Here is a 72,089-nt window from a genome sequence, read left to right as displayed (position 1 = left end):
AAACTGATTCAAAGTTTTCTACCACAGGACAATCAGTTGATTGCATCGACTCATTGACTCTTCAGCAATCCCTCACACTAAGCATGCTTGTAGTGACAGTGGAGAGGAAAAACTCCCTTCAACAGGAAGAAACCTCCAGCAGAACCAGGCTTAGTGTGAGCGGCCATCTGCCGAGGCCGACTGGGGTTCAAGGAGACAGAAGCAGAGATACAAAAAGCAGCTGTAAAAGGCGGCCCCGTCCAGGAAATGCACAGCCAGGCAGACGAGCTCCGAGCCAGCTCCCATGTCAGAGGATGAAGAGAGCACATCCAGTTAGTCACAGTCATAGAAACAGGAAAACAGGCCGATCTCGAACATCTATAAACAAAGGTGTTGATGGCAGCAGCACAGCTGATATTTCTCTCCAGGATGAAGTCACAGCCAAACAGGAACAGACCAGATGAAGCTACTCAGAGAAAAAGCAGAGAGAGCACAACGTTAGAGATTGAACTAACAGATTCTGCAGAATAGGAGAATAGAGATGAAAAAGGGGTCCCTATGTCCTCCAGCAGTCTAAGCCTATAGCAGCATAACTATAGAGATAGCTCAGCATAACCTGAGCCACTCTAACTATAAGCTTTATCAAAAAGGAAAGTTTTAAGCCTAGCCTTAAAAGTAGACAGGGTGTCTGCCTCACGGACTAAAACTGGTAGTTGGTTCCACAGGAGAGAAGCCTGATAACTAAAAGATCTGCCTCCCATTCTACTTTTAGAAATTCTAGGAACCACTAGTAAACCGATTGAGAGCGAAGTGCTCTGTTAGGAACATCAGGAACAATCAGATCTCTGATATAAGATGGAGCTTGGCCATTTAAGGCTTTATATGTGAGAAGGAGGATTTTAAATTCTATTCTGGATTTAACAGGAAGCCAATGAAGAGAAGCCAGGATAGGAGAGATATGATCTCTCTTTTTAATTTTCATTAGAACTCTGGCTGCAGCATTTTGGATCAGCTGAAGGCTTTTAACTACAGTTTGTGGACTTCCTGATAGTAAAGAATTACAATAGTCCAGCCTTGAAGTAACAGATGCATGGACTAGTTTCTCTGCATCACTAAGATATTTCAAATTTTTGTGTTTCAAACATGTGAGCTGGTGGAGCAGCAAAGTTCTAGAACAAATTTCTCAGCTCGCAGATAAAATAAAACTGATATAGACTGATTATTTTCAGCACCTGCATTGGAAGAACATCTTCCTCACAAAAGCTTTAAAAAATGTCGTACAAAACTATCAGAGCTTTATGGAAACATTTGTTTTGTCAGAATATGAGATTTGAGTTTGCTTATTTTTTTTCCACTTTTTCATGAATTCAGAATCAGCCTTTTGAATCATTATTATTAACCTTCTCATATTTAAAGAATAACCAGGCCATTTTTTTAAACTGTATTTTGTTCGCTTTTAAAACATCTGAGGGCTCATCAATCAAAAATTAGGTCCAATCTGGTGTCTTTCCCTGATTTTAGATTTTCCACTTAAGTTCTTCGAAGGAAACTGGCAGGGGTGATAAAACGCAATGAATTTAAAAACATAGACTGGTGTAAAAATGTAACTATATGCGCCCCCCTTACAGCCTGCATTAGATGCCTCCTTATCATCACAACAAACAACTTTAGTCCATCTTGAAAAAATATATAATAAAATAATTTCATCCTATTTTGTTAATCTGCAGCGAAATGCGGCTGGTGACGCTGGAGACATAACAATTCTTGGTATTTCTATCCCCTGATGTGTTTTTATTTATTATTTCATAGTAGTTGTGGCGTTCACAATCATTATTTTCAGTTCAATCAATAAACATGTAAAAGTTTTTTTTTCTTACCTCAGCCTTAGGTTAGAGTATCTGATACTGATACAACAAACAGAACAAAACAGAAAGATTACTTAATCTCAACGTTTATGTTTATGACATTCTTATAGTTTCTCCTGCTGAACACAATGATAGTTTCTTATTGACTTTACACCATGACAACCACAACAACAGTCTGCAAACATACTGCATGAAATGCATTGTTTAGTATTTAAATAACTATCTAACATTTACTTTGCTAATATTGCAATAACATTACATTTGCAATATAAAGACCAAGTCCTACCATAACGTTATTGGGAAAAAAGATGGCAAGTCAAACCTTAGAAGTTTAAGGTAAACATTTATGAGTTTAAATTACATTAAATTTGCTCCGCTAAGTTTATTATAGGATCCTAATTTAAGATTAATGCTGCTAATACCTTAGAGGTATTAATGCTGATACGGGCACTGACATCTTTTCAGTTTATAAACCTAAATTTAATTGTAAACTAGGCTTAGTAACTTTTTCACTTTACTTTTTAACTGTTCAATTAGCTTTTTACCTTGTTTTGACTTTTTAATCAGCTTTTTACATTTTTTCCTTGACTTTTTAAATTTTTTTCTTGACTTTTTAATTGACCTTTTTCCTTAAATTTTTTTTAATTTTTATTAACTTTTTTAATTTTTTTCTTGACTTTTAACTTTTTAGTTAACTTTTTATCTTATTTTTCTTAATTTAAAATTTTTTTTTTTTTTACCTTTTTTCTTCACTTTTTAATTAACTTTTTTCTTTTTTTCTTGTACTTTTTTCAACTTGAATTGGCTAATCTAAATGGTCAAATGGCAAAATAAGATGTACAGCCATGTAGCAGTATCTTTGGATATAGATCTTGCCCTATAAAGGTTTAAAAGTGAATCCATAAGAGCACACAATAATTGTCTAAGTTAAACAAGATGAAAACGCTATAAATTACAGAATAGTTTCATATTTTGATCTGTTTAATGTTTACACTGATGCCTCTCTGGATAAAAATAGCCTCTGATTAAATTTGAGGTGCATGTGGCCTTCATTTCCTAGCCTGGGTGCCAGTCAGAACTTAGTCCCGCCCACAAGGTTTGAGTTCGGGGAAGTTCGGTCTGGCTCTGCTCCATAGTAGCGCGAGTATTATCGCCCACTGTCAGGCGATCCAATCAAATTGTCAGGGCGGGCTTTATACGATGATGGACAGATGATCAAGAGTAACGTAATCAACCACGTGACCAAAGCGCGCTAGGGTGACAACAATAATGGCTGCCGCTGGAGAGTTTGGGTGAGTAGATTCTGCTATTAGGTCTGTTCTAGAAGATATTGACAGCAAATTAATTTTAAAAGAGGAACAGAGAGACGCGATCAAGTCTCATCTTCTTATTCTAGGCGTGAAACTGCACGCTTTGATTTTTGTGGACAACAACTATGCCTCACTTAACATACGTCACGCACTCCGTTGCTCTTATTGGTTGTAGGTCTATCCAATTGAGTGCAGAGGCATTTTTTTTCCTGGTTCGTTCGAAACACGCCCCATAATCACAGCTCTATGGAGCAGCATCAGACTCATATTCTGACTAGAATTGAGTCGGACTACGTCAGGCTATTCATTTCCCAGTTTAACATTCATCTCCAGACCTGGAACTTCTGTTCTCACATACATAGGATCATTCGCGCCACCTGCTGGCCACGATGAGAACACATGTAATAGGAAAACCCAACAAACTGAATCTACGTGTGCAGGAAACAGCAGGGTTCTATGCAAACGGAAGAAAAGAGGCATAAAAAGAAAAAGCAGGACATTATTCAGTGGCTCAGGAAGACACGAACTTCCTGTTTTAGATCAACAAAATTATTAAAATTTGGTTTTCGATGACTTCATTTCAAGTTTCACTTGTTTCCTGTAGAAAATTTTAAAGGTTGAAAACACAGAAGTGTACAGAAACGTATTGCTGTCACTTGAGAAAATAAATTTGACAGCAATACGCTACTGTAAGAAAAAACAAAAAACAAGAATATTTTATTTTTTACATATTCTGCCCACACGGTCTCTTTACTGCCCTCCTGTGGTCTTAGGTCGTAAATACATAGTAAAACTGGGAAGCAGTTTCTGGAAACCGGCTCGCTACACAGCTACAAATATGTTTAGACAGCGCCAGGTTTATGCCCCTGCCCCCTGGTGGCTACACGGACTAACTACAAGTAAAATAAAGCTAGCACAAAACACTCAGGGTTACACTTCCGGTGAATTCTTTCAAAGTAAAACACAAAACCGCTGTCGTTTTAAAAAAAATTATTTAAAATCCATTGGGAACTCTAGCTTTTTCTAAATAATTAAATTAACAAGCTACGTTGTTGACGTTTCCTGTTCATTACTCGTCTTTTCAATGAACCACACTTCTTTTGTTAGATAGCTGTGTTCATTTTATTGCTAACTTTTCAGTTATCCAGAATCTTCTTCTGTTACAACAGCAGAACTCACACACACAAGAACTCGCTCTCATTGCCCCCCAGTGGACAGCAGCAGTATAACTTGTACATAGAAATTGACAGGGTATAGAACTTGCAGGAGCAGCTACTTTACAATGTAAATTAGAGACATGAACACAAACATAAAATAACTCAGACGAGTGAAGATGAGGACATATTCTAACAAAGTGTATAATGGTCTTTTATATATATTAAAAAACAGTAAGTCAAGCTACAATCTGCTTAAATATGAGAATAAAAGCTAGCTGCTCTACTATAAACTACAGGATGTTTCTGTTTAAATGAGATAAAAATGCTTTTAATATTGGGAGATAAATCTTAATAGCTTGATTCTTCCATAACATTTTAGAAATGATAAACTAATAAGTTAAAATTAAATAGACCACTTTGAAATCCTTTGTTGATGTGAATACAAAAAATTAAGTTTACTGTCTTTTTTGTTGTTGTTTCTGGTCAGTTATGATCAATATGGGTGATTTAAGTTTATAAATAGGCTGTCAATTGTACTACCAGCCTGGATCTGGCTGGGCGTACGTTTTTTTTTTTTTTTTTAAGAGTGCAAGATAAGCATGGAGGAAATGTTTGTCCTTTTCTGTTTTCAGGCCTGAGGAGAAATAAACTAAGAGAACTGAAGGAGTTTAATTTACAAAAAAAAAAAAAAATGTCTTTTGCCAGCATGAATTACTTGTCAATGGTGCATCTGTTGCCTTTCTGGGTTTTTTTTTTATTTAACACTGGGCCACAACTTGTAATAAACCCAAAAAAATACTTTTTTCAGGTCTCATCCCAGAGATATTGACAGTAAATTGTTTTTATAATCAATGTCTGCAAAAACTATAAACATAATACAACTATAAACAAAATAAAGCATAGAACAAGAATATTTTATGTTTACATATTCTGCCCACATGGTCTATTTACTGCCCTCCTGTGGTCTTAGGTCGTAATTACATAGTAAAACTGGGAAGCAGTTTCTGCAAACCGGCTCGCTACAGAGCTACAAATACGCTTAGACAGCGCCAGGTTTATGCCCCTGCCCCCTGGTGGCTACAAGGACTAACTACAGGTAAAATAAAGCTAGCACAGAACACTCAGGGTTACACTTCCGGTGAATTCTTTCAAAGTAAAACACAAAACCGCTGTCGTTTTAAACAATTTAATTTAAAAATCCATTTGGAACTCTAGCTTTTTCTAAATAATTAAATCAACAAGTTAAGTATATAATGTTATTTTATATCTAAATAAAACAGTCAATCACGCTACCATCTGCTTTAATATGAGAACAAAAAAGCTCTACTATAAACTACAGGAAGTTTCTGTTTAAATTAAATAAAAATGCTTTTAATATTGGGAGATAAATCGTAATAGCCTGATTCTTCCATAACATTTTAACAATGATAAACTAATTGATAAGTTACAATTAAATAGACCACTTTGAAATCCTTTGTTGATATGAATACAAAACAGCTCAACTGTATTATAATAATAATATAATAATAAAGATCCTTGATATGACACATTGAGTCCAAACTTTCAGTAAGTTTCTCTTCATTCAGAATCCCAAACAGAACAGAATTCAGAACAGATTCACTAAGAACCTGGTTTGTTCAGGAAGATCTGAGCTCCGAGGATCAAACCTGGAACAACAAGAAGAAAACATTTAGAGTATGACTGTCATGCATGTGATGAAATTACATGTTTAACACACATTTGGCACATTATATTTATCTCTGTGATGTAATTTGCCTTCTGATGTTTCAGACTGAACCATCTGATCTACAAAGCTAAAGCTAGTCATGTGAACACAATCAGCTCCAGACCTCCAGACCTCCAGACCTGGAACTTCAGTTCTCACATACAGTGGATCACTAGCTCCCCCTGCTGGACACGACGAGAAGACATGTAATAGGAAAACCCAACAAAATGAATACATGTGTGCAGGAAAAAGCAGGATTTTTATGCAAAGGGATGAAAAGAGGCATAAAAGCAAATGCAGGACGTTATTCAGTAGATCAGGAAGACACAAACTTCCTGTTTTAGATCAACAAAAACATTTAAAATTGTTTTTCAATGACTTCATGTCAAGTTTTACTTGTTTCCTGCAGAAGATTTTATAGGTTGAAAACACAGAAGAGGCATTTTTACTCTGGAAGAGAGAAAAAAATCAGCTTTTCAAACAAACCCTTTCTCATGAGTAAATCTTCAGTGAAACAACAATGTCAACATTATTGCATAATATTTAGGTTTAATATCAATGTGAAGGATGAAGATGAATAAACAAGGATGATGCAAGAAAGCTGTGAGCTGCACAGTTTTAAACATCTGCAGGCTGTGGAGCATCTCAGAGGTGGAGTCAGCTCGGCGATTGGCCGGAGGGGGAACAGATCTGAACCCTGGGGAGCAACACCACACCCAACTCAAAGTATATGAGTGTTGTTCAAAACATATTATTCTCTTTCTCTGTTTGTTCCTATTGAGGATTAAACAACTACAGGCTGAAAACTTGTAAGTTATTTTGCATTGCTTCTTTGTCGTTCTTTTTAGACTAATTGCATCCAGATGAAAATGTTTCAGCTTTTGTTTTTACTATGTATTAAAACAATGCAGGCAATATTCTTAACTAATACAGTGCAGGTCTTTTAAGGCTGTTCATATATAATTAATTTTTTTAAATTGTGTTTCAAGGACTCCAATTATTTTAAAAGAAAAAAAAGGATTTATAATTCAAAATACAGCAGCAGGTTTGTTTTGTTGTTGTTTTTTTGTCCGGATGCACTGCAGCTGTGTCAGAGTTAAGTGAAGCATGACACATTATGATAAACATCACCTCTGAGTTAATTTGGTGTCCATCTGAGTTTATGACAGTCAGAAAAAAAAAACCCAAAAGCTTTTAAAAGACTGGATTATTCCATGACACTTCACACACAAGTTAATTTTGCAAGAATCTTGTGTCTAGTACACAGCATTAGGCAACTCAAGCAAATATTCACCGCTGCATTTTAGCAGCTTTTTCCTTCATCCATTCAGATCTGGATGAGTTTGTAGGCCTGAAATCATTAAATGCAAAATATAAAAAAATAAAAACAATGAAAAAGTTCTCTGGGGAAAAAAATCTGCATATAATCTTAGGAAATAATACAAAGAAATCAGTAAGTTTTCAATGGAAGCCTTTGTTTATTATCCCTCCAGGTGAAGATGAACGCCTACACGACTCCCTCGCCTCTGACTCAAACATCGACTGACACATATCCAACTTATTCAGACCTTGTGACCAAGATTGGAAGGAAGGGTGTGTATCCTAACTGACCACATCATCGGTTTATAAATCATGTTTTTCCAAAGTCTAACACATGAACAGTAGATAAACAGCATCTGTCTGCAACATTGAGATTTATTATAAATTATTATAAATGAGGAGTTTTATTATAAATGAGGAGTTTTATTATAAATGAGGAGTTTTTTCTTCTCCTAAATCCCTAAGTCCCTCTAATGTTCCCTGCATTTAACAGAAAAGGCCTGCTTAAAAAATTAAAGAAACAAATTAGGAATTTTTTTTTCTGTACTGATGCCACATTTTTAGATGCATTTGATCTAAAAGTAGTAAAAATAAAAAATTATGGAGGAAACCACTTTGAAAATATATTCCCTTCTTTACTATTGAAAAATCAGGGTAAGGCCAAGTGAGGGAGGATTACAAGTTTTAAATGGAAACAAGTTTAACTTAATTTTCTCTTTGTCAAAGCTAAGTTGCTATTGCTTCAAATGTTTTCAGAGATAAATAAATGCCATAGCAATTATTTTTATTTGATGTTTTTATTATATGTCGTGAGCTAAACTCTACTAAGCTAAATGTTTAGAGTGCTAAGCTGGATGTTTCTAAGACTGCAAAATAAAACAGCTAAGCTAACATCAAATTACTGCCTTATGAATGCAGTTAATCTAATAGAGGTACCAAACAGGCTACTATGTTAAAACATTAAAGATTGAAGAAGTTGAAAGCTGTGAAGTAAAATGTTCTTAAAGTGCAACTAACCCCAAAATTTTTTAAACAGATAAATTGCATAAACTAACTAACAATTACTATTTACATGTTAGTGTGATTGATTGTTTTATTTGAGCTTATTTAGTTTTGCAGTATTTGTCTTCTAGGCAGAGATGGCAAAAGTACTCACTTTCCGTACTTGAGTAAAAGTACAGATACTTGTATTAAAAAATACTCTGGTAAAAGTGGAAGTACTGATTAAACTTCTTTACTCAAGTAAAAGTAACAAAGTACAGGCTTGTAAATTTACTTAAAGTATAAAAGTAAAAGTAGAAACCACTTTTTTCATGCCGTTGCCTACATTTTAAATGGATGTCTGCCAATAGGACTAGATCTCTGTTGTGTTCATTTTCAATCATCTCGTCGTCGATGCTACTATGCTAACGCCACCGCCACCAAGCTGCAATGATTTGCAGCGAAAGAATGCCGCCGAATCTGTCGATTCATCTTGTAGTGGTGCGTCAAATGCAACGTAGATTCCCATCCAATTAGATTGAATTTGGTATTGATGACGTGAAAAATAATAACGGTAACTCCATTGAAATGATTCAAAACTAAAGTAACGAGCCAATTTTTAAAAATGTTAGGAGTAGAAAGTACAGATATTTGTGTAAAAATGTAAGGAGTAGAACTAAAAAGTCGCCATAAAAATAAGTAGTAAAGTAAAGTAAAAATATCAGAAAAATCTACTTGAGTACAGTAACAAAGTATTTGTACTTTGTTACTTCCCATCTCTGCTTCTAGGTGACCCTTTGCTGTACGCCTGGAGTCTTTAAATATCTTGTTTTTCTTTGAGTCTCCTTTTCCTCTCGGTTAGACTTTAATTCTAAAATGCAAAGCAGCATATAATCATCTCATTGACATCTTTTCATAGAATTTTAGGTAATAAAAAGGTTCCTTCGCTAGTAGATTATTGTACCTGTCCTAACAAACTGCAAATATGGCGAAAAGGAAGACTTTGAAACCTGAAGGAGGCTGGTTATAAAGTAGCTCATTTGTATTTAAAGCTCGTAGGGAAGCGGCTGTTCCAACCGTTGCATTTCTGAATTCTCCCGAGTGGTGCCCAACTTTACATGGGTGAATAAAGTGAATCTGATTGGTCGTTTATCAAGAGGGCGGGATTGTTTTGGTGGAATGTTCGCAAGTTATTTGATTGTGGCTGGTTTGTCGGAAGCATCTTGCTAACCACTTAGCAACTTTGTGCTAGTAGGTTCCCAGTGGGAAATTCAATTGGGACCAAGTAGCACTTACTGTAGCAACAATTCTGTCAAGGAACGCTATGGACAGCGCAAACATGCAAGAGGAGGAGAGTTTAGTGTCGGAGGTCGTGGATGAATCTCCTCCGTCATCCATTTTTTATTTAGAGGAGGAAAGCGGGACGAAGATGTTGTGGAAGAGGACGCCAGGGCGGCAGAAGCTTGGTTTGGTGTAGAAGGCTTCCAGCCGTACATGTTTGAGCCCTTGCCTCGCAACGCTGCCAGTTCTGTTAGCTCTACGCCTGCAGAAGACACAGACGTCCATCCTGTGAACACTGGGACGCAACTCAATGGCAAAGGAAATTATGCTTATTTCAATCGTTGCGTATATTAGCTGCGACATATGAATGAATATGCTATGACTGAAAAAAATTGATTGACAGATGACGTTGATATATGATTGGTCGAATTTACGTGTACGAGCTGACGTATAACTAACTGACCTGCATAAAATAAGGTGAAAAAAAACACAGATTTAAAGACAGGATTCTTTTTTTTAAATAGAAATTTTCACACAGCTGTTGGCTTAACGCAGGAAAAGTACATTTATATACACATTTAAGCCAGAATGATTTGACATTTAAATATGATTTCCCTACGACTTTAAAAAAGTAAACGAGACGTTCTAAGATGTTCATTAGAAAATAAGCGAAGTGGACGCCTAAGGAGCTACAGCCAGACCAAAAAATCGTAGTTTCACTTTAAATAAAGACCATAACTGGTTGATTTAAATTAAAAAAGAGGAATTTAAAAGTATTGATAATTATCATAAGTATCACATGTGGCCCTTAAACCAATCTAACTCCTGCCATCAGACGTTGAAGAGAGGCTACTGAAGTTATTAGTGCAAACCTTAAATGCTGGAAGAAGATTTTATTTACAGGTTTTGTCACCAGAGTTACTCACTGCTCAGCAGCACCAGCTTCAAGCTTCACTGATCAGAACCTTGAAGCAAGACGCTTGAATTGCTGAGGCTCTGAACCTCTGAGCTCCACAAAACCCAAAGTTCTAATTCAATGGTTTAACATTCTAATGCAGTTAAAATCACTTTATAAAAAAGGTGATGACATTCTGAATAAAATGATTTTACATTCAAACGGATAGATCAAGTTCTTATTTAATGCATGTATTTCTTCTACTGATTAATTGATGTCAGGTTAAATCATTTAACCTCATGTGACATCAGTGATGGGCCCAAATCATGCTTTCATTCACACGTCTTAGGAGTATTAAAAACAATGTAATGCGGTTTTACTGCAGGGTGTGTCTTATCAGCCTGAAGCCCCCTGGGGCGTGTCACCATGGAGATAAGTGTCAAGCATTGATATCAACAGGACGTGGTTTCCACAGCAGGGCTAAATGTGCAAAGATGTCCCTGAGAAATTAATTTATTGCAGTAAAAAACAAAGCTAATATCCATAAAACAAAACAAAGTAACAGATTGGGATCGCAAAATGACTAAAAGAGATCTTTAAACAAAAAAAATGACTGTGGAGTTTATGATAAAGTCTATTATCTAAATAACAGCCTTAATTTTAAATAGATATCTTTAGATATCTAAAGGTTATTACTGCATTAAAAGTATACATGCACCAAGGGAATCTTTAAACATTTGAGTTAGAGCTTTAAGAGAACCAGACAAAAAGAGATATGTGTTAAAATCATGACATTTTCTGTTTTTATAAACTTATATCATGGGGTCAAATGTGTTTTTTTCCTTCTCAGCTTTTAATATGAAACTCCTAATTTATTTATCTCTTTATTATAGAAATCTTTAAATGAATGTCCAAAATGTCTATAGATTGTTAAAAGCTGAATGTTGGGTTTCAGCACTAAAACATTCAAACTGTGACAAAGTGCAACAACAAATCAAAATGAATATATTAATAGGAATTACATCTAAACGGAATCTTTCTGTCTTTACAGATATCTACAGCAGCACAGAGGATTTTGCAGCCTTAATAGGAGGTGAGACATACTGTAAACTCCTTTGCAGATTTAATGATGTACTGCTAATTTTGTTGCACTCTCCTCTCATTCATGTATAAAACACATTTTCTGTTAAAGGCACACTATGCAACATTTTTCAGTTAATTAATGTGTTCCATAACGTTTTGGATGATTAAATGAGTCATTTCAGGTTGAACAAAGGTATTCTCGGCCGCCCTGGTGGTCTGTGGGGGAAATACCGCACTTGCAATTGCAGGAGCCCTGACCCGCACCCACAGGCTCAGAAGTCTCGCGAGAGTCGGTCTTGCTTTACGGCGAGAACTGCTACACCCCCCAGTTAAAAGCATGCTCGTTGCTAGCACAGTGGCGATCTTTGTGCAGTGCTGCTTTCACACCGGACGCAGCAAAAGCAGCAAAATCGCGTGTGCTGCTTCATTTTTACTGCTTGTACCAGTTAGTTTTGACGAGCGGCTGAAGCAGCTTTGCTGCTCTGGCTGCGCGGTGCAAAAGTGTGTCTGACGCGCGTTGGGCGGAGCTTCACTATCCTTTCTCTGCCTTGCAGCTATATTTGCTGTGATCAGTGGGAATAAAGTAGTTTTAATATGTTTTTAAGTGAGAAAATCCACCTGAAAACGTAATCAGTGCAGTCAGTTCATTCACATTATCATCCTGCCTTCCAATATTTTTTCTGTCGGAGCCGCTCAGACCCCCACATACCAGCGGTGCGCCGACAGTAGGAATCCCTTCATCAGCAGCCTCTGGCCGGGTCGCCTCCTCACGGTTCACCGCGGCAGCTGGTAGGTGTTTTTCATCTAAATAATCCAAACTGCAGGCAGCAGGATAATAAAAGCGAACATATTCTGCCGGCAGATTTCTTCATTTTAAGTTAATTTAGGCGTCAATAAACTGTTTCAGAGGAGTGATCATAGCGCTCTGATCATCAGCGCTGTGTCTCTCTCCCTGCCAGCTCCCAGATCAGCTTCTCTGATTGGTTGACGCGGCGCGTCGAGCAGCAAAAATTAAATTTTTCCATCTCGAGCAGCAGCGCGTTTGCGGCGCGTCAGATGCTCATTCGTTGCGTTCGCCTGTCTGCTAAGCTCAAAACAACCGCGCCTGGCTTGACGGAGAAACCAGGAGAACAGCTGTGCATATTTACGACAGTGCACTTTTACTTTCACCCTCTGGGGGGAGCCTCGCTGGAAAATCAACACCGGTAGCATAGTGTACCTTTAATACTTGGGTGTTTTTCAATCATCTGCAGTATAATAGATCACATAAATGAACAAAAGAACCATTTTGACCTGGTTGATAAGGTAAGAAGTATGACCACAAAATCACCAAAGGGAAAATTAAGGAAAAAAAACCTCTAAGTATTATTTCAAGTTGAGCTGCAAAGATTAATGGAAACATCTTAGTCGTATGGAGTAAAGGGAACTTTAGAGAATAAAAAGGACCCCCAGCTAACAGACAATTTTTTTGGTTTCATTGTTTTGCCATAAATCAAAATATCCTAGAATGAGTTCTGAAAACCTGTTCTGTAAAGAACAAATGTAAAAGCCGTTTTAACCATGGAAACTGTAAAATTGCGTTATTTTCTTCATTTTTTTTTCTTAAATCAGTGCAGAAAACTGAAAAAAGATGTTTTTATATCACCCTAATGAGATTGTTTGACTGGATTATAAAGATTTAACAGATAAAAAACCCGAATTCTTTGATATATCCATGGTACAGTTAAGTCCAAAATTATTCACACCCTGAAAAGATTCTCTGTAGTTTTAAAGTGAATCTGACCAACATTTTTCTTCTGACGGTAAATACTATAAATGTTTGAGATCCTGACTGGAATCTGATAAAAATCTGTGGATGGAGCTAAACATTAGTGTCATGAGGTGAATTTAGGTGGGTTTAATGAGGTTTACAGGAACTGAGGCAGGAATCAAAAATCCAACAGAAATAACAGACGAACCAGAACCAGGGAGACATCAGGAGTAAACCAAAATTCTAGGAGCCAGGGAGAGACGAGGTACGCAGACAGACGTTAGACGAGGATCCAGCAAACAGGAATTGAAGAGGGAGGGCTTTTAAAGGGGACAGAGACAAAGAGAGGGCTAACGAGGGGATTGAAAACAGGTGAGGGCAGAACAGAAAACAGAGCAAGGGAAAGAGGACACAAGAGGGCAGCAGAGGACAACAAATGGAAAACCAAGAAAAACAGGAACTAACAAACCAAGAGTCTGACAATTAGGGTGATGGTATAGCGTCCTTCCAGCCTTGAAAACATATTAAGTTTAGTTTAATTCTAAACTAAGTTTAGTTTTGTAGTAAGGAGGGGGAGGACAGATATGAAAAAGTTTCCACTACTACAGAACAGGTGTCAAACTCTGGTCCTTTTAGGTGTGTTTCTACTTCAAGACATCTGAATTAAAATCTCCAGGTCGCAATCCTTATTCGTAAATCCATTCCATTTACCTTTAACTTCATGTCTGCAGACTCAGGAGGAAGATATGTCATTGTCACTGGCGATATCAATTCCATCCCTGTTGCCTTATTAAATATTTATGCCTGGAATTATGACTGTCCCGATTTTTTCTGCATGATATTTGATATTGTTGCACAATGTAATAATAGGGAAATCATTTTAGGTGGTGACTTTAATTGCTATCTCGATCCTTTGCTGGATAGGTCCTCAAATAAAGCTGCCTCTTCTTTGAAATCAGTATCCGTTTTAAATAATCTCATGCAGTCTTTAAATTTAGTTGATATCTGGAGGCTTCAGCGTCCCTCTGATCGTAAATACTCTTTTTTTCTCCCTCCCATGGTAGTTTTACCAGAATTTTTTACTTTTTAATCGATTCAAAATTAATTTCACATACAGTCAGCTCAATGTATCACAGCATCTTGATTTCAGATCACGCTCCTTTAAACTTTAAACGTTATGCTCCGTCGTTTAATTGGAAATTTATTCCCCCTATTAATTCTGTTCAATCATTTCAGGATTATGTTTCTTCCAAAATCTCAGATTTTCTTTTTTTTAATGACAACAGAGAAGTATCTGACTCAGTTCTGTGGGAGTCATTTAAAGTAGTATTAAGGGGAAATATTATTTCTTATCAGTCTTCAGCCAAAAAGACCAGATCACAGCGTCTTACAGATATTCAGGCTAAATTGACTGTTCTTGAGGACGGCTATCAGAATTCAAATGATGAAAATATACTTGGTGCTATCCTAAAGATAAAATCTGAATACAATTTCATGCTTGGGGAACAAGTTGGTAATTACATTCGCAAACTTAAACAAAAACATTTTGAACTAGGGGACAAGTATGATAGATTGCTTTCCAGACAAATCAAAGGCGCACTTGCAGATAGAGCTATTCATAAAATTTATTTCCCCTCTGGGCTAATGTTAACTGACCCTAAACTCATAAATGACACCTTTTTCAATTATTACAGCAATTAATAGGGACAATTTAAATGTCCCTGTTCTGGATGAATCCGCCAGGTTAGACTTAGATTCTAATTTTACACTTGAAGAAATTCTTTATCTTCTGGTAAGGCTTGTGGTCCGGATGGGTTTGGGATAGAATTTTATAAAAGTCATTTGGATCTGGTTGCCCCTCTTCTTCTGCGCATGGTGAACTCTTCAGTTAGTAAGGGAGTATTCCCTCAGAGTTTGTATGATGCTGATATCTGTCTCCTCCTGAAGAAAGGCAGGGATTGCTCTAATGTTGCCTCATATCATCCTTTAAGCTTACTAAACTGCCATCAAAAAATAATTGCAAAAGTATTAGCTACCCGTCTAAACAAACATATTGCTCACCTGATTCATCCTGACCAGACTGGCTTCATCCCTAATAGATATTCTTTTTCTAATACTCGTCGACTCCTACAAGTTATGTATCGGACTTCCTGCCTCTGCAGTTATTTCATTGGATGCTCAGCAGGCATTTGATCAAATTGAATGGGACTATTTGTTTTTGGTCCTCCAAAAATTTGGATTGGTGATAAATTTATGGCATTATTAAAAATGCTCTATGCTCACCCCAAGTCTTCAGTTTTGACTAATTATGACAGGTCTGCCTCTTTTCCATTACACAGTGGAACCAGACAGGGGTGCTGTCTCTCACCGTTACTTTTTGCACTGGCCATGGAACCCCTTGCTATTTCCATCAGGACCCATCCGTTGATCACTGGCATCTCAGACTATACTACAGATCGGCCTTTATGCTGACGATGTTATCTTGACTCTTTCAGATGTCACAATCTCCCTTTCTCCGCTTCTTACTCTTATAAAAAAATTTGGAACGTTCTCTGGTTTTACTATTAATTGGAACAAAAGTATTTTTATGCCTCTTTCTGATGATCTGGACACTGATTTTCTTAGTAGCCTACCATTCAAAGTTTCCACAAATCATTTAGAATATCTGGGTATAAATATCCCAAGGGACCCTAAACTTGTTTTTAAATACAACTTTCTGGAGTTAATCAACAATTTTAAATCTATGATGGATCGATGGAAGCTTCTCCCTTTTTCCTTGATTGGTCGTGTTAATGTCGTTAAGATGGTGTTCCTCCCAAAATTGACATATCTTTTTCAAAATATACACATTTATCTTACTGCTTCTTTTTTTAAGATGATAGATTCCATTATAATTCCTTTTATCTGGGCTGGTAAACACCCTCGAATTTCTAAGTCTCACCTACAGAAACCTACTGCTGAGGGTGGCCTTGGCCTTCCTGATTTTCGTCATTATTACTGGGCTTGTAATTGTAGAACCTGGGTTTTTTGGAGTCATGTTTATTCGAAGGGTGAAGAGGTCAACTCATTATTGCCCAATTGGCCACTGAATGAAAACCTTGCTTCCATAGCACTTACTACTTCCTCTTTTTCCGCTGTAGTGTTGTCCAACTTCTCTTTCCCCTTTCAGTTGCTAAAGGATAATTTCTTCTTAAAAAAATCATTTAGGATTCTGAAGCAGATAAAGCTTGTTCTGAATCTCTCTGATTTCTCCATTTATGCCCCCATCTTTCAGAATGCAGCATTTAAGCCAGGGAATTTGGATGTAGTTTTCAAGCACTGGTTAGATAGAGGCATAGCTGTTGTCAAGGATTTATACATTGATAACAGCTTTGCTTCCTTTACGCAACTCCAATCCAAATTTGGTCTTCCTTCTAGCCACTTATTCAGGTATCTTCAAGTTCGCAATTTTGTTAGACAAAATTTCCCTCACTTTGAAACCATATCAGTACAACATCGCTTCTTCAAGCTTATAAAAAAGCCACCCACTTCTAGAAAGCTAATCTCTCACTTTGTTAATCTTTTCAGTTCATCTCCTTCTACTAATCATATAAAAGAGGCCTGGGCTTCTGATACACTAGTCGAAATTTCAGATGAGATGTGGAATTTGAGTCTGTCAAGGATCAAAACCTGTTCCATTAACTCCAGATTGCAACTTATTCAATTCAAGGTTATCCATCGTTTGCACTTTTCTAAAAGCAAACTTAATAAGCTGTTTCCTAGTGTCTCTCCAATATGTGACAAATGTAAATCAGACAATGGGACTTTGGGTCATATGTTTTGCTCTTGCCCTAAGCTTATGGACTTTTGGTACAGAATATTTAAATTTTAAAGTAACGCTTATGGCAAAGCCCTATATCCGGAAAACCATTTGATAATTCTGGGTTGCTCTAAATTCTCTGTTACTCTTCCCATGTCTCTGCAGCAGGCTCTGATGTTTGGTTTGGTGGTTGCAAAAGGGGTTATTCTGAGGGAATGGAAATCCTCTACACCTCTATGCTTTAAGAAAGGGCTCAATGATATGGCGTCCTGTATCTATCTCAAAGAAATTCGATACTCTTTGTCAGACAATCATGATAAGTTCCTAGATGTGTGGGGTCCTTTTAATAGACATATTCAAAATAATGGGTTAAAATGAATCTTTTCTGGACCTTTTTTCTTTTTTTAATTCTTTTTTTTATAATTATTTATTATTATCTCAATACTGTCATCCTTTATTGCACTCTTCTTTTTATTGATATCCCATGTTTTATGTTGATCTGCTTGACACAATGTCTGCAGAATTATTTGTTGTCCTCTCTGACTCTGCCTCGTGCTTTAATATGCTCTATTAATATAATAATTGTTTACTGTTTTGCTGTATTTTTTTCTCTTTTTTGTCTTGTCTGTTTACCTCTGAAAAAGCTTAAATAAAAAAAATAAATAAATAAATAAAAAGTTTCCCTAAAGAAATGTAAAATATTATTGTTTAGGAGCAAATTGAGATAAAGTTTATAATACAAAATTAAAATGTTTACAGGAACAGGTGTCAAACTCTGGTCCTTTTAGGTGTGTTTCTGCTTCAAGCCTACACATTATGGTTTAAATCAGGGGTCTTTAATGTTTTCCAGGCCAAGGACCCCAAACTGATGGCGAGATGGAGAGGGGAGCTCCTAATTATATATATAGTACGAAATTGTGTTAAATCAAACTGGCCCTATAGTAGCTCTGTTACAGATGGAGTAATATAACAAAAGTAATGTCGCCATGGGATTATTGAAGTATTTCTGATTCCTGGTTGATGGGACAGGTGTTGTGAATGAAACGGTGCCCAGCTTGAAAGAGCTCCTGTGTGTCGCTGAATGTGTGCATTGATGACTGAAAGACATCTTCTGCCTCCATTTATCTGTTTACTACAGTGTGTTGAATTCATTTTAATGTGGATTTAAAGATATTTAAATTAGTGGAAAAAATTGCAGTCTAATCAATCAAAACTTTCATGCAGTACCTCCGTTGACCCCCTAGGGTTCGCAGACCCCCTGTTGAAGACCTGCGATTTAAGGCAAACCTAGTTGGGATATGAGGGATTGCATTCTAGTCAATGAGTCGATGCAATAAACTGGTTTTCATTAGATAGAAATTTTTTTTTATCAAATTGACTGTATGATCTGGTGAACTGTAAAATATCTTGAGATGACACGTGTTGATAATTGGCGCTATAGAAATAAACCAAATTGAATTTAATTGTAAGGGTGGGAAAACGAGAGAAAAAAGTACGGCCTGTTCCTTTAGCTCTCAGGAAAGGGGAAGGGCGGTGAGCTGCAGAGAGTGAAAAAGAGGTGCACTGTTGCACAAACAGAGAAGCAGCACTAAGCAGAATTGCAAAGGAAATGGAGCAATTTCCTGAAATTTAAGCTTCAGCGTTGCAATGATGATAATGAGCCAAGACTGATACTAGCTTAGGATCAATATTACAGTTACTGGAGAACTTGATTAGATAACGAGCAGGTAAAGCAAAAATTTGACTGATGTGTGTTGGATCATGGACACAGCTTAAAGATGCTGGATATCTGACCTCAAGGGCCTAAGTTTGACAACCCTGCCCTATAGAGAGAGAGAGATGAGTGAGGATAATTATAAGATATATGATGAATAGATGATCAGGCTTACTGCTGAGTGTGGGAACGCATTCCCTAAAAGTTATAGCCTTATGTGAAAGATGAAGGTTTTGAGGTCTAAACTGTTCAGGTGAGGTTTATGGGTTTACAGTAGCATTTTACTCAACGTTTGAGTCCCAGGTCTGCCCTAATGTCGATTATTAAAATGTCTGACAATGTGCTAAATAAAAGGTTAAATTGATTTAAAATGTAGAGAAAATATTAGTATATATGAATAATTTAAACATGTTTGCTTGGTAACTGATGACTTATGCAACCATGAAGGAGGTTGTGTTGATCTATGACCTGCTGGTTTTAATCTGATCCTTGGTCCAATCCTGAAACCTTCACTGACATCTGCTCTGACTGACACATTAACTTTCAACACAATCCACAAAAATCAGGCTCTTCTAAACAAATTTATCATAGATATCAGTGTTTACTGTTTCCATATCTTTACCTCACAGGTATCATCTCCGTTGTGCTGCTGGTCTTTCTCTGTACAATCGCCATTTTGCTCTGGTGTTTATCCAGACAAAAAGGCTCGTATGTCACCAACGAGTCGGATGAAGAGAATGATGAGGTCCTCAACGAAGAAGACGAGTCTGTCGGCTCTGATGTGGCGCTTCAGTCTAAGGAACCTCTAAAGACCAACAAAGACGACTGATGGGGAAAAAACATATCCTCCAAACATAAATTCAACTTAAGAACTGATGAGATTTTTCAAATGAAAGAACAGATATGTAAGATAATGAATATTCTTTATGAGTTGCTTATTTTGTAAACCTTTTACTTTATAAAGCCCCATGAAAAGGTACTGAGACATGGCTGGTTGTTATGTAACACTTTCTGCTGATTTAGTTTGATTAATTCTCTGTGCAAATAAACTATTTTATCGGTGTATTTTAATTCAATGAGTTCATTTATTTTAGGTCTCATATTTGGTTCTTCAACAGAGTAGCTTAGAGAGAGTGAGAGCAACGAGCAGACAGATCTCCTGTAGGATTAAAAATTTCAGTAAACATATCTGGGAGATTGTTCTACTTTTGTAGAACAATTTAAACAATTAAACCAAAAATAAGAGAAAGAAAAAACAGGATGAAAGCAGGTAGAGAAGAAAATAAAACAGTTGGATCAGAACATTAAAATAACAATACCTCAGTTTATTTGTCACAGTTTGTTCCAGATCAGTGGATCTTAGGAACTAAATGCTGCTTCTTCATGTTTGGTTTTAGTTCTGGGTGAACAGAGTAGGCTGGAACTAGAAGGCCTGAGTGGTCTGGGAGGTTGATCTACTGACAACAGAGCTGTTATGGATTGAGGTGCTGATCTATTCAGTGATTTCTAGACTAACAAAATTATTTTAAAGTCTATTCTCTGAGCTACAGGGATCCAGTGGAAGGAATTCAGAACCGGCTGTGATGTGCTCTACTTCTAAGTTCTAGTGAGAACTCTGGCAGCAGCGTTTCGGATCAGCTGCAGCTCTCTGATGGACTTTTTAGGCAAACCTATGAAGACACTGATGCAGAGATCAATTCTACTAAAGATAAATGCATGAATGAGTTTTTCTAGATCCTGCTTGGACATCAGTCCTTTAATCCTGGAAATGTTCTTCAGGTGATAAAAGGCTGACTTAGTAACTGCCTTCATGAGCCTCTGAAGGTTCAGCTCTGAGTCCGTTCTGACACCAAGATTTCAACCAAACACTGGGAAAAAAAATGTTTTTCTTTAAAAGAGTGATTTTTTTCTTGAATTGAGTAGATAAGTGACATTTTTCCAATGGAACAAGACAATTTTAATTTAAAATAACAAAAAAAACTATTTAATTGTCTTATTCAACTGTATATTATTAGTTACCTTATTTTAAGAGTAAAAATACTCACTCATTGGCAAATCATATTATTTACCTACTCAAATTAAGAGTAAATACACTTAATTTAAGACATCTTGACTTATTTATAGATCGTTTTTGCAGTGTAATCAGTGGTTTCTTGCTGGAAAATTTGAAGCTGTGTGCTAACACCGGATCTCTGCTCCTTTGGTCTGAAGATTATTAGCTCAGTTTTATTTGTATTCAGTTGGAAAAAATTATGGTGCATCCACATATGAATCTGTTCTAAGCATCTAGCCAACACTGTAAAGCTGTTTGTTGTCTGCATAGTTATGGTAAAAAAAAAAAAAAAAAAATCCTATAATCTAAGCTAAGAGCAAGAAGATGTTGAATAGGAGGGGCCCCAGCTCATTTATTTTTAATCACCTCACCACAGGACCTTTCTGGATGAAAGTATGGTTTTTTTGTCTATATGCATGAGAGTCTCCTTATCTGTGACACCGAAAGATTAAGGAGTAAATACATTCACAACAAATCAAAGCAAGCAGTTAAGAGGAAAGCATTATCTGGACATACTCGTTAATATTCGTTAGTACTCGTTAGTATTTTTACTCTTAAAAAAGATATTTAGATAAAATGCACTTTAAATGAGACAATGCAATTGTGTTTTCTTTTTTTTAAGCAAATTGTGTTGTTCCATTGGCAAAATGTCTCTTTTTCCTCCTCAATCAAAGAACAAAGGCACTTATTTTAAGAACAAATTACTTATCTAGTTTTCGTTTTTTTCCAGTGATGAAGGTTATTTGGTTTAGTGTACAGATCAAATGGTAACATCTAAACATTGTTTGATAAGGTTTGGATCATAGGCCTGAGGTGGTGATTATTGTACAGATTTCACTTTAATTCTTTAACAGGCAGCAAGATGCAAATATTCCTGTTTTCAATTCTAATAATATACCTACAGAGCTGTGTTGAACAGTTTTATTTTAATGTTTTATTTTGATTCAAAAATGACTTTTTTGTTCCCAAGGGGAAATTTAATATTACTGTACACTGAAAGAAATCAAAATCTAGATGACTAAATGTATCTTTTACCTCTTCAATCCAAGACAAAAGGCACTTCTTTTAAGAAAAGATTACAAATTTTAAGGAAAAAGGTAACATTTTAAAGTTGTTTTTAGGCAAGAATTAGCTTGTTAAAATAAAAAAATTGACAATATTTAACCAAGTTTAAAAAAGCTCTGTTGTTTACTTATGACCTAGGACCTGATAAACTGATTTCCATGACGGGTGAAGCTACGACTGTCCTAAAATGTGCAGTGTATCAGGGTTGTATCTGTAATATTCATTACTTTATTAAATATTCTTTGTGAAATGGAGCCTAGGTGGAAGTTAAACTGAATGAACTGATTACTCGCCTTATTATTACTATTATTATTATTATTATTATTATCATCATATCGGCCTTGTTATATTTGCATAATGCATGAAAAAAGTAAATAAAATCAGCAGCGCAAGAGTCTGTTCCGATCATCCGGCCCTTACCTCAGGCTACTGCAGCCCATTGGTTATCATCCCTGACAGTCTAAAGGGCTAGGCCAATCAGAAAGTAGAAAAACACCTTTAGTCTCCATTGGAACTTTCAAATGGATGCTGCGAAATGTGTCAAACTGACCAGGGGTGGACTGGGACAAAGAATCGGCCCTGGCATTTTTGGCTAGACTGGCCCACCACATTTTTTTTTGGTGTACTGAATGTGTATACCAACTGTGCAATACATTGAGGCCAGGTTAATGGAAATCAGTGACAGTGAACACTTAAAATACTTCCAAAATCTTAATTTATTAACACTGTAAAATGGAAACTCCACCACAGCCCAACAACAATTCCTAGATCACAGAGAGAGAGAGAGAGAGAGAGAGAAAGAGAGAGAGAAAGTCACAGTCAATCACACATATTATCACGTTATATCATCATAAGAAGTTATTGTAAGTTGCTCATCAGATCTATTCAGTCTTCCAGATACTTTGAGCTACTGTGAACTCATTTTGTAAAAAAAAGATGCCAATGGCAAAATGATGAATCAGTTGAAATCCTGTCAGAGGATGCACTCAGTGTAGGCTACAAAAAAAAAATCATCATTAGCCACTAGTGCTAGCATGAAGTTTATGAGTAGCAGCACCTGTGTTTGCTAAACTAACTTTACCATGGAACATTAACCAACATATTTTTATTGGGGTTATGTTATTTTATCATATTCATCAAGGGGTTGGTTGGTTTATCCTATCATTTCCAGACATCCCAAGTTCCAAAAACTAATTTCAGGGAGATGCCCCCATATCTGGCTTATTTTTATTTATTTTTTGTAAGCAGGCTTAATATCCATGTTGAAAGAGAGCATTCTATTCACCAGCTCTAGTTCTTCGGTCAGTCTTCGCCCTCTATTTTACAACTTCCTGCTTTTTATTGTGAGGGCGGTGATAAAGAAGGAAACACAAGAGAAAGGGAAGAGCATTGAAATCAGCTACTCGACTTTTTTTACCCGAGTAATAGCGATCTATCCCAGCATGTCTTCCAAAGAAATAATTAGGAAAAATATAACCAAACTCAGGGGCGTGGCCACATAGACACTAGGTGGTGCTAAAGCACTAGGAAGTTTGCCCTCTATCAAAGAAAATGCCCTTTTGAAACTCGTTTTTTTTTTTTTTATTATTATTATTAATATTATTAATATTTTACTGAGGTCGGTTTTGAAATGATCTTTTGAAAACCTGAGCCATTAAAAACGACTGAAACAATGCCCCGAAATGAGCCACTTACTTGCGCACAAACGACCCTCTCTCTCTTCCTTTGTCACGTGAACTTGCTCGGTCGCCCGCAGGGCATGCCAGATGCGCAGCATCATAGCAGGTTTCAGATAGCAGGAACGGTCGCTGACAGGCTGCTTCTCCCGTGCCCCATTAGCCAGGTAATATACAGATCAAGCAAAATCATTTTGTTGTGCATTAAAATGTCTCATTCAGCAGCACCAAACACGCATTTTGCCGACTGGTCACAGATAAACTAGTTGTCTCCTTGTAAGATGCTATTTTACTTTTTATATTTTATATCCATATTTTTTATCTTAAGTGTATACATTAGTCTATTTTATTGCATGACGTATACCCAGGGCCGGCGATTGCTATAGGCGAGCTAGGCAATTGCCTAGGGCGACAAATGTGTTGGGGGCGCCCTCTAGCGTCGCCATTAGGCTTACTTCCCATTAATCATAGAATTAGAAAAAAAAAGCGAATTAAACCGGTTATGAAGCGTCCGTCAGTTTGACTTAACCTTACGTATATATAAATAGCAAGATATGAACAAATAAATATACCACCGTTTTTTTATTTCTTTTTTCACATTTAAGAGAAAATGGGAAAAGATTCTGATCACTTTTCAAGCGCCTTCCAACCCGGAAGTCGTGACGTCAATCACTGCAGCATGTACACCAATATTTTGGAATGAAATTGTAAGCAAACAGATATTAAAAGTAAAACAAGTGAAGTCTGGCACTTAACTTTGCTCGCGACTCCAGAATGGCTGAACGGAAAAGACTCCTCCTCCAGCTGCTGCCGCAGTCGGGCCCGTCTTAATCATCCACTCAGAGTACCACTGGTAAGCGCACACAGACTTTGTAGCTTGTCCGGTCAGTTAAAAATATTAATTGTGAAATCCGTCTTGTAATCGGAAGCATACAAGCTAGTTAGCTTGAAAAGTAAATAAAGTTTCAGACGTGCTGCGTGATGATGTGTTCAGATTGGCTCAGTAAAATGACAATTAGGTTATCATGATGCGTTCAAGTGTAACGTAAAGAAAACGGGAAATTTTGTTTTTGGCGAGAAACATGACTAATACAGTTGTATACAGGTGCTGGTCATAAAATTAGAATATTATGAAAAAGTAGATTGATTTCAGTAATTCCATTTAAAAAGTGAAACTTGTATATTATATTCATACATTACATACAAACTCATATATTTCAGATGTTTATTTTGTTTAATTTTGATGATTACAAATGACAACAAATGAAAATCTCAAATTCATCATATCAGAAAATTAGAATATTACTGAAGACCAATAAAAACAAAGGATTTATAGAAATGTTGGCCAACTGAAAAGTATGAACATGAAAAGTATGAGCATGTACAGCACTCAGTATTTAGTTGGGCCTCCTTTGGCCTGTATTACTGCAGCAATGCGGCGTGGCATGGAGTCGATCAGTCTGTGGCACTGCTCAGGTGTTATGATAGCCCAGGTTGCTCTAATAGTGGCTTTTAGCTCTTCTGAATTGTTGGGTCTGGTGTATTGCATCTTCTTCTTCACAATACCCCATAGATTTTCTATGGGGTTAAGGTCAGGAGAGTTTGCTGGCCAATTAAGAACAGGGATACCATGGTCCTTCAACCAGGTACTGGTAGCTTTGGCACTGTGTGCAGGTGCCAAGTCCTGTTGGAAAATGAAATCTGCATCTCCAAAAAGTTGGTCAGCTGCAGGAAGCATGAAGTGCTCTAAAACTTCCTGGTATGTGGCTGCGTTGACCCTGGACCTCAGAAAACACAATGGACCAACACCAGCAGATGACATGGCACCCCAAACCATCACTGACTGTGGAAACTTTACACTGGACTTCAAGCAACGTGGATGAAGTGCCTCTCTTCTTTTCCTCCAGACTCTGGGACCTTGATTTCCAAAGGAAATGCAAAATTTACTTTCATCAGAGAACATGACTTTGGACCACTCACCAGCAGTCCAGTCCTGTTTCTCTTTAGCCCAGGCAAGACGCTTCTGACGCTGTCTGTGGTTCAAGAGTGGCTTGACACAAGGAATGCGACAGCAGAAACCCATGTCTTTCATACGTCTGTGTGTGGTGGTTCTTGAAGCACTCACTCCAGCTGCAGTCCACTCTTTGTGAATCTCCCCCACATTTTTGAATGGGTTTTGTTTCACAATCCTCTCCAGGGTGCGGTTATCTCTCTTGCTTTTACACTTTTTTCGACCACATCTTTTCCTTCCCTTCGCCTCTCTATTAATGTGCTTGGACACTGAGCTCTGTGAACAGCCAGCCTCTTTAGCGATGACCTTTTGTGTCTTGCCCTCCTTGTGCAAGGTGTCGATGGTCGTCTTTTGGACAACTGTCAAGTCAGCAGTCTTCCCCATGATTGTGTAGCCTATAGAACTAGACTGAAAGACCATTTAAAGGCTTTTGCAGGTGGTTTGAGTTAATTAGCTGATTAGAGTGTGGCACCAGGGGCCATCAATTTTGAACTTTTTCACAATATTCTAATTTTCTGATATGATGAATTTGAGATTTTCATTTGTTGTCATTTGTAATCATCAAAATTAAACAAAATAAACATCTGAAATATATGAGTTTGTATGTAATGTATGAATATAATATACAAGTTTCACTTTTTAAATGGAATTACTGAAATCAATCTACTTTTTCATGATATTCTAATTTTATGACCAGCTCCTGTATTGCTCCATATATAATTAAACTACTGATGCCAACATTTATTAAAAATTACATTTAATTTAAAATACAATTATTTATTTGTTAAATATTTTCCTAATCACTAAAAACATGATGAAAAGTGACAGTAGACAATACATTAACCAACAATTGTGAAAATATATTCTAGTTAGTTTTATGTCATTTCGAAGTGGCCTATAACATTAGCCATGTTTATTGAAGGCTAGAAACGTTTTTGTTATGCTCACTTGTTAAGCAATAGAAGCAATACCAGTTCTGTTAAAAAAATTTTGTTGCATCGTCTTTCCACCAAATAACAGAAAAGTATCGATAATGGTATCGATAAAGACTCGGATCGATAAGGAGTATCGATAAAGGTATCGATATCAATAAATATTAACGATCCCCATCCCTAATGTTGACATCATTTTTTTCTCAGTATATATGCAGCAGAATTTTGTGCTATATTATTAGCTTGAGAATGGGTAGAAGATACTAATATAAATAAAATATTTTGTAGTGATTATCTGCATTGAGTATTCAAAAGGGATGTACAAATAATCATCAAAATATATGAAGTTATGGCTGTTCATCATAGAATATGTGAACAAAAAAAAATTTAATATTTGTTTAATGTGTGTTAAATTTGTTAATTGTCTGAAATAAATTCATTCAATGATTCAATCCAGTTTTTTAGTTATACTTTACCTAAGTGTCCTTACAGATGGTTAAAAGTGTTTTTGCACAGTCCTAACTTTGAGTGTGTAATAAATTATTTAAAATAATAAAAAAGAAAAGGTACTGAAACCTATTCTGGTATTTGTCTATGCATCACTCCATACTAAGTTACAGTTTTTTCTGAATGCTTAAACACAACCTTGATTCTTATAGCACAATTTCTAAAACTATTAATACTTATAGCAAATCCACTCACTGAGTTCACAAAACTAAAAGAACAAACACTGCTTTGCACTCAATTTGCAATTTTGTAACACACACTTTGCATAACTGTAGGCGCAATTCACCGCACAGCACTCTTTGTGGAACTGTAAACACAACTCAATGAAGCACTAAACAGATTCTGAAAACAGTACTGGTATTTCGCACGGCAAAAGTGAGGGGGGGGGGGCAAAACTCAATCTCGCCTAGGGCAACCAAAGGGCTAGAACCAGCCCTGCGTATACCCACAGTTTTTAGATATTTTTATAATTTTATTTACCTATTCCATATTATATGTTTCATGTTGCACGATTGTACCATAAAAAATTCCTAGTTTGTGAACTCCTTCACTAACAATGGCAATAAACCTGATTCTGATTCTGAAAGTTTTACACTGCAGCCCAAGTCAATGACAGATAACGTGAGGACGACCACATAGGCTACAAATAATTTTGGTAGAGTTTGCAATTGCAAATCTACGGAAGAGGATTAGGGCCACTGAAAAAAAAAAATAAATAAGTTAACTGATTTTTAAATTTTATTTCAGTTTAGTATGGGAAAAAAGTCAGAATGCTGACTTTAATCCCATAATTCTAACTTTTTTCTCATAATTCTGACTTTTTGCTGAGAATTCTGACTTTTTGCTCAGTATTCTGACTTTAATCTCAGAATTCTGACAATAAAAAAGTCAGAATTCTGACTTTTTTCCCATGTTAAACTGAAATAAAATTTAAAAATCAGTTAACTTTTTTTTTTTCAGTGGCCCTAATCCTCTTCTGTACAAATCTATGTGTTAAGACAAACGTTTTCTGTTGTATAGGTTTTGTTAGGCAACATAAATTAACACATTTTGGTCTCTTTATTGTCTTAATTGTATATTGATTTAGTAATTGCAGCACAATGCCAAGAAAGGAGGGTTAATCATATTGAAAAATCTTAAAAGCCGTTCACATTTTATTTTTAAGTGGTTTGTGCAGCAGGTATTAAAATAGCTATTATTTTGTAGGCTACCATAAGTCATATCCACGTGACAAGACTTCCAGTCATGTTGCCCTAATAGCCCATTATTTAAACTAATGTGGCATATTTCTTAAAGCTATTATTATTATTATTATTATTATTATTATTATTATTATTATTATTATTATTATTATTATTATCATTATTATTATTATTATTGTCATGATGGTTATTATTAATATATTGTAGCCAGTCACAGCAGGGAAGCTCTATACCATCAACATCTACCAGGACAGGAGATGAGGAAGAGTTCAGGGAAGACACAGAGACAGAAAAAGACCAGGATGAGGGAGAACAGATGGGTGAGGGAAAACAGGGAGATGAGCCAGATGAAAGAAGTATGCTTTAGTCTGTTCTGTTGGTGATGTGACTTTTTTCCATTGAAAACTCACGTTTAGAGAATGTTACAAATAAAAGTCAAATTTCATTCAACATGCGTTTATTTTTTTTTATAATTAAGTGTTACACGTGCGCTAAAAAATGCCCTCCCCCCCCCCCCTCCTGAGCACCTGCCCCCCAAAATGTCTGTGCACGCCTCTGAATATGGGTGTCTGTTGTGAAATTATGTTCATAAGGCTGAAGGCTGTCTGGATTCAGTACAGCAGTTCTTTCCTCCCCTGGATAATGTTCTTAATGTTACCATTTTAACCAGCTTACAGTCGTATGTTCCACAAACTCACCAATCTTAGTTTTCTGTATCATCCATAATTATATATGGAGAAGAGGAGCTTCTGTACTTAATTTTTATTTAGTCTTTGAAAATAAAATACCATTTTAATGTTTTTTGCAGTCTTCCCTACATTTTTACAATGAAAAGGGTTTAATCTTACAGTCTTTTATTTTTGATGAATTAAGAGAAACTTTGGACTCAATGTGCCATATCAAGGATCTTTATTATTGTGCTTTTGGTTACTCAGACCTCAGAAAACAGTTACATTGTGTAGTTATATTACTGATTTTTCTTGCTGCTCCCTAAAGTCTGATATATATATAACTTTATAGTACAGTTGAGCTTTTTTGTATTCATGTCAACAAAGGATTTCAAAGTAGTCTATTTAATTGTAACTTATTAATTAGTTTATCATTGTTAAAATGTTATGGAAGAATCAGGCTATTATGATTTATCTCCCAATATTAAAAGCATTTTTATCTCATTTAAACAAACTTCCTGTAGTTTATAGTAGAGCAGCTAGCTTTTATTGTTCTTTTATTAAAGCAGATTGTAGGGTGATGTACTTTGTTTTTAATATAAAAGAACATTATGCACTTAACTTGTTGATTTAATTATTTAGAAAAAGCTGGAGTTCCCGATGTTTTTTTTTTTTTTTTTTTTTATTAAATTGTTTAAAACGACAGCGGTTTTGTGTTTTACTTTGAAAGAATTCACCGGAAGTGTAACCCTGAGTGTTCTATGCCAACTTTATTTTACTTGTAGTTAGTCCTTGTAGCCACCAGGGGGCAGGGGCATAAACCTGGCGCTGTCTAAGCGTATTTGTAGCTCTGTAGCGAGAAACTGCTTCCCAGTTTTACTATGTAATTACGACCTAAGACCACAGGAGGGCAGTAAAGAGACCATGTGGGCACAATATGTAAAAATAAAATATCCTTGTTTTGTGCTTTTTCTTATGTTTATAGTTGTATTAATGTATTAATATGTTTATAGTTTTTGCAGACAGCGATTATCAAAACAATTTACTGTTAATATCTCTGGGATGAGACCTGAAAAAAGTATTTTTTTGTGTTTACTACATGTTGTGGCCCAGTGTTAACACAAAAACCCTAAAAGGCAACAGATGCACCATTGACAAGTAATTTATGCAGGCAAAATTTTTTTTTTTTAATGTAAACTCCTTCAGTTTTCTTAGTTTAGTTCTCCTCAGGCAAGCAAAGAGAAAAGGAAAAACATTTCCTCCATGTTAATCTTGCCCTGGTAAAAAAAAAAAAAAACACATGTATACTGGTCCTACCATTGACAGCCTATTTAGAAACTTAATTCAATCATATTGATCATAACTAACCAGAAAGAAGAAAAAAAAAACAGATAGTAATGTAGGATAAATAAACTGGATTTTTTTTTGTATTGATACCAACAAAGGATTTCAAAGTGGTCTATTTAATTTTAGCTTATTAGTTTATTATTGTTAAAATGTTATGAAAAAATCAAGCTATTAAAATTGATCTCCCAATATTAAAATCATTTTTATCTCATTTTAACAGAAACTTCCTGTAGTTTATAGTAGAGCAGCTAGCTTTTATTCTTATATTTAAAAACTTGTCAGCGGATTATTTATTCTACAAAACAGACACTAGAGCAAGGCAGACAGTGAGCTACAACCGTGGTTTCTTCAAAGCGAGTCTCCTATCGCGCTGGGAGAATTATATTGGACCCTATGGGGAGCACACTGCTCCAAAAATGTGCAGGAGGAGCCGCGCTGCTTGAATACAGTAATAAATACCTTAAAAAAATAGTAATATAAACATATGACTGTTTATTTACAGATCTAACATTCTTTTCTTTCTTACGTTGGGAAGATAGGCCAAACTGTATTTTTGGAGATTTATTCATTGTTATTATAAGCATATAATAGCCATAATTACACTATAGATCATTGTAGTGGCACAAAACCTGTAGCACACATAAATAACCTCATCTAGTTCATACTACAACTCTTACTTTGGGAGTATGTGCTAAACTCTATTTTTTATTTTTATTTTTTTAGATTTTTTTCATTGTTATTATAAGCAGGCCAGGTGTGCAATCTCTGCAACAGGAACCACAGCACTGAGCGTTGTGTGCACTGCACAAAGAATACCTGTCACAAATGCAGGAAGGACTCACCTTGGGTTTGTAAAAACTGCTAAATGGGACAATTGTAACTTCATATGTAGAGCTTTTCCTTTGGTGAAATAAATGTTACTCCAGTACAGAAATCATACTGTTTGTCATTCTGTAAGCTGAAATGTTGAATGACATGAAATGGCGAGACAAGACAAGATACAATTATTCTCTAAGTTTCTTTCACATAGTGAGCTTTGCAATAGAAATGAGTCTGTTGGTGAATGGACAATATAAATAGGCTCTGCCTTGCCTTGTGGGAAAAGCATGGTTATGACCTGTTCTCAGCTCAGGAACTAGGACCCGTATGATATCTGGTTGTTCAATAGGTTTGCCTAAATAAAAGATTTAGATATGACTTATCAAGATATTCCTGTAAAAAGTTCTGATGTTGCAGGGGAAGGTAATGAAAAGTGTTTGGAGCATGCTCTGGTTCTGATGCCAGTTTGTTTCAGCCTTTATCCAGTCTCATGTAGAAGGACTGGTCATGTCACAGGTTATTTGCATTACAACAAGGACAGTTAGCAAGGTAGAGTGAATACACAAACTTGAAGAGGGGAGGGGGGCTTAAAGGAAAACTGGAATTCTCCGGGACATCTAGTGTTAAGCAGATTGTAGCTTGACTGACTGTTTTTTTTTTATATATATATATATATATATATATATATATATATATATATATATATATATATATATATATATATATATATATATATATATAAAAGAACATTATACACTTTGTTAGAATATGTCCTCATCTTCACTCGTCTGAGTTATTTAATGTTTGTGTTCATGTCTCTAATTTACATTGTAAAGTAGCTACACCTGCAAGCTCTATACCCTGTCACTTTCTGTTTATGGAGAAGTTGTACTGCTGCTGTCCACTGGGGGGCAATGAGAGCGAGTTCCTGTGTGTGTGAGTTCTACTGTTGGAACAGAAGAAGATTCTGGATAACTGAAAAGTTAGCAATAAAATGAACACAGCTATCTAACAAAAGAAGTCTGGTTCATTGAAAAGATGAGTAATGAACAGGAAACGTCAACAACTTAACTTGTTAATTTAATTATTTAGAAAAAGCTGGAGTTCCCAATGGATTTTAAATTAAATTGTTTAAGACGACAGCGGTTTTGTGTTTTACTTTGAAAGAATTCACCGGAAGTGTAACCCTGAGTGTTTTGTGCTAGCTTTATTTTACTTGTAGTTAGTCCTTGTAGCCACCAGGGGGCAGGGGCATAAACCTGGCGCTGTCTAAGCGTATTTGTAGCTCTGTAGCGAGCCGGTTTCCAGAAACTGCTTCCCAGTTTTACTACGGTATGTAATTACGACCTAAGACCACAGGAGGGCAGTAAAGAGACCATGTGGGCAGAATATGTAAACATAAAATATTCTTGTTTTATGCTTTTCTTATGTTTATAGTTGTATTAATATGTTTATAGTTTTTGCAGACATAGATTGTAGCTGCCATCAGAGTCAACTCATTTAAATATTCTAATATTTAGTTAAAAACAACAGTTAATACACACTAATATTGAAATTAAAAGTTTAATCATAAATAAATAACTTTTAGTAAATTTTTGTTTATGTACGTTGGTTAAAAAGCTCATTAAAATGTAAGGAGGAACCTATGTTTTTTCTACATTTCACGTTGTTGCCCATGGGAAAGATTGATTGACACAATTCTTTTTTTTTTGCACCTGTTTCTTCAAGAAGTTTCACCAGAAAGCTTTAAGACTGGCTTTCTGAGAAAAGCTGTATAAGTTATCTTTATTCCTCTGGAGTTTATGCAGCCAATGAGGTATGACTTTGTTTTACTGATATTTATTTGTGTAAAGCTTTATATTTGTTTTGAGCTAATTTGGGTTTCTGTTTCCCTTCTTAGTTCTGACGGCATTTTGGGGGCTTTATAAGAAGTTTCCACAATAAATGGCTGTTAAAACCAAAGAACGACGTTGAGCCTTGATTATCTCTAGAGGAGTAACATAGATTATCAAAACAATTTACTGTTAATATCTCTGGGATGAGACCTGAAAAAAAGTATTTTTTGTGTTTACTACATGTTGTGGCCCAGTGTTAAATAAAAAAATCCCAAAAAGGCAACAGATGCATCATTGACAAGTAATTCATGCAGGCAAAATATTTTTTTTAATGTAAACTCCTTCAGTTTTCTTAGTTTATTTCTCCTCAGGCAAGAAAACAGAAAAGGACAAACATTTCCTCCATGCTTAACTTGCACTGGTAAAAACAAACAAACAAACAAACAAAACAACCTTCCCCCCGGCCAGATGCATGCTGGTCCTACCATTGACAGCCTATTTATAAAATTAATTATCACAAATTCATCATAACTAACCAAATCAAAAAGCAAAAAAAAAAAAAAGAAAAGAAACAGATGTTAAAGCAGTATAAATAAACTTAACTAGATTATCCACAAAAGGAAAAACTTTAATTATTAAGAAAAATAATCATATCAACAAAGGATTTCAAAGTGGTCTATTTAATTGTAACTTATTAATTAGTTTATCATTGCTAAAATTTTATGGAAGAATCAAGCTATTAAGATTTATCTCTCAATATTAAAAGCATTTTTATCTCATTTAAACAGAAACTTCCTGTAGTTTATAGTAGAGCAGCTAGATTTTATTATATTTAAGCAGATTGTAGCTTGACTGACTGTTTTTTTTTATGTAAAAGAACATTATACACTTTGTTAGAATATGTCCTCATCTTAACTCGTCTGAGTTATTTTATGTTTGTGTTCATGTCTCTAATTTACATTGTAAAGTACACCTGCAAGCTCTATACCCTGTCACTTTCTGTTTATGTACAAGTTGTACTGCTGCTGTCCACTGGGGGGCAATGAGAGCGAGTTCTTGTGTGTGTGAGTTCTACTGTTGGAACAGAAGAAGATTCTGGATAACTGAAAAGTTAGCAATAAAATGAATACAGCTATCTGACAAAAGAAGTGTGGTTAATTGGACAGATGAGTAATGAACAGGAAACGTCAACAACTTAACTTGTTAATTTAATTATTTAGAAAAAGCTGGAGTTCCCAATGGATTTTTAAATTAAATTGTTTACTGTTAGTATCTCTGGGATGAGACCTGAAAAAAGTATTTTTTTGTGTTTACTACTATTTATTTATAAACTTAATTCACCCAAATTGATCATAACTAACAAGAAAAAATCCCAGAATAACCACAAAACATATAGTAAAGTAGAATAAATAAACTTAACTAGATTATCCACAAAAGGAAAAACTTTAATTATTAAGAAAAAAATAAATGGCTCCTAGACTACATTTAAAACCAAATCATGGGACTATTACTGCTTTTTAGAAACTATTGTATACCGACAGGTATGTATCATTATTTGATTATGAAACTCCATAGTATAATGTTGAAATTAAAAATAGGCAGAATGATATTTATGGCTCAAGTCAAAAAATTTGTAGTTATTGTAGTTATTCAGCGTTATTAAAATTAACCTTTAATAGTTTTGAGATGGTGGCTCAGTATTGTAACTAGAGAATTTCATACTAAATGTTATTTGATATTTTATTTTTACTTTATTTTTAACTGTTATCAGATCAGATAAATCGGGTTAAATTACTGTCATTAATAAAAAAATGTAATACAGTGCAACACAGCAGCTAGCATTTGCCTCATTATCATTGTTGGGTCCCCTGGCTGGGTCTAGGAGCTATAAGGGACCAACATAAATTTAGACAGGAAATGAAGGAGTCAAAAAGGCATTTAAATAGGTTTATTGTGCCATTTATTTTAAATAAATAAAGGTCAAGGCTTCAGGGAAAGCTCAGGTCAAAATAACAAACTAAACAACCCTAAAAGAAAAGTGGATTTTACATGCTCCTGTTTTACGCTCCAATTCAGAAAAGAGAATCAATTGCAGGTTAATTGTGGTTTCTTTATATCAGAGCTGAGAGACGTCCGTCCTGCAGTGTATACAGCCGGTAACTACGGCTATAATGAACTTACACACTGGAAAAAATCTACATCTAGATAATTCATTTTCTCCTCAAAATAAGTGCATTTGTCCTTGAATTGAGAAGGTAAAAGAGACATTTTGCCAGTGGAACAATTTGCATTTAAAATAAGAAAACACAATTGCATTGCTTTATTTCAAGTGCATTTTATCTAAATATCTTATTTTAAGAGTAAAATACTCATTCCATTGGCAAACTATCTAATTTACCTTCTCAAATTAAGGGTAAATACACTTAATTTAAGACATTTTTACTTATTTCTAGATAATTTTTTCCAGTGCATGAGTCTTACCCTCTCTCTTAATCCACCATACTGACAGTCCAGCCAGCTACTTTAAGAGAACATAAACACAGAGTATATATAGAGCTGTCCGTTGTTGAGGTTTTATTAATCTCACGTAGGACATTAGGAAGGGTATCATTAAAACATTGCTCTGTTCCTTTCGCCATCTTGCTGTTATCCTAGCAGTAAATCAGAAAGGCCTTGACATAAGTGTGTAATGTAAAGATAAACTTTGTAGATTTTTTAAAATTCATTCTAAGTTATGCATTTCGACCATGATCAAATAAGCTGTTATAAGGCTTCTCTGTGCTCCTTGGAAACCTCCCACTGTCCTCTGTGTTTGGGTCCACCACAACCTGCAAATATTACAGCTTTGCTGCGTTTTCTCCTTTTGTCTGCTTGCAGATACATGATTGTCCCGACCACTGTGTAAATAAGAGGCCTGAACCCAACACTCAACACAAAGATCTGACAACAACAAAACAACAACTAGGAGTCTCTAGTGGTCCTGGAACACAAAAAAGGACATGAGTCTGACTGGAGAAGATTCAAAACATTTTATTTTTAAAGTGCAGCAGTGATAATGTAAATATACGACAGCATATTAGATACAGTTCCAACATTCAGGGGTTTTGATGACTAGACAAAAGAAGAAAAATGGAAAATGCATTTTCAAATATTAGAATTAAAATGAGAGAAAATCATAAATCTGATCAGAACTGTTGTGGGAAAAGATTAGGAAGCTAATAAACAATCACTTATGCATATTTGCAAGGCCTTGATGAAATCAACAATAGACTATGGATTACATGTTTATGGAGCAGTGGCTAAAAAATGTTTAAATTAATGTATAGTTATAAACACAGTGCACTGTTGCAATAAGATCAACAAATAAAATAAATTTAAACAATGCTCAGTAAACTAAACCAAATAAAAAACTGAGAATGTTTATTTTATAAAACTATTTCTCTCCACATTTCCATGCTGCATTTTTTTCATCATACCAAACACACTAGGTATGATTTGTTGTTCTTTTTTTTGATAAATCTCATTATGTTGAAAGCTAAAGCTGTTTGCTGTTTGCCTTATCTTGTCATATTAATTTTATTATTCCATCTGGGTTGTTTGTTTAGCTCTTAGGCGGCCGTATTATTTTATTGCGAACCAGTTTGTGATTTTAAAGTCTCAAAAAGTTTTATACAGGAAAAACTTTTATTCATGATTCCTTTGAACTTTATTTGTCTACAACCTTTGTACTTAATTAGTGCCTATACAATTAGAGAGGGTTTAACCAAGGGCGTAGGTTTGATTTCAACTTTGGTAGGGACACTTTTGGTCTGATGTTGTTGTTCTTACGCAAAAATATGCATGCTTGTTTTTTATGCTTCAAGTGAAAATCAGGCTGTGTTTAATTTAAAGAGAAAAGCAGCATTTCTTGCTACATTTATACAAATTTTAATGAATGAGGAAATAGGACTTTTTCCACTTTGAAAAGGTTTGCATTTCAAATAACCATCGACTAAGACAGTAGGTAAATCTGTGCCTATTTAACAGAATATAGTCTAAATATGTCTGTTATATGTGGATCTATACTTTCTTTTAGAAGATATAGAATTGTGCAGAGGTAAACAGAAGTAAAACCCACTCTTATCTTTTAAATGTTCGCTTTGTATCATGAAACAAAGCCAAATAATAGATTCAAGGAACGCCAAATAAATGTGAGCATTTAATCTATTAACTTCACTCTACAAGTTGTACATCTAGATTGTAGTTACTCTGTTTAACCCGTTTCATGTATTTTATTTAGGGCTGAAATAATTTATTGCATTAATCAATTATTGAAACAATGTCAACAAATTTAGTAATCTATTAATCGTTAACTGGAGTATAGAGACTCTAAAAGATGTCTTTAGCTCACCCACTTAGAGCAGGAATTAATATCAAAATTGTGAAAAAAATATATGAACATTTAGAATTTAAAATAAAAAAAATTTTCATCTTGCAATATTCTCCATCCAGGTGATCGTGTCTTATTTAACACAGTAAATTAAATTGCAACACAAATCTATTTGTTTTTAGAAACATATCACTAAAAACTTTCCCCAATGATGCTGGTAGGGTTAAAGATAATCCTGATCTATTATCTACCAAAATTTTACATAAAAAATACAGAAATAAATAAACATACTATTCATTTATTTATCTTCTTCATTGTGGGTGCATTTTATTTTATTTTTTATCTATATACTGAGCATTATTGTATTTTTCTCCTCCGTACACCTGCTGGTGAACGGGCTTTCTGCCTCAACAGTGCCATCTGGTGGAGGAAAAGGGTTTAGCATCAATAAAAGAGAAAGCAAAACTTTAAAGTTCAGCCTTTTAGGGAAAAGGAAAGAGTTACCACAGCGGTGGGAGATCACTGTAATGTTTGTGAAACACAGCCACACAGGTAAGATTTAAATATATTCCTAATTTAAAGTTTCCATGTCTTCTTTTAAAACATTTAGGGTGATTCTGAAACAGGAGCAACATTGAAAACAAACATGATTGTTTTCTGCCTGTCAGAACATGTTAGAAGTACAGGTTCCTTAATTTAACTCCGTAAAGCAGAATTTCTTTGTGTGTCTATATTTAGTTTAAACCCCAATAAATGTTTAATGGAAACAATTAATTCTGTCATTAGAAATAAAGAAGGCAGGTTGGCTGCTTTCTGCTCTCTCTAGATATTTTTCACTGTTTTTAATAAGTGACTTTTCCGATAAAAGTCGAACTTAATAAAAGTAACATGTCGGGTTGTTGTCAGAAGTCACTTTTCTTCCCTTTAAAGACATAAACTGCATTTAAATGCGAACAATGTTCATGATTTAAAGGTTTTTTAACAGTTAGCTCACCTAGCTAGTTCTAATGTTGCTACTGTATGTAGTAGCTTTAGCTTCTGAACAGTTAGCTTTAGTTAGCTTTCTGTCAGTGCTTTTTAATTCATATTATTTTAATGAAAGCATTAAAGTGTTGGAATTAAAAAGGAAACGTTGTCTAGCTTGGGAAAATAATGCTGTAATTTTATCTTACATTACCATATTTTGATTAGCCATAAAAAGGACACAAAGTTGTGAAACTGTGTTTACATAAAGGCTTCATTTGGATAAAGTTAATCATTTATATGTATATATATGTATGTATATATGCATATATATATATGTGTGTGTGTATATATATGTATACATATATGTAGTTAGCTTTCTGTAAGTTGTTTTTAATTCATATTATTTTAATGAAAGCATATATGTGTGTGTGTATATATATTTTTTTACTTCTTTAAATCTATGCTGGATAGAAATGATTACTGTGACACCAATGGGATATCAGGGGAATTCCTTTGCAAAAAAATAAAAAATAAAAGGTTCACTTTCGTTTTATTTTCTAAACAGCTGTTCTGTCAGAGGGACACGTGACAGTAGATCAGTGATGATGTCAGAAAAGGGATCTTCCATTCATCACAAAAATTGACTCGTTAAAATAAGCTATGGGCCAAAAAAAATAAGCTTGACCTAAATTCGTGTGCAAATAAACTTAATAACCGGCCAATCAATGAAATATACATTTCTATAAGTGATGGTTAATGAGGCATCTTGAAGCCAAACTGGATTGATGCTGCGTTGATACTGTCTCATAGAATACTGACACCTGCTGGACATTTATAGACACTACAGGCAGCTTATTGGACAGACTAAACTCAATTGATTTGATGACCTAGTACAGGAGTCTTCAATGTTTTCCAGGCTAAGGACCCCTAAACTGATGGCGAGATGGAGCGGGGACCCCCTCATTTGATATATTCTATGAAATTGTGTTATATCGAACTGGTTCTATAGCCACTCTATTACAGATGGAGTAATGTAACTAAAGTAATCCCTCCCTGGGATTATTAAAGTATTTCTGATTCCTGGTTGATGGGGCAGGTGTTGTGAATGAAACGGTGTCCAGATTGAAAGAGCTCCTGTGTGTCGCTGAATGGGTTCATTGATGACTGAAAGACATCTTCTGCCTCCATTTATCTGTTTACTAAAGTGTGTTGAATTCATGTTAATGTGGATTTAAAGACATTTCAATTAGTGGAAAAAATTGCAGGAGGAATATAAAAAAAAGGTTTAGGTTACAGCTATCCTATACCTGTTTGACCTCTTTTCTCTGGTTCATTTGTCATGTTTTTTAGATATTTTATGCGTCAAATCTTGATATTCTTTCTCTGACTTTTTGAAGAACTAAATAAATCTAGAGTCTATGTTTCTGTTCTTACTATTAAACTTATTGGAACAACAATAACAAAACATTTTTTATATGATCTTCTAATTTCCACTCTTTTGTCAGATATTTGACTTATTTTTACTCAGAAACGCAGATCTGCATTGATGACGGAAAGACGTCTTCTGCCTCCATTTATCTGTTTACTACAGTGTGTTGAAATCATGTTAATGTGGATTTAAAGACATTTTAATTAGTGGAAAATATTGCAGGGAGGAATATAAGTCTAATTAACCAAAACTTCGCGACCCCCATGCAGTACCTCTGCGGACCCCCTAGGGGTCGCGGACCCCCTGTTTAAGACCTCTGACCTAGTACAATGATATCATTGAAATTAGATATTTTAGATGCACTCAATAAATAATGTAAACATATATTATAACTCTAAATTTAGGGGAAAATATGAATGAGGATGCTTGTGGACTAGGATTTTAAAACAATACGTAGAGTAAAAACAGTAAATAAACTAAGAGTCAATTTGAAATGAACTTTAATTCAGATAAGTTGAGTGATAACAGAGGAAAAGGATGACACAACGAGAAAATTAAAATAAAAACGGCTGAAACATTCCTATTCCTTTTAGGCTGCTACGAATTCTTGATTTTTTTTTTTTAGCAGATGCATCATGTTGACAGATCCGTTTTTAAACCCAGTTTACCGAGTCAGTCAGTTAGAAACAACTCCTGTATCGGTCACATGACTTTCTGGAAACAACGCGCTCCGATGCAGCGTTTAGCTCTATGGGCTCCACGCATGCTTAGACTTAGACTTGTATGCACAACTGCAAACAAAAATACATTTTGTTTGACAATTTTGCACCAAACCATCAGGGTTACTGGACCCATCACTCATTTCTATCATTTTTTTAATGTTTTCTTTTTTATTTCTTTGCTTACATGACCCAGAAACATGTTTATGGTTAGTGGCTAATGGAAAAAAAAAAGTGATTTAGATGGTGTAAGTTATAACCCTTGATAGGGAACTCAGTGAAATAGTTTTAAAATCCAAATTTCAAGCCAATAGTGTTATTGGAATCCAGGAAGAGACCTTATTACCTTCCTAACATAAAAAAATATAGATGTTTTGCTGTAAAAATGATTGTCAATGTAATAACAAGAAATGCTAACTTGCCGAAATATACTGAGAAAAATAACAAAAGTGCCTCTATAAGAAATTCATGAAAAACACTCTGGGGCCTGTTTTCAAGGTAATTTGAAAACCAATCAGCCGCATTCTCTGACAGTCCAATGAGAAGTAGCCTGCGTTTCAAAATAGCATGGTCTACGGTGTCAAATGCTTTAGAAATTTAGACAAACTTGTGCTTAACTTTTGGTTTCTTGGTCATTCAGATCAGCGGAGTCTGGTTTATGAGACAGAAGTCAGGAGTCATGGCTTCTACATCGCAGTCGGCCTTGGATTACCTGATGAATGCCAGAGTTCACCTCGTTGGACAATTAAGGAACCTGTCGGTCATTCTTGAGAACTTGCAAGGTGTTCTAACTTATGAAGAGGTCAGCAAAATAAAGGCAGAGAAAGATGACTATGATAGAACCATAGCAACACTGGACTCGGTCGTTAGAAAAGGTGAAGCAGCCTGCTACCAGTTACTGAGGATTATTGACCTGACGAGGGGGGGGACCTTAGAGGGAGGAGCTCCTTTCTTAAAGGACAGTCAGGAAGACTCACCTGGGAATACAAGGTTTGACCTGCACCACTGGATCAGCTGCTTTCCCTTCACAGAAGACGCAGAAATGGCTCCATACTACATACAGGGTAATTATTTCTATTGATTTCTTGTTAGCATTTTTACAACTTTCATCACAGCAATTAGTCCCTGTATGAATGTTCCTCCTCTCTCGCTTATGTTTTTCAGTCTTAGGACCAAGATGGTGTCACAGATATCAAGCAAAGTTAAAATCAAAAGCAGAAAAGTTGTCAAAGGATTTCTGGAGGGCAAGTCAAAATCTTTTCGAAGAAAATAAGAAACCCAATTTTTCGTACTCTCCACTAGCACTGGAAATCCAAGGGGACGTGTTCCCACCCAAAATCAAGATGTGTCGTCCTAAAAGGTTAAGGACTCACGTTACGACGCAAAAACCAGCAATCTCCCCCAGTGACCTGCTGAAGACGGATAAAAACGTCCTCCTTGTTGGGAAACCTGGAGCTGGAAAGACGGCCCTGAGCCATGAAATGTTGAGACTGTGGATAGAAACAGACATCAAAGAGATCGATTACATGTTTTATTTTGACATGAGGGAAATGGCCGACGCCCCGACGACCTTGACTTTGGAGGATCTTCTTTTCAGTCTGTACAGTAAACCCGGTGAAGGCAGAGAAGAGATCTTACAGGATATAGAGAGGAACCCGGATAATGTTACAGTCATTCTAGATGGAGTCACTGATCTCTCGTCGCCGGTGGTGCAGAAACTTGTTGAAAAAGATGCAAAAATCATCATCACCTGCAGACCGGAGGATGAGGAAGATATCCGCCTTCCGAATAGGCTCAGGGTGGAGGTGAAAGGCTTCAGTGAAGGAGCAATAAAAACATATCTGTCTAAAGCACTGGGTGACGATCATCTGGAGGTTCTGAGTAACGTGGAGCTGGTGACTCTTTCTCATGTTCCAATGTATGCTCTGATGGTGGCCGCCGGCGTTTCATCAGATTTCTCTCTGCAGCCCAGAACTGTCACTGAAACATACATCAATATTGTTCGGTTTAGTCTCCAGATGAACAGCAACAGAACCAGGATGAAGAATCTGAGTCAGTTAATCAGAACCAAGAGGGATGAAATCATGTCTCTGGCTGAAGCTGCTTTTTATGCAACTCAAAGTAAAACTGTGAAGCTGGAAGGACTTTCCTGTGAGGACAGCTGCGTTCGTTCCTTCCTGAAATCACTTGATGTAAAAGTCGCTCCTACTGAAACCATAACTGTCCACACTTTCCTCCATTACACCATGCAGGAGTTCTTTGCTGCTCTGTGGCTTTTAATGAATCCAGAGAAGATCAGGGAGGTGTTTCAGAAGAGCCTCACTGATGAGATGAAACACATGAAACATCTGATCCCTTTCATGTGTCGCTTGTTGAATGACAGGAATCCACGTTTGATGAGCTGTCTGATTCCAGCTGTGGAGCTAAAGAGAACATCTGATTGGTTCCTCAAAGAGATGATCGACACGTTTTGCAGCAAGCCCAAAGTCGACAGACTGTTCCAGTACCGATGTCTGTACGAGTCCCAGAGCGTTGGAGCCTGCATCTCCTTTCTAAACAAACTGGACTTCCATCTGGACCTCAGTGGAGAGAATCTGGACCCGTATTCCTGCCAAGCTGTGGCCTTTATTGTCACTCAGTCGAAGGAAGGGAAAACAAGCCTGAACCTTCAGGATGTAACCGTATCAGACCAAGGAGTGAGACGACTGTTTGGATGCCTTCACAATGTTCAGTGGTATGAATTAATGGGCCTTTTTAGACTCACATGAGGTATTAATTAGAATGTTTTATTACTGAACTCACCATTAAAGTGATTGGTAATGTTTTTATCTTGAATTGACAGGTGTGATATCCTCAGAGAGCAGCTGTGGAAGATTTTCCTCCTCAGTGAAGAACCGATGGATTACTCCGCCTTACTGGGCCTCAGTGGGAACGTTGTTTCCCTCCCAGTCGTGGGTAAAAGACGCCTGTTTGACCGGTTTGTAAAAGTGATGCAGAAGATGACGACGAGGGTGAATGTCTGCCTCTACGGGGACAGAGGAGACCGACTGTGTCAGATTCTGCGTGAATACCTTTTAGAAGCTCTGCCGCACATCAGGTCCATCAGGTCAGTTTGTCTGGTATCACATATTTAAATAGTTTCTGGATATGTTGATTCTACATTTCCATTTTAATCAATTATTTAAATAACCGTCAACTAATTTAGAAATCTACGGAAGAGGATTAGGGCCACTGAAAAAAAAAAAAAGTTAACTGATTTTTAAATTTTATTTCAGTTTAGTATGGGGAAAAAAGTCAGAATTCAGACTTTTTTCTCAGAATTCTGACTTTAATCTCAGAATTCTGACATTAAATCTGAGAATTCTGACTTTTTTCTCAAAATTCTGACTTTAATCTCAGAATTCTGACTTTAAATCTCAGAATTCTGACTTTTTTCTCAAAATTCTGACTTTAATCTCAATAAAAAAAGTCAAAATTCTGAGAAAAAAGTCAGAATTCTGACTTTTTTTTTCTCTGAATTCTGACTTTAATCTCAGAATTCTGACTGAATTCTGACAATAAAAAAAGTCAGAATTCTGAGAAAAAAGTCAGAATTCTGAGATTAAAGTCAGAATTCTGAGAAAAAAGTCAGAATTCTGAGATTAAAGTCAGAATTCTGAGAAAAAAGTCAGAATTCTGAGAAAAAAGTCAGAATTCTGAGATTAAAGTCAGAATTCTGAGAAAAAAGTCAGAATTCTGATAAAAAAGTCAGAATTCTGAGATTAAAGTCAGAATTCTGAGATTAAAGTCAGAATTCTGAGAAAAAAGTCTGAATTCTGACTTTTTTTTCCTCAGAATTCTGACTCAATTCTGACAATAAAAAAAGTCAGAATTCTGAGAAAAAAGTCAGAATTCTGAGATTAAAGTCAGAATTCTGAGAAATCTTTCCCATACTAAACTGAAATAAAATTTAAAAATCAGTTAACTTTTTTTTTCCCACTGGCCCTAATCCTCTTCAGTAAATACGCTTAGTGTAGATCTGACCAGTCAGAGGCCTCCTGTCTGCAGTCACCTACAATTTCGGAGAGGTGTGTCCGCGGAGGGGGCGGAATCATATCTGCGTTTACAGCAACACACGCAGACGACCTGGTTTCTGAGTATAAATCAGCCTTTAGACTTAGACAACGTTTATTGTCATTTTGTCTGCACAGTGTATACAAAACGAAATTTCATATAGTACAGCTTTCCAGGCAGGAAATTAACATTTCCGCTCCTTAAAGTGCAGCAGTGATCAAATGCAAACAGTGTGGGAGAAAATCATGTCCAACATATTGTTGTTGTCATGAACCTTCAGGATGGCCTACAGAGATGCAGGTTTATTGGACCAGGAGCAAAGCAGCGACACACTGGGAAAAGATCAGATGGACATGTACCTGGATTTATGCGTCGCAGCAGCTGTCCCTGGAAAACAGAAGTTTCACAGCGTAATGACTGAGCTTGTGTCGGTTAGTCACGTCAAAACAGACCTGGTGAATACTCTTCTGGACTTGCATCAACATGCAGCGAGCAGAAGGTTTTCCTATAACTTCCCAATGCTGCAGTCGGTTTTCCAACCAACCCCTGCAGTCTGGACCATAGACCTCTCTGAGAGAAAGACCTCCACCCTCCTAGAAGTGCTGAAACTCCAACCAGAGAAGAAACAACTGAGGCTGAGCGGCTGCTCACACGAAGGGAATGAAGTGACGGGTTTGCTAATGTGTCTGCCTTACATCTCAAAGCTCAGGTAGATTATCCTTTTGGTATTTCATACTTTCCCTTTTAGTTGATTTGTCTTTTTCAAATTCTTTCTTGCTTTTTGCCTTTTCTCAGTGTTTCGACAATGCCAGCCGCGTCTCCAGATGACATCAGGTTGTTGGAAATGTTGGTCTGTGCTGCAGCGGAAATAAAACAGCAGAAAGGCAATAATATGAAGGAGCTGTTATTATCAGTGTGCACATACAAAGGCATTCCTCTCCAGTGGAAATGGTGTGACTTCCTTCTGGACCTTTATTCTTATAAAACTGTAACGGGATTGAATTTTCCATTGTTCCAGTCAGTTCTCCAGTCAGGTCCTGCAGTCTGGTTCCTAAACCTCTCAAACAGGAGGACCTCCATCTTTGTAGAAATGCTAAAACACCAACCTGAGAAGAAACAAGTGAACCTGACGGGGTGGTCACATGAGGAGAATGAGACAAAGAGTTTCCTCCAGTGTCTGCCTTATATCTCAAAGCTCAGGTAAATTATGATGATTTTCCCTTAAGTCTGATATCTTTCTCTATAGCATTTATAAAAAGTTGACATAAAAAGAATAAGAAATGTGATAAAAGTACGTAAGCAAATTTAGAAGATAATAAGTTAATGTAATAAATATAAACAAAACCTGCAAAATGTTCATTTTTTTAATCATTATATGATGGCAAACGAACCTGCAGGGCAATAGATCTAAACCTGCTTGCATTCGGTTCCAAACAACACACAACCATGCAAACAAACTTCCTCTGCCAAAATACCCAACCTGCCCAAACATGCAAGTGTCCAAGACCAGGCAGCAGCATGGCTGCATTTCATCAGCTCAGACTGAGTGGAGCATGCAGTGTGATAGGACGGTCTGTTTGCATCATCTTTGGTGCAATTTCTGTCATCCAGGCTCTAAATCAGTTACGTCCGTGCTCGAGGATTGCTTATACTCTGCTACTCCTATATTAATTCACCAATGTGTTTTGCTAAAGAATATGGCACATTTTAAATGAAAGCGGTTGCATAATTTTTCTTGACTTTAAAGGTGATACAAGTTTAAGTCCTCCCGGCCAGTAAGTGGTGCATTTCCCCGCTCTTTTTCCATACTGCTTGTCAGCTGATTGCAAGGTTGTCTAATGCTAACCTTTAGCGAGTGACTTCCAAACTCTTTGCTTCCTTTAAAGTCGTAGGGAAGTCATAATTAAATGTCAAATCATTCTGGCTTAAACGTGTATATAAATGTACTATTTATCCAACTATATTGTCCCAAAATTTAGAAAATTTCTATAAAAATAAAAATCTTGTCTTAAAATCTGTGGGGGGTTTTTTAGTTATACGTCAGCTTGTACTCTTAAATTTGGACAATCATATATCAATGGTCATCTGTCAATCAAATTTTTTTCGGTCATAGCATCTTGATTCATATGTCGCAGCTAATATACGCAACGGTTGAAGTAAGAAATCAGAATCATTTCCTTTCCCATTGAGTTCCGTCCCAGTGTTCACGGGGATGGACGTCTGTGTCTTCAGCAGGCGTAGAGCTAACAGAACTGGCAGCGTTGCGAGGCAAGGGCTCAAACATGTACGGCTGGAAGCCTTCTACACCAAACCAAGCTTCTGCCGCCCTGGCGTCCTCTTCCACAACATCTTCGTCCTGCTTTCCTCCTCTAAATAAAAAATGAATGACTGAGGAGACTCATCCACGACCTCCGACACTAAACTCTCCTCCTCTTGCATGTTTCCTCTGTCCATAGCGTTCCTTGACAGTGTCGTTTCTAAGTCACCAATTTAGTGCTACTTGGTCCCAATGGAATTTCCCATTGGGAACCTACTAGCACTAAGTTGCTAACTGGTTAGCAAGATGCTTCTGACAATCCAGCCACAACCAAAATTGCTTGCGAACCTTCTGCCACAACAATCCCACCCCCTTGATAATCGACCAATCACATCCACTTTATTCATTCGTGTAAAGTCGGGCACCACTCGGGAGAATTTCTGAGCTGCAAAGTTTAGAACAGCAGTTTCACTACGACTTTAAGTAACAGTTTGTGACTTTTAGACACTAGGGGCGCTAGACCATGAAAGAAACTGATAAAATTGTATCAGTGAAGTTTAAATTAACTTTTTCTGTTTTTTAAATGCTAAAATGCACTTTTTATATAAATGTTTATACATGTGTTGGTTATTTGCTGTTTCTTCTTTTTTTTTGTTGCAGTGTGGCTCCGCTCTGGTCAGACTCAGTTGAGCAAACCAGATTCTTTACCAAACTTTTCTGTGCTGCAGCAGAAAGCGAAAAGCAGACAGGAGAGAAGATGCTGGAGCTGGTAGCTTCAGTCTGCAGCTATAAACATTTTCCATTCAATACCAGATCCATGGATGACACATATAGACGTGACTTCCTGCTGGATCTTTACTCCCAGATGAAGGACTGTGAGGCTAAAAAAGGTCTGAATCTCCTTCCATCATTACAGTCAGTTTTCCAGCTAACTCCTGCAGTCTGGACCATAGACCTGTCAGAGAGAAAGACCTCCATCCTCCTAGAAGTGTTAAAACTCCAAACAGAAAAGAAACAAGTAAAGCTGACAGGTTGGTCACAAGAAGAACGTCAAGTAAGGAGCTTCCTACCATGTGTGCCTTTTATATCCAAGTTCAGGTACATCAACTGTATTAAACACTATTTTTCTACAATTATTATTGTTGTGTTTTCTGATATAAATGTATTTTTTAAGGCTCATTAAAATGTTGCTGTTTAAAACTATATATTTGTATTTTTTTAGCCAGGTTTTTATAACTTTTTTTAGCTCATTTTATCCTTAAATATTCCCTCTTGAGCAACAGATCCAAACACGGAATCCTGCTAACTATTCAAAGCCACAGATTAAAAACTGAAAGCATTTAAACACGCATTTAAACAAACAACACAATAATTTGCACACAGTAAAATATAATTTTCCAACTAAAATCCAATATCCAAAGTAGCCTAATACTTTATTGGGTTCTGTATCGCGGGGGCTGCAGTCTAAGCAGAGACACCCAGACTTCCCTCTCCACAGACACCTCCTCCAGCTCCTCCGAGGGAAACCACAGGTGTTCCAGGCCAACAAAGAGACATAGTCCCTCCAGCATATCCTGGATTAAAGCCTTTGAGATGGATCTAGACCTCCTCTCAGTGGGATGGTGTCATCAGATGAATGGAGGAGCAGTGGCTCTACTCTGAGCTCCTCCTCAGGAGCTTCCTTCCAACCCGTTTAGGACAAGCCACCTTCATCCATTTAAGAATCATGGACTGACCAAGCACTTTGCATTTAGCGTTCACTAGGGGACTGGATGGCCCCTAATAAAGGGCCCCTGACTCTGTCCTCATAGAGCCAGTGTCCCAAAAAAACCATGAGTTATAAAGTCACTCCCACTGTAAACTATGCTACCGAAAAGCTACTCCTCCCTCTGGAGGTGCCAGACTGATTGGCAGAATATCTTTGAGACGATACTCTAACTCTATGGCTTCACCGAGCTCCTTCAGTTTAGATTTGAATTAAAATCTGGAAGATGTTAATATTTTCCTTTTCTTCTTATTTATTCTAACTTTATATACTTGTTTCTTTTCCCTTAATTTTAAGCATCGCTTAGCGGCAGCTGCTGCAACTTCATCATTTAAATATGTATGATGATAATGAAGGTATTTTGATTAGTTTTAACTACAGTAACAGACTGTGGTCTTCTGGTTTGGAAAATCTGATATTGCAGCCAATGATTCGATTCAATTCAGTTTATTTCTATAGCGCCAATTCACAACACATGTCATCTCAAGGCACTTTGCAGTTCACCAGATCATCCAGGTTTTATCTCTAAGGAAAACCAGTTGATTGCATCGTCTCATTCTGGACCATCCTAATACTTTATGCACCAGACTTGCTAAGTCATCTCTGCAGCATCTACAAATGGCTCAGAAGGCTACAGCTCATCTTTAAATGGTCTTAAAATATCTTTGGCTTCTAATCTTAACATTGCATTTGTTTTAAAATGTTATTGCACACTTTTCAGTTTTAAAAATGAGCAATGTGATCTCCACATCCAAGAACAAACTTACCAGTTTCTCCTTGTGGTTCTGAAATGAGAAACTGAAACGTAACATATTTATACCAATCACACCATTAAATTGTTTATATGTCTCTTAAAATGTTTTAAACTTGAAGGATGTGTCATGGAAACCATCAAGTCTTCTTTTTTATGTCAGATTAAGGCTAATATTTTTTTTTCTGATTGTTTTAGGTTTGTTCCTGGGTGCTCACAAGTTCACGACGAAACGTGTTTCTTAGTGCATTTGTTCTGTGCTGCAGCAGAGAGAGAGCAGCAGACGGGAGAGAAGATGCTGGATTTATTAGCATCAGTGTGTAGATTTAAAGTAATACCTGTGAGCGACATGGATATGAATGAGCAATCTCAGAGGGCTTTCCTGCTCGATCTGTACTCTCAGGTAAAGGACTGCGAGACTAAAACGGGCCTGAGTCTACTTCCTTTCTTAAAATCAGTTTTTCAGTCGCTTACTACGGCATGGATCATCGACCTCTCAGAGAGAAAGACCTCTGTCCTCATTAGAGAGCTGAAAGTCCAAGCTGAGAAGAAACAACTGATACTGACGGGATGCTCGCATGAAGAGAGGGAAGTCAGGAGCTTCCTTCAGTGTCTGCCTTATATCTCACAGCTCAGGTACAGTCATTCCCAATATTTAATCTCACTTGTTTTCAGTCATTTATTTTGATAAGCTTAAGATAAATTTAAGAACTGGAAAAATGTGTGTTTTAACATTAAAAGCAGACATTATCCTTTTCCTTTTCGTTTAATGCATTTAGTTTTGAGCCCTGGACATCCGAAGCCTCTGAAGAAATCAGGTTCCTAAGAAGTTTGTTCTGTGCAGCAGCAGCAGAGAGAGAACAGCAAAAAGAGAAGAAGATACTTGAGCGTTTGGCATCAGTCTACATTTACAAAACATCCCCTCTTAAACAGAAATGGTCTGAATTCCTGCTGGAGTTGTACTCGTATGAGCTCAAAACAGGCTTGAGTTTCCTGCCGTCATCCCAGAAAGGAGCCACTATCCTCCTGAAAGTGCTGAAATTCCCCTCACTCAGGACATATGGACCTAGGTAAGTCAACCGGTCCTTACCTGTGCCTACATACTAAACTATAGGTATAAGGCTATATCCAAATATATCAAATAGGTAATAACGTTTTGCTGTCTGAACAGTGGTGGTTAAGAAGGAGGTAGGAAAAGGAAACTGTATGCTTCCTATCATAGATTCCTTTGCGTAGGGAGTTCATAATGTTCCTAACTGGGGATTAGTAGCAATAAGGAATCCCACCATCTTTTTTTTACACATCTGACCTAACTGTAATACAGTATCGCTTTACATGTACTGTGTGGGACATATGAAAATGAACATAACTTTGTATGTTTAGGTATGTGTTCGCTACATTTTGTCAGACTTATATTTTTTGTAGTCCCTTTTTTGGAAGCCTGCAGTCCCATTTCTGAGTAACGTCATCCATGTGAGTTAATGAAGGTCTTAAGGGTAAAGCATTTCCTAAATAGGCACATCAGCAAGTGCATCAAGTACATTAAGTTTGCATGACATTTAAAAGTAAAATACTCTTTTGAAGCAGGTGTCTAGAAATAAGGAAACTGTCCTCGAATGTTGAGTTGTGTGTTTCCTGGATGGGGCCGCCTTTTACAGCTGCTTTTTGTATCTCTGCTTCTGTCTTGAACCCCAGTGGGCCTCAGCAGATGGCCGCTCACACTGAGCCTGGTTCTATTGGAGGTTTCTTCCTGTTCAAAGGGAGTTTTTCCTCTCCACTGTCGCTACAAGTATGCTTAGTTCGAGGGATTACATTCGAGTCAATGAGTCGATGTAATCAACTGGTTTTCCTTGAGATGACATGTGTTGTGAATGTGCGCTATATAAGTAAACTGAATTGAAATTGAATTTAAATGTAGGAGAAGCACAATCAGACATGAAGATGTCCGTCTCATAAGTGGTTGAAATGTCACAGGTTGCCGGTATGAGGGAAGCAGAATAGGAAATGGGTAAAAATGTCTGATTTACTCAATATGTATAAAACCAGGGTAGTAAAAACACGGAAACATAAAACACAAGAATAATGAACAAAATTAGACAGAGTAGAAGGCCTTCCTTCACATTGTGGATGTCACTGTGTGTACGGAGGTCATCTAAATAGGACAGCCTTCTTGTCTTTTAAAGATACACAGGATATGGGCACATCTTGGAGCCAGACTGATGGAGGAGAGCTATCTGTAATCCTTGGGCATGGATGGCGTGTCAGTTTCTGATACGGACAGCTAAACATCCACATGATCCAACACATAGACTCATGAGGTATAAGAAGCAGGAGATTACCTTGTTTGGGGCTCAATCTTTGCCGGACGCTCGCTGACGTTTTTTGAGCCCAAAGCTGTGCAAGCTCCAAGCATTTTCTCTGTCCCGTAATGACCTGATCTGGAATAAACGCTGCTACTTTTTTACTCCTGTTTTTATAGCCCCTTTTATATGGTTTTACCCAGTTTGAGTTAAGAGTAGTATATAACTTGCTCCCAGGAAAAGAACCGGAAGGGAAGTCCCGAGGCGCAACTGCCTTCAAGGGGACATAACTTCCTCATTTAAGAGATTAAATTTAAAGAAATTATGTTTCTAAATCAAACACAAAGTAAAACTACTTGAAGAAATTGTAATGATGCTAGTGTTTACAATGAGAATACGAATGAATAAAAAAGCTTTAGGTTCAGAACATCAGTTGTTAAGGTCTTACAACTAAGCCGCTAATTGAATATGAAGGGGTAAGATGAAGAAAAAAAATCTCAATGATACCAACAAAGTCTGCTTTTTGAAAAACAAAATTTCCTCTTTTTATGTTTTTTTTTACATGCAAGTATCTGAATTTAACACAACAGTAGTCCTTTCTGTTACTCATAAGTTTCTAAATAACTGCTTTATTCATTTTACTACCTGCTTTTATCGTGTTTTTATCTTTATTTGCTTTTTTTTTCTTCTGTTTTCTTGTAAAGCACTTTGAATTGTCCTTGTACTGAATTTTGCTATGCAAATAACCTTGCCTTGCCTTGCCTTAGACCAGAGATTGAAGCATAAAGCTGGTCATCAGCGATTTCTTCTTGATTCTGGGTTCAGATGGAGGATGAATAATTTCAGGCTATTTAGACTGCATGAAAATGGACATAGTTGCTTTAAATGTTTACATTACTAAGTTATACATTTGCCAGAGTTTCTGTGTACATGGGCTAAATGTTCTATCTGGTGTTTAATGGACAGTCCTGTAAGAACTGTCCTCAGAGTTTAAGCTGAGCTTTTAGAGTGGAATTATAAAGATCTGAGTGCTTTTCTCACATCTGCTGGAGCGCTGAGTCTCCTAAGAGTGGGAGCCTTCAAAAAGGCGGACAGACTCTGAATCAAGCCGTGCTAGGTGTGCCGGATCAACTTATTTATATGCATGAAGACTTATCCATTTAAAATACACTGCAGCTGAAAAGGGCAAACCACAGGATGTTTTATTTGTTCATTAAAGGCTGAGTCATCGTGCTTTACAGGAAGAACAGAGATAAAGAAACCCCCTGCTTAACCAAAAAAGAAAAAAAAAAACCCAGACAAATAAATTATCTAAAAAAAAATTTTAAAAAGTAGAGAGAAGTTTGATTTAATAGTAGTTTGTGTACGAACCATGATGTGCTAATGCTTTAAACCAACATTGGTAGTAGGCTGCCCTGTATATTTAATTATACAGGGCAGGATTACTAAATTACTAAATGTTTCCTTCTCATTTTTAAAGGTTTTATCTTCAGAGCTCAGATCTTCGGGAACAATCCAAGTTCTTAGTGAATCTGTTCTCTGCAGCAGCAGAGAGACAACAGCAGACAGGGGAGAAGATCCTGGAGCCGCTAGCATTGCTCTGCACATATGAGTCATTCCCTTTTAAAGATGGTGGAAAATATCAGATTGGTTTCCTGCTGGATCTTTACTCCCAGGTGAAGGACAGTGAGACTAAAACAGGTCTGAGTCTCCTTCCATCATTACAGTCAGTTTTCCAGTCAGCTCCTCCAGTCTGGACCATAAAGCTCTCAGAGAGAAAGACCTCCATCCTCCTGGAAGTGTTGAAGCTCCAATCAGAGAAGAAACCAGTGAAGCTGAAAGGCTGCACGCATGACGAGAGCGAAATGAGGAGTTTTCTACAGTTTCTGCCTTATATCTCACAGCTCAGGTACAGTATAGTTATATTACTTCACATTTGTAAACCATGTCACCATAGCAACATTTTATACCGTACTGTGATCTTTCTTTAGTTATATCTGCACATTGAGACTCTGTTCACATTGAGGCGCATTTCATTCACTGCAGAAGAAAACATTGTTTTTCCAGAACCTTAAACTAAGCCTGAAGTTTCAACAGTTCTAATAGCAATTAATAAAACTGAAACAATTGCATTCTAAACCCAAAAATAATGACTAACTAAATAAATTATTTCACTGTTTAAATAAATTCTCTGAACTCTTACTGGGTGGATTCAGTATTTAAAGCTTTGATTTAATATGTGTTAGTACAATGTTGAAATACATACAAATTATTCTGGTAAGAATGAATACGTTGGAATTATTATTAATTTATTATTAACCTGTGGTTAATAATAAATTGAAATATACAAAAGAAAAAAACTTATAAAAGATATGCTAAAACATAAAGACATAAAATGAGAAAAAAAGTCTATGGGTATCATAACTAGAATCTAGATTTTTACTAAAGGTTAAAATGAAATAAAATTCCTATTTTTAGAAACGTTTGAAAGTAAATTTTTTTAATTTAGCACCTCTGTACTGGATTGAAAATGAACACTTGCAGGTAAGGTATTTAATCAGGGATAATTCAAAAGCCTGTGTAGTTAAATAATTAAGGACTGAGATTTTTTTCATTATTTAAAATGTTATAAATTAAAATGCATATTTAAAGGGTATATGTTAATACAGAAAATTTGAAGTTTTTGGAACAAAGACGTTGAAGAACAGCGTTGAACTAATCCAATACTGTATGAAAAAGATGGATAAATTGAACTCTTAACAGCATATAAACAAACAGTTTACTAACAATACCAATAAATATAATAACGTTTGTACTAACTCAATCAATTAACTTTCTGATTTAAATTTTTAGACTAGACCTGCATAATAGTGCTTGACATTAAATATTTTTCCTTCTTAAAATTAAAGATTTAGACTTCTCTGTCCAACAACACTTTATTTAACTGAAACCATTTTATGTAAGAAGTTAAAGCAACATTTGTTTTTCATTTCAAAGAATTGAAATCACTATGCAAACAATCTAATGTGTTTTTATCAGAAAACATTATAGGTGAAATAGTATCACTAAGGTTAGTTATTAGCATGAGTGAAAAACAGAAAAGATCCCAGAGTAGATCCCTGTGCAACTCCACACAGAATTGCATCATTTTCAGAATAACAACTATATGCAAACAAATTTCCCTAAACGTACCTAATAAAACATTATTGGTTGTAAAATCAACTTGTGCTGAACTGAATAAAACAATCTAACTAAAACCTTGAGAGCAGAAGTATTTTTGTCATTTGGCTGAAGAGCTTTCATGTAAGTGAGAGGGTTTTTTCCTAAATCTAATTAGTGTGTGTGTGTGTGTGTGTGTGTATATATACACTATATTGCCAAAAGTATTTGCTCACCTGCCTTGACTCACATATGAGCTTAAGTGACATCCCGTTCCTAATCCATAGGGTTCAATATGACGTCGGTCCACCCTTTGCAGCTAGAACAGCTTCAACTCTTCTGGGAAGGCTGTCCACAAGGTTTAGGAGTGTGTTTATGGGAATTTTTGACCATTCTTCCAGAAGCGCATTTGTGAGGTCGCACACTGATGTTGGACGAGAAGGCCTGGCTCTCAGTCTCCGCTCTAATTCATCCCAAAGGTGTTCTATCGGGTTGAGGTCAGGACTCTGTGCAGGCCAGTCAAGTTCATCCACACCAGACTCTGTCATCCATGTCTTTATGGACCTTGCTTTGTGCACTGGTGCACAGTCATGTTGGAAGAGGAAGGGGCCAGCTCCAAACTGTTCCCACAAAGTTGGGAGCATGGAATTGTCCAAAATGTCTTGGTATGCTGAAGCATTCAGAGTTCCTTTCACTGGAACTAAGGGGCCAAGCCCAGCTCCTGAAAAACAACCCCACACCATAATCCCCCCTCCACCAAACTTTACACTTGGCACAATGCAGTCAGACAAGTACCGTTCTCCTGGCAACCGCCAAACCCAGACCCGTCCATCAGATTGCCAGATGGAGAAGCGCGATTCGTCACTCCAGAGAACGCGTCTCCACTGCTCTAGAGTCCAGTGGCGGCGTGCTTTACACCACCGCATCCGACGCTTTGCATTGCACTTGGTGATGTATGGCTTGGATGCAGCTGCTCGACCATGGAAACCCATTCCATGAAGCTCTCTGCGCACTGTTCTTGAGCTAATCTGAAGGCCACATGAAGTTTGGAGGTCTGTAGTGATTGACTCTGCAGAAAGTTGGCGACCTCTTCGCACTATGCGCGTCAGCATCCGCTGACCCCGCTCCGTCAGTTTACGTGGCCTACCACTTCGTGGCTGAGTTGCTGTCGTTCCCAAACACTTCCATTTTCTTATAATACAGCTGACAGTTGACTGTGGAATATTTAGGAGCGAGGAAATTTCACGACTGGATTTGTTGCACAGGTGGCATCCTATCACAGTTCCACGCTGGAATTCACTGAGCTCCTGAGAGCGACCCATTCTTTCACAAATGTTTGTAAAAACAGTCTGCATGCCTAGGTGCTTGAATTTATACACCTGTGGCCATGGAAGTGATTGGAACACCTGATTCCAATAATTTGGATGGGTGAGCAAATACTTTTGGCAATATAGTGTATATATATATATATATATATATATATATATATATATATATATATATATATATATATATATATATATATATATATATATATATATATATATATATATATATATATATATATATATATAGGTGTGTAAACAAGTTTTCAGAATTATTTTTTTTCTTTTGGAGGAAAAGCAAGATTATAATGGACATATAATCATGAAATATGCCCAAATCTTTGGATTTATGTACTGGGATAATCTTTGTAATTCTTAGGTCCTCTAGTACTTTAAAGCTTCATCCTTTGGTCACACTGTTCACTGATGTTTTAAATAAGCTGAAAGTTCAGGGTCTGAAGCTGCACTTGCTCTTGTATATAACTGTTTTTTTAGATTATTGTTAAGTGCAGAGTAAAACATTTAAAGTTGTTGACTTATTTTCCATTATTTTGATGAATTAATCCTAAGTAAAAAGATGAATAACAAATATCTCTTGTTTGTGAGGAAGCTCTAGCATGGCGGCATGTGTTTTAGACAAGAACTGACCAGCTGGTGTCATGTTCATTGTGTTTGAACCAAGCAGGTTACATATAAATAAAACCCTTCAATCAAAGAACGAAAAGCTTTCCTTTCTTATATCAATCAGATTTGAGATGTTTGCAGAAACAGTTTTTTTAAAGTGGGTAGCACTGCTGCCTTGCAGCAAAAAGGTTCCGGGTTCAATTCCTGGCCCAGGGTCTTTCTGCATGGAGTTTGCATGTTCTCCCTGAGCATGCGTGGGTTCTCTCTGGGTACTCCGTCTTCCTCCCAGAGTCCAAAAAAATGATCTTTAGATTAATTTGCTTCTCTAAATTGTCCTTATGTGTGTGTTTCCCCGTTTAGCCCTCAGAGTGAGGACCATTTTTCCAATTTCACAATCAAGTTGGGGAACAGTTGTTGCAAAGTGAGGACATTTTGCCGGTCCTCACATGCTATTTTGCTAATGGTTAGGTTTGGGGCAAAGTTGTCAATTGGTTAGGGTTAGGGTGAGGTATGCATTGGTAATGGTTAGGTTTAGGGTTATGGCGTAGAATGGGTTGAATGTGCGCTTGGTAGTGTGTCTCTGTTGCCCTGCGACAGACTGGCGACCTGTCCAGGGTGTACCCTACCTCTCACCCATAGACTGCCAGAGATAGGCACCGGCCCCACCACGACCCTGACGAGGACTAAGCAAGAGAAAATGGATCGATGGAAGGTTTTTGAAGTGATGAGGAACTAAGCTTAGGCAACATAACTTAAAAACTGTGGATTTGGTCTTACTATCCTCATCCAAAGAAATACTTCTCTCTATAAACTAGCTTTGAAACTGTTGTAACCATTTCAGATTAGCTCCTGTTACTGTATAAACTTGTAAGTGTTTCAGCATAGTTTGGAGCCTGTGTTTTTGTCTGCCCCTCTGTTAGTTTTCAATCATTTTTTTTTTTATTTTAGCTTCAGTTTGGATGACTGGGATAATGGAAGTCATAATCCGGATGAACAAACCGGGTTCTTAGTGAAACTGTTCTGTGCAGCAGCAGAAAGAGAAAAACAACAAACAGGAGAGAAGACGCTAGAGCTGCTAGCATCAGTCTGTAGCTATCAACGATTTCCTTTTAAAGAGAAAAACTCTGAAGATAAAGATCGCAGTGACTTCCTGCTGGATCTTTACTCCCAGATGAAGGACAGTGAGACTAAAACAGGTCTGAGTCTCCTTCCATCATTACAGTCAGTTTTCCAGTCAGCTCCTCCAGTCTGGATCATAGACCTCTCAGAGGGAAAGACCTCCATCCTCCTGGAAGTGTTGAAGCTCCAATCAGAGAAGAAACCAGTGAAGCTGACAGACTGCTCACATGGAGAGAGTGAAGTGAGGAGTTTCCTACAGTGTCTGCCTTATATCTCACAGCTCAGGTTGGTTGGTTTTGTTTTGTTTTTTACATTGTTTTGAGCTTATTGGTTATGATTGCATGTCTTTTATGTGGACTTGTATTTAAGTTAGGCCTACCTCTTTCCGACATTTCACTTTGATTCTTGCCAGCATTAACTTTGAATAGATCTATAATTACTTTGCTAAACAGAGGCCCTGGTTTGTATTAAATCAAGAGAGGATAAAGAAATATTTGACATATTAGAATTATGCTGTTTGCTTTTGTACACCAGGTCCATATAAAAGTATAATTATGTGAATTTAAAATGGTGCATAATGCAGAGGCAACCAGACTTTTGTTCAGTTATCTGAAGACATTCTGACTCTTCTTCAGGAGTGTTTGTCAATTCTGTCGGCTCGCACAAGAACAGTCTGTAGTTGGAAAGTTGATCTTTATAAGCAAAATAGACGTCCATGCCCCTATTGTATCCTAGGGATCAGAAACCCAAAAAAACAAATCTGTCAGGAGCTGTAAGAATGTAAAAGTCTTCTATAAGCCTCGTATAGTGAATTAGCCCACTATAAAAAAGGACTATGTGGGCTTAAATGTATAATAAGCATTCATAATTAAATGTTTATCCTGGAGCAAATGTCACTTCATTTGACTGCTGTACAATATTTGGTGCTTTAAGTTTAAATTCCATTACAATAAAAAGATAATAGTAATAATAGTTTTTTGCCTGATGAAATTATAGACACTTAAAAAAGAAATCAAATTTTTGGTGTTATTTTTTTATTATGAGGATTCGGGGGAAAAGAATGGATGAAAGTTCACATCCCAGCATGCTACCTGTTTAATCTGTGGGTTTTCCATGCTTGCAACTAAACTAGCAGCAGTAGTGAATAGAGATGTCCCGATCCAGGTTTTTGCACTTCCGATCCGATACCGATATTGTTTTTGGACTTCCGATCCGATACCGATACTGGCCGATACCAGCCTATCCGAGCATGTATTTAAGTTTAAGTTAAAGTATTTAGCCTTAGTTGTAAGACTCATGTTGAAAAGGGTTTTAGTACTCTTGATAACATCTAGCCAGCTAAATTAGGTGAGATTGAATAAAACACAATGCTTGGTAACAACAAACTTTCCTGTTTATTAAGAGATAAACACAAACTGGACAAAATTATGAATAGCAATCTGAAATTGCACAGTGAACAGTAAAACCGTAAACAGTTAAAGGTGCAAGTATTACTGTAAGTTTTAATAAAAATGCAAAACAGGGAAACACTGGCGCAAAATAGTGGAATGGATCGTTTCAATCGGCGAAACTGGAAAATACGGACCGGATTTTTTTTTAAAAACTTGATCGGCAGTCTGGATCGGCATTTTACATGCTTTGGCGATACGCATTTTTTTGCCAATATCGGCGTCCCGATCCGATACGTGGATTGGATCGGGACAAGCCTAGTAGTGAAGTTTGGAGATGCAATCCACTTCTTAAATCTATATTTACTCTCCTGTAATTTATCCAGAAGTTCTTCAATCGCATTTTGTCTCTCATTCCCAACTTGAAGGTCAGCTGCTTATTTAGCATCTCTTCCTGGAAATTCCTTTCCAAATGAATCTTTTTATCATTCGACAACTTCTCGCTACAAAGCAAACATGCAGGCAGTCCTTCCTCATTGGTAATGAAAGCAAATGATTCTCCGTTATTCTTTGAATCCTCTGTTCTCATCAGCTATTTTCCTTTTTTTACCTTTGGGATCCACGGCCCAAGACACACCCACCGCCTTGTTTACATCAGCCACCTGCCTGGCGCTGTGTCGCGCTGAAAAGTGTGTTTTAGGCAAATTTCGTTGACAGAAATGTTTACATTTATTGTTTAAGTTAATTTATTATACACATTTTTACAGCATTGGAAACATAATGAATGTTAAAACAAACAGTCAAAAAAAAACATCGCCCTGAGGATCATACGGGAACACAGACTGCACCACCAAATTAAGCTGGAGATACTTTTGCCCTCCGATTGTTCTCTAAAACATCTGAACAGCAGATTGAATCCAACTTTTTTTCCCCTAAACTCTGATTAAATCCCACAAATGATGATAGTAAATGATGATAAACATTGCAAGGTCAATTTGTATTTTCTGTGTTGTTACAGAGTTTCTATCTTAAAACAAGTTTGAGAATGTTGTGATCAAACCTGATCGGTGTTTTTAATTTATTGTCATATGGAGCAGGCAGACATGTACTAGAAATAGTCTGTCATTGGTGTGCCGTTGTTTTATGCAGTGAAGATCAAACCATGACTAAATATTTACATCATCTTGTTCCAGTTTGGACGACTGGGAGGGCCAAAGTTTGGATCCTGATGAACAAACCAGGTTCCTGGTAAATCTGTTCCGTGCAGCAGAAGAAATGGAAAAGCAGACGAAAGAGAAAATGGTGGAGTTGTTGATATCAGTCTGCAGATTTGAAACATTTAGTTTCCAACATGAAGAAATGGATGATGATGATGAGACTATCAAATATCGCCTTGATTTTCTGCTGGATCTTTACTCCCAGATGAAGGACAGTGAGACTAAAACAGGTCTGAGTCTCCTTCCATCATTACAGTCAGTTTTCCAGTCAGCTCCTCCAGTCTGGACCATAAAGCTCTCAGAGAGAAAGACCTCCATCCTCCTGGAAGTGTTGAAGCTCCAATCAGAGAAGAAACTATTGAAGCTGACAGACTGCTCACATGGAGAGAGTGAAGTGAGGAATTTCCTACAGTGTCTGCCTTATATCTCACAGCTCAGGTACAGTAATGCAGTCATTTTACTTTGCGTTTTAACAATTCAAGAACTTATTGGTTCTGACTACAAGTCTTTAACCCTCCCAAACAGCATCATTATGGCATTATATTTATCTCATGTTACACCATTTCTTGAAGTTTTATGTTCACACAGTTGGACTTTATTCATAGTTCTCATTCCAGAACAAAGTATTGTCACCAGAGAACACTATGGTACTGATTCAGTTAGTTTTTTTTAATCAGCCGGAGATTTATAGATGCATGATGAATTGAAAAAACCAAGACAAGTTGAATAAATGATGTAGGTTGTAAACTTCTTTTAGGTAATTTAAAAAAGAGACCACAGCCTTCTTCTTTTCAAAAAATGTATTGAAGATAGTACATTCTTGTATCTGAAAAACACTGAGGAACTTAAGCTTTGTCACAAAGCATAGACTGCTCTGGATTAAACTAAATAACAGGTTAGAGTATGGAACGATTTTTAATCAAATACATTTTTGGCTTTCTTTAATAGCATTTTTTTTTTAAACCATTTTCTTTTTTGTTTGTGTTTATTATGGGATTTCAAGGTTAGTTGATCAATTAAAAAAAACAAGAATTTGTTTTCGTTAATCACTTCTACATCGATGTTATGTATCTATATTAAATTCCATTTTTGTTCTACAGTTCCCGAAAAACATTGTTTTTGTTTTGCTCTGGTTTAAAGACATTTTTTTTTTTTTTTTTTTTACAATCAAACCGTATCGGGATTGTACTGCTAATCCACCTACTTTGCTTTTGCTGACCTCTTTAAATCTCTGCCGGTTTCTATGGTAACAAAGCCAGACATAGGGAGGCTTTATTCAGGGTTATAACTCTGCAGCCTATGTAATTATAACCAATTCCACATTTCCAATACTCTGGCAGAGTAGCTGTTAGAGTTCATCCAGTTTAGTTAAACATCTCATATTGCCTGTTAGGATTAATGGAAGAGATGGCTTTAAATTCCTCCTTCTTTCTCACCTCTTTACTCCTGCTTTATACCAACGATGCTCCCTGTTTTGTAATGTTTTGTAGTTTAGGCATTTATTATTATTTTTTAAGATATTAAAATGTGACTCTGGTTGTTTAAGATAAATGAAGAAATACACCTTGTTGGTAGTTTTATAAATTATAAATATGAAGTAGTCCAGAAATGGAAAACAAAACTGCTACCCCTCGTTTAATGAATGAAAAAAACACAGAGTTGACAATAATAACCTGATTCTGACAAAAAGTAATACTAAATAAATGAAAATGAGCAACTGACAGTCAGCCTTTTGACCATGCTTCAACTGAATAATGTAATAAAATGAACTCATGAAACAGGCCTGGATAAAAATGAAGATACGTTTAACTTAATATTTTATTGCCTGACCTATTTAAAAACAATCACTGCAATCAAACAATTTCTGTAATTCTGTGAGACCTGTGCAACTTTCAGCAGGTGTTTTGGCCGACCCCTCATGAGCAAACTGCTCTTGTCTGTTGTTTGAAGTCTGCCTTTTCCAGATGGCGTGTTTCAGCTCCTTCCAACGATGTTCCATAGAATTTGGGTCAGAACTGATTAGGGGTAGGTATGGGCAAAGAAGTCATGATTCGATTCGAATCACGATTCACATGCCACGATGCGATTCTATCACGATGCATCACGATACTTGAAATATTGCGATGCATCACGATATTTTCACTGAACACTCTAAAGATACAGCCATTACCAGTGGCTGACTGGCTGGGTGTGATCTGGATAGTGTGTTCAATTGATGCATAACTGAAAGCAACTGAATTCATACATAGCTGTATTTATTGAAACGACTTTTGGAGGTGTGGCCATGAAAACAAATACTGGACAGAAATATTACCATTACTGGCGTGGACACACTGACAAAAAGATCTTAGGATTCATCAAACTTATAATAACAAAATAAGGATAATCGGTGCTGTTTACATGGCCTCAGTGGTCCTTTAAACCAATGAAATTAAAAGATTCAAATGTATATTTCCCCTTTTGCAAATTACGTTCGTCATATCAATTTCGTGTTTACCTTCTTTGTTTTTAAAGCCAAAATGCATCCAAGTATCTGACTTGCAATGTGATGGAGCCGGGCGAATTTTCTCAGTGTCCTCCATGTTTTGTTTACGAATGACGCGTTTCAGTATCCCGCGGCCGGACATGCTTATGACGCAAAGCAGCAGGCGTCAACACATTCTCAGCGACATCTACTGGACTGGAAGTTGTATTCCACTTGGTTTAGCTGATGTGCGCCAACCATTAATGTATTTTATTTGTTCATTTTTTTTATTTTTTATAATCGATTCTTGCCTTCAAGAATCGATGCGGTAGATCACAAAACTTAGAATCGCCATGCATCGTCATGATGATTATTTTGCACACCCTTAGAACTGATAGAAAGGCACTTCAGAATAGTCCGGTGTTTTTATCTTAGCCATAATCTGTGTTTTGGGTTAATATCCTGTTGCTATTGCCACACTAGGCAGCACATTTCTCTCTAGAATCCCTAAACAGTCTTGAGATTTAATTATACCCAGCAAAGATCCAAGATGCCATTTCTCAAGTGAGCAGCCAAAGATCATACAGAGCCTCCATGTTTCACAGGTGAGGGAGTGTTATTTTTCTTGATACGCTACATTTTTCTGTCGCTAAACCTAGAGATAATATCATTTGGCAAAACGTTACACTTTTTTCCCCCCCATCTGTCCATGGATCATTCTGGCTGAAGCTTTGCTGCTTGTCAACATGTAATTTGGCAAACTTCAAGCTGTCTTTTTTATGTTTTATGTTAAATAATGATGTCCTCCTTGGTCATCTCCTGTTAAGTCCACTTTGGCTGAAACATGGATGGTGTGATCTGACACTGATGTTTTTTAACCTTAAAGTTTACCTTTAGTATATTTAGAAGTTTTTGGGGGGTTCTTTTTTCACCATTTGTATCATCCATATTTTTGATTTTTCATCAGCTCTCCCTCTGCAGCCACATTCAGGGAGGTTGGCCACAGTCCTATGGATCTGTAATTTTAGAAGATGCTAGAAAACTGTTGTCAGAGTAACATCCAGCTGCTTTGAGATGTTCTTATAGCCTTTACCTTGAACTTGGCTGTCTGTATTTGTCTTTCTTATCTACTTAAACGATTCTTTCCTTTACTTCCTCTGGTTCATGTTGAGTGTGGTACGCACCATGTCACCAAACAGCACAGTTTTATATAGGTCCATTGACTGATTACAAGGCTTTATACCTCTGTGATGTGAATTAGTGGACATACCTTGATTGAACATGTCCCTTTAGTCTTTTCTAGGACTACCATCATTTTTTTTTTCCAGGCCTTTTTCATGAGTTTTTATCATTCTATTGAAGCATGGTTTAAAAGCAATATCTGACTTTCATTTATTTACGTTCATATAATTAGTAAATATTCCTGCTTTTGTCAAGTTATTCCTGTTAAAATTCGGAGTTTTGTTTTTGTTAAAGGAGGGGTTCCCAAAATGTTGTCCATGTGTGAATGCCTAAAAGTAAAACAGTACCAGTGCAATTCATTTTATCTGCAGAGTATCAAAAACCAAAGGGAACAGTTATGAAAATGCTGTTTTATCCAGACCTGGACCTTGATAGTTCAAGATTAATATTACTTCCACTACTAACAGAACACAAAAAATACTGTTTACCGTAAATATTTACCCTAGACTCATAGAAAATTCCTAAAGCTGATAACTCAGTGATCAGTGTTAACGTTGATGGTTCACTAATGCCTGCTCTAATCAAACGTGTGTTTATCAAGTAATTTTATAACATTTGGGACAGACATGTACAGGGCAAAGTCCATCAGTTCTGTCTGGATGCATTTATGCAGTTCAGATCAAATTAGCAGTAAACTTGCTTTCTTGTTGTTCCAGGTTTGATCCTCAGAGCTCAGATCTTCCTGAACAAACCAGGTTCTTAGTGAATCTGTTCTGTGCAGCAGCAGAGAGAGAACAGCTGACAGGAGAGAAGATGGTGGAGCTGTTAGCATCAGTCTGCAGATATGAAACATTCCCTCTAGATTACAGTGGCAAATATCAGAGTGACTTCCTGCTGGATGTTTACTCCCAGATGAAGGACAGTGAGACTAAAACAGGTCTGAGTCTCCTTCCATCATTACAGTCAGTTTTCCAGTCAGCTCCTCCAGTCTGGACCATAAAGCTCTCAGAGAGAAAGACCTCCATCCTCCTGGAAGTGTTGAAGCTCCAATCAGAGAAGAAACCAGTGAAGCTGACAGACTGCTCACATGGAGAGAGTGAAGTGAGGAGTTTCCTACAGTGTCTGCCTTATATCTCACAGCTCAGGTATAGTTACTACGCTTTTGATTTCTGTTTTTCCGCAATTATTGTCTGCATTAATTTTCAAAATAAAAACACTTAAAAATGTTTTTCTCTTTTTTTTTATTATTGTATCGCAGTTTTGTGTCTCAGGCATTTAATAATTCAGAGCAAGGAATGCTCTTGGTGAATCTGTTTTGTGGCGCGGCAGAAAGAGAACAGCTGACAGGAGAGAAGACGGTGGAGCTGTTATCAAGATTCTCTTTGTGTGACATCTGCAAGCCTGATCAGCAACGCAGTGACTTCCTGCTGGATCTTTACTCCCAGATGAAGGACAGTGAGACTAAAACAGGTCTGAGTCTCCTTCCATCATTACAGTCAGTTTTCCAGTCAGCTCCTCCAGTCTGGACCATAAAGCTCTCAGAGAGAAAGACCTCCATCCTCCTGGAAGTGTTGAAGCTCCAATCAGAGAAGAAACCAGTGAAGCTGAAAGACTGCTCACATGGAGAGAGTGAAGTGAGGAGTTTCCTACAGTGTCTGCCTTATATCTCACAGCTCAGGTTGGTTGGTTTTGTTTTTTACATTGTTTTTACTATTTCAGAACTTGTTGGTTATGATTGCTAGTTGGGCCCATATATAAACAGCATCAACATGTCAATATCTAATGTCATAATGTAATATCAGTTATGTAGACCCATATTTAAGTTAGGCCTACTTCTGTCCCACTAAAAAAGAAATTGTTCTTCCCAGTCCTTTTCAGTTTGATTCTTGCCAGCAATAAATTGGAATAGATCTAGTTACTCGTTTCCTATAGTGTCTGCCTTACATCTCACAGCTCATGTACAGTTATTTATGTTAAGTGTCTAAATTAATAAACCATCAGAAGACATTTGATTTTCAATAGCTAATGGATCCTGATATATATTTTCATATGATTCACATTTACCTACATCTTTATCCAACAAGAAATCACTGCAATTTATTCTGTTTAGTGTTCCTTCTATTTTACAAACACATCGTTTTTAAATGATCAACTTAATGAAGTAAGTTATTCCTTATGATTAAACATACATGAGCTCAACTATACCAAAAAAAACCAAACATTTCTTTTATTTTGAGTCCTGATTTGAAGCATATTAATAGCTCAAATAAATTATCTGATCAAGAAGGATCAAGGTTGTTTGTTTTTAGGTTTTTCCTCCGTTACATCCCGTCTAACTCCTTCCACGTGTTTTCAGCTTGTCTTGATTGGTTCAAGCGATCTGACCCACATGCAGAAAACCACTCAGAGACCAAGGTAGAAGTTTAACAGGTTTATTAAATGTAGATGAATACAGAAGTTGGATCTGGAAATCAGTGGACTGGTGAACCGGAACTGAAAAATCTGAAGGGAAGATCACAGTAACCAGTTCAGGGACCGTAGGAAATTTGGCTGAGGCTTGAATATTACTGGAGAGGGACTCACGTTTAAGGTGGATCTTGTCAATCTTTGAATCTAGCTTGTGGGGGAATTAATCCAGAGAAGAGGGAACTTGTTGGAGGGCGGACAGATAGACAAGCGTTGGACCCAGAGGAGTAAAGGAGCGGACTGTCACTTGGATTTCCGATGAGGACTTAAACGGATCATGTGGAGGTTTTCCTCAGCTGATTGTGTACACAGTTAATCCTTCCAGGGGGAGAAGGTCCAGGTATCCAGTTACTCAGGAAGGCTTCCTGCCGAAGAGCAAATACAAAAACTAGATAAGACCCAGAGAAACAAAGCTAGGTTAGACTCTGCTAATCTCAGCTTGGCTAGAGTACCCAAAACTGGTAAACACTCTGGCGTCGAGGTAGTGACAGCCCACTGCTCAAATACTCCTCCAGGAATGATCCAACGAGCCGCAGGTGTGCAGGGAGGCCCAACGAGGACAGGACACCACCTGGTGGTGGAGAAAAAAAACCACAAACAACACAAACAAAACTGGATTCCTAACACAGCTATTAAAATAGCAGATAAAGAATTACTGGCTTCTAGCCTAACTGGCTGAAATGAAGGCCTCTGAGGGAACAAATTAAATTTGGTTCAATTCAGTTTATTTATTAAGTGCCAATTCACAACACATATCTTCTCAAGGCACTTTACAGTTAGCCAGATTATACAGTCAAGTTGATTAAGTTTTCTACCTCAGGAAAACCAGTTGATTGCATCGACTCATCGACTTCAAGGCAATCCCTCACACTAAGCATGCTTGTAGCGACAGTGGAGAGGAAAAACTCCCTTTTAACAGGAAGAAACCATCAGCAGAACCAGGCTCAGTGTGAGCGGCCATCTGCTGAGGCCGACTGGGGTTCAAGGAGACAGAAGCAGAGACACAAAAACCAGCTGTAAAAGGCGACACCGTCCAGGAAACACACAGCCAGCTCCCATGTCAGAGGATGAAGAGAGCACATCCAGCCAGTCACAGTCAGAGAAACAGGACTACACTGGAAAACAGGCTGATTTCCAACATCTAGAAACAAAGGTGTTGATGGCAGCAGCACAGCTGATATTTCTCTCCAGGATGATGTCACAGCCAAACAGACGAGATGAAGCTACTATGAGAAAAAGCAGAGAGAGCAGAATGTTAGAGATTGAACTAACAGATTCTGCAGAGTGGCAGAATAGAGAGAGAATGATGAAAAAGGGGTGCCTATGTCCTCCAGAAGTCTAACCCTATAGCAGCATAACTACAGGATAAGCTGAGCCACTCTGTCAGCTTTATCAAAAATGAAAGTTTTAAGCCTACTTTACTTTTTACCAACTTTTAAACACAAAATTAGAAAAAAAAATAATTCTGCCACATTTTTAACTGTTTTAATTTAATTAAGTCTTAAAAAGAAAACATGACCTAATATTCCAAAGACAAATTTAAATCAGTCCTCTGGGCCACTTGATCAATCTTTGGTTTTAAGTCAGTAACAGCTGCTATGATCAAAATTATGTAATTTCAACACAAAAATGAACAAGATTGAGTCCATCAGAAGTGTGTGGTCGTATTTATGAAGGGCCAATAATTTCCGCTCTAAATGTTTCCTCCTTCTTGTTCCAGCTTTAATCGTCGGAGCTCAGATCTTCCTGAACAAACCAGGTTCTTAGGGAATCTGTTCCGTGCAGCAGCAGAGAGAGAACAGCTGACAGGAGAGAAGATGGTGGAGCTGTTAGCATCAGTCTGCAGATATGAAACATTCCCTTTAAATGACAGATACGTTATTCATTTTGAAAGTATACACAGAAAATATCAGAGTGACTTCCTGATGGATCTTTACTCCCAGATGAAGGACAGTGAGACTAAAACAGGTCTGAGTCTCCTTCCATCATTACAGTCAGTTTTCCAGTCAGCTCCTCCAGTCTGGACCATAAAGCTCTCAGAGAGAAAGACCTCCATCCTCCTGGAAGTGTTGAAGCTCCAATCAGAGAAGAAACCAGTGAAGCTGACAGACTGCTCACATGGAGAGAGTGAAGTGAGGAGTTTCCTACAGTGTCTGCCTTATATCTCACAGCTCAGGTACAGTAATGCAGTCATTTTACTTCACATTGTTTTTAAGATTCAAGAACTTGTTGGTTCTGACTTAAAGTCTTTACCATTTATAAACCGAATGACCATGGCAAAGGTTTTATATCATACTATATTTTGTCCATGTTAATTAATTAAACTTTATTAAGGTGGGGTCATATTTCAGTAACTTTACAATAAAGCACATAAATGGTGAAACCATTTATTGTATTACCTAACATCATGGGCCATTTCCATTCAAAGGCCAGAACTCACCGGTTGCGTACGACTTTTTAATCTCAGTTCCAAATTTTTCCATGTCAAACTGATAGCATATAGAGAGGCTCTGACTAGGCGTGCCGGGCAGATCTGTGAAGTTTTTTTTCCACTTCTGTCTCTCTGCACAAATTGAAACGATTTTGCACATTTGATTTTGGAAACAGTCTGAAAACAGTCGTGTAAATGCTAGTGATGGGTCTAGCAACACCGATGCTCTATCAGCAAACCCTGTGTCGGTGCGTGTATCGTTTCAAGAAATTCCTGTGACCGATACAGGAGCTGTTTCGAACTAAACTGTGTTTATAATTACATCTGCCAAAAATATTAAGATATTTTGCGGTTTATCATCAAATTAATTAAGAAAAATGGATCTTAGAGAACAAAAAACAAAACAGCAATGTACGAGACAGAGCGGTTCAATCGGGGGTAAAAGAAGTATTTTAGCTGAGAAGGACCATTCTGATCTCATATTTAATTTTTTTTTTTTTTGTTTCATCCTGTTCCTCTCAATTATCACTCAGCTTATCCGATTTCACATAGACTCTTAGTTTGCTGTTTTTCTTGTAGTTATCTTCAATAAATCCTAGCCCCACATGCTCACTTAAATGTTCCCGTTATCTGTTAAAAATCTGAAAATATCGAACATATTTTCAATTCAAATGAAATATGAAATAAAATTAAAGCAAACAATGGTTTTAAATATGATTTTAATATAGATCATCAAATCAGTGTCAGTTTAGGCTGAGTCTGCCTGTAGTGTTGTTAAATGTCCAGCAGGTGTCAGTATTCAGTGACACAGTATAAATACAGTTTGCCAGTGTGTGGAAACGCTTCATGAGGCCTCATGAACCCATCACTACTAAATGGGGCTTTGGTTATCCAATCAGCAGATCATACTATATTTTGGTTTCCTTTGATTTTTTAATGGCACCATATAAATCTTACCGAGAACATTTGTTCTCTAATCTGGAGCAGTTTAGTGAACCCCTGCTTTGTCTCTTCTTTCTATGTTTCTCTTTGCTCCAGCTGTGATCCAGGGTTCTTCCAGAGTGTTTGTTCATCCCTACCAGTCCGATCCAGTAAGGAAGACCAGCAGCTGGTGTCACTGCTTCAGCTCCTGAACTTCAACCTGCTGCTTAGTGGAGAGTTGAACTGGGAAACCTGCAGCTCTGTGGGCAGAGTTCTCACATTGTGTGGATCTAAAGTGGATCTGATCCTCACAGCCAGAAAGATGTCTGTCAGAGGAGCTTCTGTTCTCTTCAGATCTACAACACAGCTCCACAGTCTGAGGCAGGAACCTGGAGAACATCGTCTCTTCTTCACCATTTATCTGCTGTCATATTGAACCATTTATTCTTGATCTCCATCATCTCTGTTCCTCTTTCTGATTGCAGACTGTCCAACACCATGGCCTTGTTCCTGTCTCAGTGGGTGAGAAGAGGCAGAGAGGCCTTTCCTCTGGTTGTTGAAGAGCTTTCTGTGGTGTCCACCTCAGCTGGACCATCACAGAGAACCTTGCTGAAGGTTGGCAGCAGTTTGGCGTCTCTGCTGAGGTTCTGGACAGTCAGAAGGTTAGACCTGACTGAGTCCAGCCTTCCTGCTCAGAGCCTCTTCAGTCTGCTCCTTCATGATGCTCCTCTCACAGTCAGGTAAATGTCTTCTTCATCTCCATCAGCTGAACCAAACCCAGGTAAGTTCAGGTTTGATCTGTGATCTCTGCAGGCTGAGTGAAGGTGTTCTCCAGCAGCTTGTGGTCCTCCTCCATGAGGTCCAGGACCAGGACCTGACATTGTCCTTCTTGAATAAGGTTGGTGGAGACCTGAGGTCCTTCCAGTTGAACTGGGAGCTGCTTCACTATCTGCTGCAGCAGCCGTCAGATCAGACCATCACTGTCAACCTGAAGAAGAACAGCTTCTTACAGGAGAAAGCTGCAGAGCTGCTGCCCTTTCTGCACAGGATGGTGCTTCAAAGGTGGAGGTTATGATTCTTCTAATGAATCATCAGCAGCTTCTGGTTCCTGGAACTAAACAAAGTGTTGTTGTGGATCCTCTGCTTCCAGGCCCAGTCCCAGCTTTGTAAGGACTTCCATCAGAGAGATCTCCAGAGTCACATGATACCCGGTTTGCTGAGGTCACTGGATCATGTGATCAACCTGAGCTGCACACAGCTGGAGTTGGAGGACTGTGCTGCTCTGCTCTTCATCCTCAGACACAGTGATGGGGTTAAACTGAAGCTGCTGTGGAGCTCCATCCCAGCAGAGGGAATCCAGTCCATCCTCTGTCTGTTGCACAAAGTTTCTGATCTCAGGTCAGAAGTTAAAGCCTGTTGCTTAGGAATACAGATCATAATTAATAGTGTTGCACTGATACCAGTATTGGACAGTGTCCCGATCCAGCACTGAAATGGTGGTATCGTATCAGCGAGTACCGACGAATAGGACACTGATACCATTCTGAGAGCCAAAAGTTTATTCAACTATTGTCACCTGTGAGTGCAGGCGACTCACTAGCTTTGAACCTCGAAGTTCTTTAAGATGCGACACATAAAAGCAATAAAAAGTTTTGAATCAGAAACTTTAAAACTCCCATGTGCCGGTCAAAAGACTGTGATGCTCCTAAGCTAGCAGCTTCTGCTCTGACTTCCTTTGTGTGTCGTGAAAGTTTTACACCAAACCAGCAGCCCATCAAATGCACCACAGTAGCTTGATAAAAATATATTTAACAAAATAGATTCCTATATTACTAAATATGTACAAAAGAATTCTTACATTCTTAACTCAAATTCTGCAAAACATAAAAAATGGCTCTAACTGTCACCCATTCCTGGTAGGCAATAAAAAGTTCTACTGGATTCACTTCACAACGATAGGCAGCAGCTTGACAAAGCCATGATGGCAGTTATTGTACATCCAAGCAGTATGCAGTTCTTCATATTCACACACGTCAATTTCAAATAGATGTATCGGTATCGGTCGATACTGCACAGCCAGGTATCGAGTATCGGGGCCAAAAATGGCATCGGTGCAACATGAATAATAAACTGTTCCCTCCTCTCCATTGATTGGATGCTTGTTCTTCTCTGTTCCCACCAGTGTGGACAGGAAGCAGCTGCTGCGCTT

General features: G+C 37.1%; 2 protein-coding genes across 2 annotated transcripts; both read left to right on the top strand.

Moving 5' to 3' along the window:
• The first annotated feature begins 6,698 nt into the window (after positions 1 to 6,698).
• On the top strand, positions 6,699 to 19,931 carry LOC119791428 (cell adhesion molecule 2-like). The gene is made up of 4 exons (XM_038297501.1): positions 6,699 to 6,846; positions 7,531 to 7,630; positions 11,566 to 11,607; positions 19,490 to 19,931. Exons 2-4 carry the CDS (start codon positions 7,537 to 7,539, stop codon positions 19,687 to 19,689), a joined length of 336 nt encoding a protein of 111 aa, XP_038153429.1. The 5' UTR covers positions 6,699 to 6,846; positions 7,531 to 7,536; the 3' UTR covers positions 19,690 to 19,931.
• Positions 19,932 to 37,764: 17,833 nt separating this feature from the next.
• On the top strand, positions 37,765 to 71,209 carry LOC119791432. The gene is made up of 19 exons (XM_038297505.1): positions 37,765 to 37,896; positions 41,099 to 41,522; positions 41,623 to 43,192; positions 43,301 to 43,564; positions 44,792 to 45,220; positions 45,307 to 45,711; positions 47,429 to 47,866; positions 49,483 to 49,920; positions 50,064 to 50,354; positions 53,065 to 53,493; positions 57,641 to 58,096; positions 60,393 to 60,854; positions 64,779 to 65,207; positions 65,321 to 65,740; positions 68,249 to 68,704; positions 69,998 to 70,261; positions 70,366 to 70,620; positions 70,694 to 70,942; positions 71,031 to 71,209. The coding sequence occupies exons 2-19, from the start codon at positions 41,117 to 41,119 to the stop codon at positions 71,083 to 71,085; spliced, it is 7,716 nt and encodes a 2,571-aa protein (XP_038153433.1). The 5' UTR covers positions 37,765 to 37,896; positions 41,099 to 41,116; the 3' UTR covers positions 71,086 to 71,209.
• Positions 71,210 to 72,089: the final 880 nt, after the last annotated feature.

Source organism: Cyprinodon tularosa, unplaced genomic scaffold (genome assembly GCF_016077235.1).
Source record: "Cyprinodon tularosa strain WSP-4 unplaced genomic scaffold, ASM1607723v1 ctg39, whole genome shotgun sequence".
In the NCBI taxonomy this organism is placed as follows: domain Eukaryota; kingdom Metazoa; phylum Chordata; class Actinopteri; order Cyprinodontiformes; family Cyprinodontidae; genus Cyprinodon; species Cyprinodon tularosa.
Note: the sequence above shows the minus strand (reverse complement) of the source record. Positions and strands in the feature narration are given on the sequence as shown.

Excerpts from the sequence above, each read along its gene's own strand:
- LOC119791432 (XM_038297505.1), top strand. The coding sequence starts at position 41,117 with ATGAGACAGAAGTCAGGAGTCATGGCTTCTACATCGCAGTCGGCCTTG. Across the intron at positions 41,523-41,622 it reads GGCTCCATACTACATACAGG|TCTTAGGACCAAGATGGTGT; the intron begins GTAATTATTTCT and ends TATGTTTTTCAG. Across the intron at positions 50,355-53,064 it reads CTCAGGACATATGGACCTAG|GTTTTATCTTCAGAGCTCAG; the intron begins GTAAGTCAACCG and ends TCATTTTTAAAG.
- LOC119791428 (XM_038297501.1), top strand. The coding sequence starts at position 7,537 with ATGAACGCCTACACGACTCCCTCGCCTCTGACTCAAACATCGACTGAC. Across the intron at positions 7,631-11,565 it reads GACCAAGATTGGAAGGAAGG|ATATCTACAGCAGCACAGAG; the intron begins GTGTGTATCCTA and ends CTGTCTTTACAG. Across the intron at positions 11,608-19,489 it reads TTTTGCAGCCTTAATAGGAG|GTATCATCTCCGTTGTGCTG; the intron begins GTGAGACATACT and ends TTTACCTCACAG.